General features: G+C 40.0%; 5 protein-coding genes across 6 annotated transcripts; all 5 read right to left on the bottom strand.

Moving 5' to 3' along the window:
- Positions 1–30316: 30316 nt before the first annotated feature.
- Positions 30317–32207, bottom strand: LOC115161506 (homeobox protein Hox-D1-like). Its single transcript, XM_029712481.1, has 2 exons — positions 31470–32207; positions 30317–31360 (listed from the first exon to the last, which is right to left on the bottom strand). Exons 1-2 carry the CDS (start codon positions 32032–32034, stop codon positions 31020–31022), a joined length of 906 nt encoding a protein of 301 aa, XP_029568341.1. The 5' UTR covers positions 32035–32207; the 3' UTR covers positions 30317–31019.
- A 2763-nt stretch (positions 32208–34970) lies between these two features.
- hoxd3a (homeobox D3a) lies at positions 34971–57447 on the bottom strand. Of its 2 annotated transcripts, none has more exons than XM_029711188.1 (4): positions 56890–57447; positions 39593–39655; positions 36828–37371; positions 34971–36627 (listed from the first exon to the last, which is right to left on the bottom strand). In XM_029711188.1, exons 3-4 carry the CDS (start codon positions 37279–37281, stop codon positions 35888–35890), a joined length of 1194 nt encoding a protein of 397 aa, XP_029567048.1. In that variant the 5' UTR covers positions 37282–37371; positions 39593–39655; positions 56890–57447; the 3' UTR covers positions 34971–35887. The 2 variants fall into 2 exon arrangements, with proteins under 2 accessions (XP_029567048.1, XP_029567049.1); XM_029711189.1 differs by lacking the exon at positions 56890–57447 and adding an exon at positions 43964–44168.
- On the bottom strand, positions 44950–49986 carry hoxd4a (homeobox D4a). The gene is made up of 2 exons (XM_029711190.1): positions 48137–49986; positions 44950–47710 (listed from the first exon to the last, which is right to left on the bottom strand). The coding sequence occupies exons 1-2, from the start codon at positions 48603–48605 to the stop codon at positions 47409–47411; spliced, it is 771 nt and encodes a 256-aa protein (XP_029567050.1). The 5' UTR covers positions 48606–49986; the 3' UTR covers positions 44950–47408.
- Positions 57448–61936: 4489 nt separating the features above from the next.
- hoxd9a (homeobox D9a) lies at positions 61937–63628 on the bottom strand. Its single transcript, XM_029711187.1, has 2 exons — positions 62987–63628; positions 61937–62684 (listed from the first exon to the last, which is right to left on the bottom strand). Exons 1-2 carry the CDS (start codon positions 63540–63542, stop codon positions 62440–62442), a joined length of 801 nt encoding a protein of 266 aa, XP_029567047.1. The 5' UTR covers positions 63543–63628; the 3' UTR covers positions 61937–62439.
- Positions 63629–66188: 2560 nt separating this feature from the next.
- hoxd10a (homeobox D10a) lies at positions 66189–68399 on the bottom strand. The gene is made up of 2 exons (XM_029711185.1): positions 67664–68399; positions 66189–66941 (listed from the first exon to the last, which is right to left on the bottom strand). The coding sequence occupies exons 1-2, from the start codon at positions 68397–68399 to the stop codon at positions 66667–66669; spliced, it is 1011 nt and encodes a 336-aa protein (XP_029567045.1). The 3' UTR covers positions 66189–66666.
- Positions 68400–72089: the final 3690 nt, after the last annotated feature.

Here is a 72089-nt window from a genome sequence, read left to right as displayed (position 1 = left end):
GGGCATACAGTACTTTGGCAGACAGATGAGTGATGAGGTATTAGAGGTGGAAGTTGAAGGGCTCGGCAGCGAGCGGCCCGATGAGGTCACAAAGCAACGCTCTACTTGCATTAGGCCCAGCTGATCTCCAATTAAGCAGGGTGATGACATCACGCACCAGAGTAGACCATGGCTCTGCTACTGGGTCTGCAGCCAAGCCATGTCACACACACCCTCTCAGCTCTCCACATGGAAAGAAAACAGAAGCAATCTGGGTCTGTTTAGAACAAGTGATCCTGATTTGGGATTTAGGCTTGGTAACCTAGGAGACTGGAGAGGCAACGCCACTGTAAACATCCTGTTAAAATTAAGTCCAGTCTCATCTGCTTGGATTGTGGCGGAATGATATATTGGATGATATACACTGAGTGTACAAAGCATTAAGCTCTTTCCATGACATAGACTGACCAAGTGAATTCAGGTGAAAGCTATGATCCCTTATTGATTTCAATTGTTAAATCCACTTCAATCAGTGTAGATGAAGGGAAGGAGACAGGTTAAAGAATGATTTTTAAGCCTTGAGACATGGATTGTGTATGTGTGCCATTCAGAGTGTGAATGAGAAAGACAAAACATGTAAGTCCCTTTGAACGGGGTATGGTAGTAGGTGCCAGGCTCACCGGTTTGTGTCAAGAACTGCAACGCTGCTGGGTTTCCCATGTGTATCAAGAATGGGCCACCACCCAAAGGACATCCAGCCAACTTGACACAACTGCGGGAAGCATTGGAGTCAACATGGGCCAGCATCCCTGTGGAACTCTTTTGACACCTTGTAGAGTCCATGCCCAGACGAATTGAGGCTGTTCTGAAGGCAAAGGGAAGGTGTTCCTAATATTTGGTATACTCAGTGTATATTCTGTGCAGGTCTATGATATCCTGTAGGGATATACTAGGAACCCTCAAAGACTTCCCTGGCTATCATATTTCTGGCCTCAGAATATGGAGGCCCCAGTCCATATATCTATGACCATTATCTATCAATTAATACATCTGTCTCCATTGCAGGGGTCCACTGCCCTGCTAGCAGTGTGACCAGGCGCTGAACTCTTGCATTCCTCAAAAACACGGTCATCCAGGCTCTGTAATTTGTCATGTTGGAAGTTGACAGTAAAAGGTCATCCGCTCCCATCGCCAGAGGCAAGAAAAAGCACCCAGATGAAAGTGCACGTTCAGACTGTGGCTATTATTGTGTTTTCTGTATTTGTATAAAGCCGGAGAGACACATGCAGCGTTATCTAATCTCGGCCAGCTATCTGTCTACCTAACTGTCTATCTGAAGGCAGAAGAAATAGAAAGCAGCATGAAAAAAATGTGCCACATCTAATATTAATCTAACTATTAGCTGGCCTTTTAAACAGAGCTTTACATGAAGGCAATGACCTTGAAAACGAATAAATATGTCAACTACATCTGTGACTGGGAAACATGGCGCTGTGCGCCTGGGATGACGTTTCCCTGTAATACAAATCACAGAGGGTCTTCCTGAACAGTAGTTCCAAACACATTTACTGCCTTCTCAATTTATTACTCTACCAAGATTCTCCCAACTTTGACTTCTCACTTCAACTATAAATACAGTCTAGGCACTTTCACCACTGCGTTTTTTTCCCTCTTGATCCCACTTACAATATGTGATTTCCAAGTTCAAGTAGAGATGGTCCAAGATAAATAGGTCTACAGACCTTTGAAGAGCTGGCTGAGTGGTGGAACTGGGACAAGTAATAGCTTACATCCTGTCCATTTATTTACATGTCATAAAATATTGCTTGGCTAAGAATTTCCTCAATTATTTTGAATGCTTTGTGTTGCTGCGTGGTCACGTGTTGGTTTGTCGGGCCCTCCCCTAAATTGTGCCACCTCTGACACCACTCCACCGATTGGACAAGTTTGCCAGTGGCCCATCGATCACACACGCCTTAGCACACAGGCATCAATTGCTTTCTGAGCATAAACAGAGCATCTTTGACAAAGGGGTACAGATGGATCGGGGGGGGGGCATGATGGAGGAAACAGAAGCTTACGCATCGTGGGCAAATGGTCAAGTTCCTGTCCACTGCCCCCTCTCCCCCAGACTGGCATGATTTAGCTGGGTCCCTTGCTTCCTGCTATTATTCTGCTTCCGAAGCACAACACTGCCTGAGTCTGGTGCCGTGACACGCTGGGGTCACCACTAATGACTCCTCCAGCTCATCTCTGCCTGAACAACTATTAACCCGTTCCCACCACCCGTTGGATCCTGCACCCATAAAACAACATCGCCATGCAAACCTCACAGGCCACTAATAGCCCAGGGGTTAAAAGGAGCAGGCTGGCAGACTGCAGAGAAGCCACACAGCAGTGCATTACATGTGCTGCTTGAGAGACCGACTGTGCACACTGCACTCCATAAAGCATGTTGTGGTTAAGCATGGTGATAAGCAACCATAGGTGATGATACTCTACTCAGCAGTTATTATCTGGCTTGTGTGGTCATTGTAGAGAATGTAGTAGTAATAATAAAACAATAATAAAGTGGACAAATGGACAGTGGAGACAGATAAAGCTTGGCTGATCCTTAATAATGTTTCATCAGTGTTAATTAATAATAGCAAACGCATTCAATTCATAATAAAGCAAACACAACACTTAATTTATCAACGCAGAGAAATCTTGTTCAAGCCATTCTACGATAATACTTTATTGCATTTCATTTAGAAAGCGACATTTATGTATTATTCATTGATTGTGATCTTGTATTTGATATGAATTATATTCAAATATGATCAATTATTGTTTTAATTTTTACTCAAGCAATTTCCCCAATGCACCCGTATTCACATTAGCCCGCTCCATGCTGCATTAGAGCGGTGTGATTAGTGAGAGGACCGGTGGGATGTGGGCTGCTGCTGGGCCAAATGAAAAGTCATAAAGCACTGCTACTCATCGCACGAACATTACACACTGACCCTCCCCATCCCTCAGCCCTGCAATGGGCTGACAGTGTGCACCAATGACACAGTAAACCACAGGCTTTTCAAACTCAATTTACCCCTGCATTAATTATTCCACTAAGTGCTCTGTGCTCTCCCGCTCTTAGTGGGATTCCGAAATGTAGAAGGTTAGGAGGACCATGTTGTGGTACACTTACCAATGCGATGATACAATTCCCATTTGAAATTACACTATCGAATTAAGACTAGCGAGCTGTGTACTTGAAAAATCATATATCTCTGTTATACTAGACAAGTGCTCCCCTTGGTCCATGACCAGAGCAAGGGCTTGGAGAGTTTGATGGCTGAGACTTCCATTAACTTCCATTAAAAACACACTAGATAGCAGAGGACACCATATACCTCCATGTCCATCAATAGATGCCAGGTGAAAATGAAGGATTATACCATTTGGCAAGTATTGGGATTAGTCCTGTTAGATGTTAACATCTAAAATGAAATGGCAAATCACCTTATAATGCTTGGAGAGATCACCCCCTAGATTTGAATCCCATCTTTTCTACCACACATTGGAAAGATAGATTGGAAGCCTGCAGTTCAACAGGGTATGTATGCTCAGTCAGTGAATCTAAAAACAATGCCGACACTATTCAGTCTCTGTCCCCTCAGGTGAGTAAGGGTTCAGCCTGAGGGTTCAGTCGCCCATTTGAACCCATGACCTCTGGTCGAGGGTCCAGAAGTCCAGACAGACATCTCTCCTCACCACAACGACTCCCTCAGCCTGACTGCTCCCAGGACCTCATTAGGTGCTGAGCGCAACTCCACACCCCTCAATGTAACCCAATTCCCCCAACATGAGTTACAAATCTACAATCAGAGAAAAATCTGTCAGTTGGCCTTCAAATATGGCAGCTTTCCCCTGTTCAAATGACTTCCGCCTCTAGCTAGTAGCGCTGAGACTCAGTGTGGGGTTGGAATGAGCCTCAGCTGGTCTCATAATACATGGCAGTCGAGTCGACGCCGCCTGCTCGCTATTTATAGTCACGGTAGAGCTAGTTTTTCCTACCACAACCTTCGAAGCATGGGTCTAAGTTGATGACACTGAAGCTAGCATGTGCTGTGACAACACTGGCATGACTTCAATCGATTTTGATCTCCGGGTCAATATCATGTGACATAGAGCTCTTACTCTGGCAGCTCGTATAACTCATGTGTAGAGCGCGGCATCCCTGCCTCTGCATTCTGTCTTTATTTTAGTCAGTGTGGGCTCCTCCCAAATGTGACAGGTAATTGTGTTTCTCATTGCCATGCAGAATAAAGAATCAAACATTATTTTCTAAAGCAAATGTTTTACCTTATGAATTCGGCTCAGTGTTGTTGCAGTAAAACTCAACGATCTGTACAATAGGCAGGCGGTTAAAGAGAATATTCCGCTCATCCCATATATTAAACGTAAAGACATTAAAACTCCTTCTGTCCGTCTTGCATGGCATAAGCTTACGCAATCCTACGAAGACCTGCATTGCAAATGAGAGAGGAGAGAAATGTGGAATAATTTTTCCACCATGGAGTCTTTGGGGATCCTCGTCTGCAATAATGGTGTAGGCTTAGTGACATTCAGCGTTGATAGAGGACATCATTTCACAGGAGACCTCACAGAGCAGCTAGACCAGGAAGAACGTGGTCATGTGGAATTGGGCTGAATTGTCAACAATTCCCAAAGGACTAGGAAGGCAAGAAAATACAATGCTGGCAGATTTTTGTTGAGCATTTAGATGGCAAGAAAATGCAAAAAAACTAAAAAAAACATAGCGAGTGGACGGAAGGAGCCACTGAGCACACGGTCTAAAATGGAGAGGCCAGAGGTGAGCACTGGCTGTAATAAAACCATATGCTTGCTGTTAGAAAACATGAAATGTAAACGTATCACTATGATCCATCTTCATTTAACAAATTCCCTCTCCCTTACTTAAGAGGGAATCTGTTTCAAGAGGTCAGACGCTACATTTTTCTGCCTCTCTGGTGCCTGCGTGATTTAAATAAGGTATTTAAATATAGAAGTCAGGCAGTAGCAGCTAGTGCAATGCAGCGAGGGTTTGGTCCCGTGCCGACTGGCCTCCGTTCAAGGGCACACTTGGAGGATTTCCCATAAACCCCCTCCGAGTGATACATTGCAAACTGACAAATTCAAACTGAGGCATTTAGGAAAGTACTGAGATGAACTGGTGTTGTACTGTTAATACAGGTACCTCCCTGCCAAACTAGGTTGTCAGACACAACGAACACGTAGTGAACGCCACACACTTTTCGCCTGTATCTGACGTGGCACTCTTTCCATTGTCTATATTCCGCTTGTGTTCTGTGTTGTTCTAGGCTATATTGGGCTATATTGGTTGGACAGTTTCCAGTATAGAACGTACCAAGATCACGCTAGTTTAGAGTAATGCGCGGATCGTTTGTTTTACGATGAAAAGTTCACGATCTGCTCGTGAATCAGGTAGTATGTGTTGGAGTGTGAAAACAACATTAATTATAAAACTCTGAGCCAAACTGAAAGATTAGAAGGTTTTTTCTCACTAGTCAACAAAAGTGTGTACGTGCAAGGTTCAAAAGCTGTTATGACACGGTAATGAGATGATTTATGTATTTTTTTGTAATCGGAGACAAGGATGTCATCTTAATTTTTTGTTGATTCATAAAGAAACTATATCAGTGGCTTTGGAGGGCACATCAGATGAATTGCCTTTTTTCATGAACTGATGCTTGTCTAAATAAATGGTCTGTGATCAATCTTCAATTGCTCAGTAGACTTTATTTTTCTAGACTGGCTCCTGGTTGTCTGAGCAATAGGTATTTTAGGTAGCTGATTACCTCCTCACTCCAGGCACAACTGTCCCTCCGTGAGGTAAGCAGGTACACGTTGTCTCGCTGCCCGCCTTGTGCAACCCCCCCCCCCCCCCCCCCCCCAAAAAAAACCACCAACAACACCTCCACAGTCTTCAGCGTCTCAGCACCTTTCTTCTTTTGGAAATCAGAACATGCCAGGATGTTACCAAACCAGCTTTGTTCAAGAACCACAATGCAAGATTATATATGTCCTGTGGCCAATTTGTATTTTTTTAATCATCTACTACATTCTGTATGTCTGGTTGTAAGGAGTGCCATTCATTATTTTGCTGGTATGAATTGTCCTGCCATGGTTCCTGGATATCTGCCCTTTGCCAGAGAGCATGGCTACATCTTTCTCTATTATGCCATTTCATATAGTTTCTTCTAATCCAGTCCGTATATAGAGGTGAGTAGAAGGAATCTGACTGTGTGTTTTATGCAAATTGCAAGACGAAGTGATTCATTTATAATGACTTTTGAGCACAATTGCAGCCAGTGTGAATTGCTATCAAGGGCAAGGACATTATGAAATGGCTGGGCCCGCAGAGCAAAGGGGTGGTTCTGCTTTCTCTTCACTGCACTGCTGCATGACACTATCTCATAGCATCTAGACAAAACGCCTCCTCCGTCGATAATGTTTTTTTTCCCAAAAGCTTTGCATGCTGCTGCCTGTGTGAACAGGGCCATTTTTCTGCTAGTGATCCTATTTTTGTGTTCTACTAAGACAACTTACTATGCATCATTCATCTATTCATCATATAAGTCATCAATTTGCTGAATTCCGCTGTGTTTCATGTTACAATATGACTGACCTGATCCCATCCCGTCCATCCATGTTCTGTAAATGCCATTTTCACATGTCTGAGTCGTAGGCTACCACACAAAACAGGGATTGTTCCTGTTTACTGTACAAAGCACTCAGCTCTTACGGATGTCCAGTTCTAGCAGTTTTTAAAATATATATATTTAACTAGGCAAGTCAGTTAAGAACAAATTTTTATTTACAATGACGGCCTAGGAACAGTGGGTTAACTGCCTTGTCCAGGGGCAGAACGACAGATTTTTACCTTGTCAGCTCAGGGATTCGATCTAGCAACCATTCGGTTACTGGCCCAACGCTCTAACCGCTAGGCTACCTGCGACCCCAAAAGTGTAGAGGCTGTGTGCACCATCGACCACAGCACATATTATAAAACCATCCAATTAGAGCACGTGTATCATTACATGGTCTGCTAACTAAAATGTGTTTTACACTGACAGGGCAGGCCATTGGGAAACAAGCAAAATACTTGTACACACTCAGGTTAAGAGATATACGTTGTAAGGCACTGCATCGCAGTGCTAGCTGTGCCACTAGAGATTTGAACGGCAGGGATGTCCTTGTCCCATCGCGATCTAGCGACTCCTGTGGCGGGCCGGGCGCAGTGCACGCTGACACGGCCGCCAGGTGTACGGTGTTTCCTCCGACACATTGGTGCGGCTGACTTTTGGGTTAAGTGGGCATTGTGTCAAGAAGCAGTGCGGCTTGGTTGGGTTGTGTTTCGGAGGACGCACGGTTCTCTACCTTCGCTTCTCCCGAGTCTATACGGGAGTTGCAGGGATGAGACAAGACTGTAACTACCAATTGGATACCACGAAATTGGTTTTAAAAAAAAGGGGATACGTTGTGGTTTCTCTATTCCTTAGGTTCTGAAGTGTTGAAAATCTGGGGGAAGACCAGTCTTTGTTGGATTGCTAATGGCATGGCAGAACCATTCCATGTGGAAGAGTGTGTCCTGATGACTGGGAAACAGGATTGTATGCTTTCTGGGAGGGAAAGTTGACATCTGGACCGTTAGATAAAAGCAATGGGATCCAAGCTTCTGATCAAAAGGGCAACTAGACCGTTACAAATAACATACCAGTCTTTTTTTACAACTTACAAATCATCAAAATTCTAATCAAGCTCATACGCACCATTGATGATGTTTTGATAGTGTGAGATTCTATAACGCCGAAATGGGCTAATATTACTGTGGCTATTGGAGATCATCGTTTCACAAATTCATTCAGCAGTGACTATGTGCAAGAGAAAATTGGTTACTGCACCCTTGACATTCATGTTGAGGTGTGATTAGAGTGTGTAATTGTCTTTCTAATCAGCATATTCAGAAGCAGAACCGCTATGTTTTGTCCAGTTTCCACTCTCACCCACCACTAGGTAGGTCAGAACTCATTACAATTACAACTCAGACACAATTATAGAGCATGAGTGATTTTAAATGCTTTTCTTTACTACGTTGATATCCAAATGTCAAATGTAGATGTGGTCTATTGTCCCACCGGGAACTATGCTGTAGATGGCTGGAATGTGTAGCTTATTTCCTGGAGAGTACAGGAGCCAAGAGCAGCCAAGAGGCTTCCCAGAGACATAAAACAACAGTGGCACCATTCATATCTTCAACTGACAGAGTACTGATGATTATTGCAAGGACAATGCCCTGCATGTGTCAAACAATTGGCAAATAATTTATGACATCTTTTCCTCTACTATTTCCGCGGAGGACGCTAGCGGTGTTGCCAATATTAAGCCTCCTGCACGGAAGAAGCAAAAAAAGGGACGTGTAAAAGACTGATGGAGGTAGAGAGGAAGAGGGATCGAGAGGAGGAGCGGTGGGGGGGGGGGGAGTGCCAGGCTCAGCTTTTTCCTGACTGAAGACGCACAGCCATCTGTGAGGAGACAAACACGCGTATGGCTGTCATTTGTCCAACATCTTACGCGATGTGAAGGCTTTTCACTCGCCATGCCAACCTGTGTGGCAGATGATGTATGTGTTTCTTCAGTCCCGTGATTACTAGCATGGAGCTGCAGAGCAATGCTCTTCACCTCATCAGTTCCATGGGCTGCGCTCCAAGGTGGGTGAGGGATTCGCTGCAAAATGGCTTCTGACACACAGCACAACCAAAGCATACCAGCGTGAATATTATACACTGCATTTCGCCACAGCCGCCTACTGTGACCAGATCAATCGGGGTGGATGAGGAGAATTACAAGTTTAATAGAGTGCCCAGCAGCAGTAATTAAAAAGAATGGTTATATTTTTCCTAAATGTATGAAAAAGGGGGACTAGAGGAGGGGGTTCAGTGGGGTGGGGTAAGTTGCATTGCACTTATTTTAGACCATTATGCATTTGTTCTTCATGAACCCTGAGAAACAAACTCTGGAGTGATGCAGCACAGTGAGCTAATGGCAGTGCTTCACAATGACCTTGCATTGCTGCTGGAAGGTACAGTGCTAATTCAGTGATGTTTGGTAAACACTTTGAAATGCATTTGTTGTAGGAAATGCGCTATATAAATCAAGTTTGATTCGATAGTTCTGACATGGTGCCCGAGAATACAAAAATAAAAATAAAAATTGTATTCCCTCTGAAAATGTTTGCTCCTGAATTGTTATAAACCATGTGTGGGGGAAAAATACATTATGACCAATTCACTGGACATTGGAGAAAGTATTAAACTGTGGACATAAGTGTAAAACTATGATGCAAGTCTACACTATCTACTAAACAAAACATTTGACCAGTGGGTACATTATTGTTTTGCCTTGTCTTTGAGGCACCATTAATCAGAGCGATGATTTTAGTGGGTGTTAAGATGTTTTACTTAATTTGGAACGCCTAGCCCTTTGGTCCTCCAGGGCCAAAATTAGCATTTCTGGACCAGCAGGTGATAAATAACAACTTGGGAAATGATTAATATAGCACAGCCCAAAAGGTAGCGAAAAGGAGTGGAGGGGAAAAACAACAATGGCGGCATCAACAGAATTGGGAGACAAGTGGGTGATAATTGTAGTGGGAGCCATGGGAACGGGACTCTGCTGGCGAGGAGGACTAAAACAGTGGAACAGAGGAAATGAATCAAGTTGGAGCTGCCGCTACTGCCTGTCTTCCACCGAGGCCTTATTAGAGCAGTCTGGGCTCACTAGCTTTCTGCTTTAGTTTGGAGAAGAACTCAAGCATGCCTAAACAATGTGGATGTGATATTATGAGGCTAGGAAAGCTTTTGTGTAGGTTTAACCGTGATCTTTTGTTGGCATTATATGTTTACTTTACGATTAAAGAGTGGATTGTGTATGTGTGCCGTTCAGAGGGTGAATGGACAAGACGAAAAATGCAAGTGCCTTTAAACGGGGTATAGTAGTGGGTGCCAGGCGCGCCGGTTTGTGTCAAGAACTGCAACGCTGCTGGGTTTTTCACACTCAACAGTTTCCCGGAGTCAACATGGGCCAGCATCCATGTGGAACGCTTTCGACACCTTGTAGAGTCCATTCCCTGACGAATTAAGGCTGTTCTGAGGGCAAAAGGGAGGGGGTTCCAAATGTTTGGTATACTCCGCGTATGGTTTCTTGTCACATGTACCTAAAAATATCCTGTTTTTTAACTGTATCGGTCTATGTCTGTAAATCTACAGTAATACAAGGTCGTTATCCTATGAATTCAGTGTATTGAGTAAAATCGATTACTTTAGTGGTACTGATAAGACCAAAGCTAATACCTTTCAAATCTAAGGTCAATGGTATTTCAAAATCTTGTTGACCTGGGTCGTCATCCTCCACCAAAACAGACTGTGACCTTTGCAAAGTTTAAGAGCAGGGCAGGATGGCAGTTAATTGCTTCACAGATCATGGCAAAATATCGCTCTTCTCCGACTAATTGAGCAGTGCCTCAGTCTCTCAAAGTGCCAAGGGTTGTCTGTCAACTAAAATATCTCCATTGTGTGTTGGTCACTGCTGGAGAGAGAGGGCAATGTTGTTGCAAGATGACCTGGGAAACCATTCTGTGTCAATTGGTGTCAGGCTACATGTGCACCAGCTTGCCTGAAGGCAAAGCCCCAAACTAGGCTTATTGTTTCCGAAATAACGCAGCGGCAGAGTTAACGGTAAAAGTGTCTTCCTTATCAAGCGGTTCTGGTTGAATGACTCAGTGCTGGTGACTAAGCTAAGTGACCAGACAGAGAACTCGTCAGGCAGCGGTCAGTCAGCCTTCTCCACCACAGCAGCTCCCAGCTGACTTCAAGAGGACAGCCAGCAGCATTGGGATGGTAATGTACAACAGGGGTTAATCTCCTTGTAATCACAAAGCTTTGCTTTGAGGGTATCCTTGTCAAGTCCTCGGAAAGGAGCAGCTTTACCAGTTTGGGGCTACATCAGCTAACATGATAATCCCCTAATGTGTGATGCAAACGCTTGGCTCCTTTGTCCCTCCGGGGCAGAAATGGAGACATCTCCCCTGCCTGCATGTGTCAGGGCCCTGGTCCACAGAGGATGCATTGTCCCTCATCAAAGAGGAGGAAGTTCTCTGGGTCTTTGCAGTAGTCTGCTGTTCCAGACAGTCCCAAATCTTTCAAGTCCCAATTAAAGAAGAAAAAAAACGAGACAATTGAACAACGTGACTTTTAACCCCAAGATGGCTTTTGCGGATCACCCTGCAATTTGTCTTGAGTTTAAGCACTCAAAAATGACGACCGATCATTCACTGTCCAAGATGTCCGACCACAATAATGAATTGTGGCTTCGGCTGTTTTTGGAATTCAGTAGATTTTAGAGAGTTTAATTAATTTCCTCTGAACAATGCATGCTCTTCTTTTTGCCTCTCTGCTACAAACCAGGCCATCCAGTTCAGTGGTTCTGGAAGCGGGAGGAAGAAAACCTATTAGGTTTCTCCAACCCCCTCAGCCGTGGGTGAGCTACAGCAGGTTAAGTGTCACTCAGAAATGAGCATTCTCCTGGTAGAGCAGTGGACGGTACATCAGCTGCTGCCATTTTTGTAACTACATTAAACAAACCCTCCGAAGGCCTCAATGATGCATGCAATCTTAATTTTTATTACAGCAATTTATTATACACTCCCCAAGCTTATGACAGCCCCGACTGTCATTAACAGATTAATTATAATTTCCCCCTGCGCTCAGAGTTAGAGAAATGTGAGTACATGCAGCTAGCCTCCCCTAAAAACAATGAGAGTTGGGTAACATGGTTTCATCATTCCAGTCGCTCTACCCTTCCTGAAAACTCAATGACATAAAGGAACTGGGGGTCGGTCTGTTCCTGAGGTCTTCCCTGTAGCCACTGAGCATAACAAAGCCCTCCCCATCAGCCTTCAGAGAGGGTCGGCTGCACTTCAAACACAGAGACACTCCTCTGGGCTTTTCATGTGCCGAGGAGGCCCGACAGGACCTACATGAAGCCGACATGTTGGCCGCCTTTGGCCCCAACTCCTTTGTGACACGGTCCAAACAAATGGAAATAAACATGACAGCGAAATCAAAGGCCAGTGAAGGGCAGAGACGTGTCCTCTACTTCACCTACTGTATGGGTTCCACCCCTACCTTCAATGGCTGACCTATGCTGACCCTTCCCCAGCTGGGGTGACTTGGATTCTCCCCCCTGACCCCATACCAATCACCTCTAGGCCTATGAGAATCAATTGCCTACCATCAATGACATGATACATGAAGAAGTCAATGAACCCCAACACCTTACATTGTAACGGTCAGTTAGCACTAAACCCAACGGCGCTAATAGAAAAACAAGGGATGCCACAGATGTCATTTAAAGAATGATTTGTATTCACAAATAAATCAGCTGACATACAGAATCAACTCAAAGGCTACAGGCTCAGTCTCTGTTCAATTCAGTCCCAAAACACAGTAATACTTCCCCAAAAATAAGCATTGAATTTAATTCTGTTCAGTTTGTTTGTGAAATAATCCAAAGGAGACATAGTCCACAGAAGAACAAACCCAACCTATACACCGATGACACCAAACATTAGGAACACCTTCCTAATATTGAGTTGAACTCCCCTCCCCCTCTTAATGTTTTGCATACTCAGTGTATAAGTTGTACTTAGAAATAGCCTTCCCAAACTTTGGTCTTTGGAAGTCAATAGTCCATAAAAGGAAACATCTTCTGATAAACTACACAATACCACTTAAAGGTATTTGAGAAAGTTCTCACTTGCATGGAGGCTTTTAAACTATAAACAGTTTCATGGTTACCAAACATTTCTGACCAAAACATTTAGTCAAGATGGCTTCTCCGTTTCCTGACACACCCACTTCCTACTTCCCCAGTAAGTGACTGTGGGTGTGGCCAGAGAGAAAGATGTGAAGCAAGAGGGTCCACTCCCATCAAAATCTGTCCACAGTGATAAGCAGACCGATAAGCAGACTGATAAGCAGGCCGCCTGCCTTCCTGCCTTTGGGACAACGACTCCCATTGTTAGGGCAGAGACAAGACCATCTCGTCATTATACAGTATCTCTGGTGTGGCTGGGTAGTGACTGGGATAGAGCCCATAGCCTACACACATCTCAAGGGATCATGGAACCTTGTGGGTTACAACACAGAACAACCCCACTGGGCACAATTCAAAGTCTATTTCACGCTGGTTCAATGTAATTTCATTGAAATTACATGGAAACAATGTTGATTTAACCAGTGTGTGCCCAGTGGGACACTTCAACAGATCATATTTCAAAACAAACACATGAATATAAAATGTTGCCTCTCCATTCATTTGACCCCGTATCAAGCCATGACCCCATATCTAGCCATGGGTTTGATTTTCTCTTGTGCCTTAAAAGGCCCAAAGTCGTGCCAACTGAAGAAGTAGGCTAGTGACCTATCCCTCTGTGACAGAACTTGACAGAACTGGTTCACATCCTCCTAGACCTGAGAGTGTGGAGGCAACCACAGGTCTCCTCCAGCTCTCTGCAACATGCTGTAGTATATCCAGGGACAGGCAGTGGAACCTGAGCCAGCGCTAGCTGGGCTGCTCTGGGCTGCTTCCTAACTGCCTGGCTGGCTGCCCAGCTGATAGTTGCTACCATTCTGTCTCTGACCTCTTGTTACCCATGAGCCTCAGGTCCGAGGACAAGAGGTGGCTGCTGGCTTTTTGAGATCTCTGCATACCAGTCGGCCACAAGATGTTCTTCGGGATAGACAGTGTGTGTTCCTCCCTTGCATATCACATTGTTCGGCCATTGCATGATGTACAAATTGGCTAAAACTCTCAATTATATGCTGAACTGTTGCAACATTTTTTAATTACCAGACTTAGAAACCATCTTTAGGGGCTATAAAAATGGCGGCTAGAGAAAGTGACAAGCGTCTGGTCCAGGATGTATGTGCGGGCCCAGTAAATGAACAGTGTGTGGAGCATAGCTCTGTGTGACTAATGTTACAAAGTACCATGTATCATTTATGAGCTGCAAGACAACAGTAAAGAGAGGCCCTTTTCATTAATGTTTAATTAAGATGAATGCTGCGAGAGAGCATACCTTCTCTGAGGTGGCTCGAGCGCTCACTGGATGTAATGACACACAACTGCAAAGGACAGGCAGAGGAGATGAGCATCCAGAGAGAGAAAGAGATGGAGAGAGCGAAGAGGAGAGAGAGAACAGGAGACAGAGAGCGAAAGATAAAAGGAAGGGAGATAGCATAGGGAATGTAATTAGCTTCTAAAGCTCCACATTTGGAGCTGGGGAGAGAACAGCAGCAGAGGAGGGAGATGAGGGGAACAGTAGTGTTTGAGACAACACTCTGTGGGGGGAAGGATTACACTGTGGCTCTGCTTGATTTATGATGGGATGGCTGGAATAATAAAAGGTTACCAACATTCCATTAATGAGATTCCACAGTGCCATGAGTAATTGAACACAGGAAATGATTTTTCCAGCTTCAATAATTACACATATCTATAGATAGTCAATTGGTTATCATCATGATGGTACATACGTTTTCATATTGCTTTTGAAGCCTGTTCTATGAATATGTATTTCCTATCTTTGTAAATCCCAAGATATATGGTACACTTAAGCTAAGTGAGACAGACTAATGGAATGTTACTCGTATGTGCATTGATACAAGGGGGATTCTGAACATGAATATAGAAGCACTCTGAGTCCCACCATTGCCTTCTGAAGAGGTCTCAATAGCACGCAATGCAGGGGGAATCATTTAATCTGTCTCACTGTCTGTCAGGGTTGAATTAAGTACTGTCTATCAGAGAGAGAGAGAGAGAGAGAGAGAGAGGGTCTGCTATAGAAATTGATGGAAGGTGGTGTTGGGGAAAAAACTGTGAGAAAATCCATGTATACAAACAACAAGTGTGCGGTTAAAAATGGCAAAAACACACATTTCTTTCCACAGGGAAGTGGGGTGAGACAGGGATGCAGCTTAAGCCCCACCCGCTTCAACATATACAATACCAGTCAAAAGTTTGGACATACCTACTCATTCAAGGGTTTTTCTTTAATTTGACAATGTTCTACATTGTAGAATAATAGTAAAGACATCAAGTATGAAATAACACACATGGAATCATGTATTAACCAAAAAAGTGTTAAACAAATCAAAATATATTTGATTTTCTTCAGAAGTAGCCACCTTTTGCCTTGATGACAGCTTTGCACACTCTTGGCATTCTCTCAACCAGCTTCATGAGGTAGTCTACTGGAATGCATTTCAATTAACAAGTATGCCTTGTTAATTTCTGGAATTTATTTTCCTCCTTACTGCGTTTGAGCCAATCAGCTGTGTTGTGACAAGGTAGGGGTGGTATACAGAAGATAGCCCTATTTGGTAAAAGACCAAGTCCATATTATGGCAAGAACAGCTCAAATAGCAAAGAGAAACGACATCATTACTTTAAGACATGAAGGTCAGTCAATGCTTATTCAAGTGCAGTCGCATAAACAATCAAGCGCTATGATGAAACTGGCTCATGAGGACCACCAAAGGAAAGGAAGACCCAGAGTTACCTCTGCTGCAGCGGATAAGTTAATTTGAGTTACCAGCCTCAATTGCAACCGAAATAAATGCTTCAGAGTTCAAGTAACAGATACAGCTCAACATCAACTGTTCAGAGGAGACTGCGTGAATCAGGCCTTCATGGTCGAACTTCTGCAAAGAAACCACTACTAAAGGACACCAATATGAAGAAGAGACTTGCTTGGGCTAAGAACACGAGCAATGGACATTAGACCGGTGGAAATCTGTCCTTTGGTCTGATGAGTCCAAATTTGACATTTTTGGTTCCAACCGCGTGTCTTTGTGAGACGCAGAGTAGGTGAACGGATGATATCTGGATGTGTGGTTCCCACTGTGAAGCATGGAGGAGGTGTGACAGTGTGGGGGTGCTTTGCTGGTGACACCCTTCTGTGATTTATTTAGAATTCAAGGCACACTTAACCAGCATGGCTACTACAGCATTCTGCAGCGATACACCATCCCTTCTGGTTTGCGCTTAGTGGGACTATCATTTGCTTTTCAACAGGACAATGACCCAACACAGGCTGTGTAAGGGCTATTTAACCAAGAAGGAAAGTGATGGAGTGTTGCATCAGATGACCTGGCCTGCACAATCACCCGACCTCAACCCAATTGAGATGGTTTGGAATGAGTTGGACCGCAGAGTGAAGGAAAAGGAGCCAACAAGTGCTCAGCATATGTGGGAACTCTATCAAGACTGTTGGAAAAGCATTCCAGGTGAAGCTGGTTGAGAGAATGCCAAAATTGTGCAAAGCTGTCATCAAGGCAAAGGGTGGCTACTTTGAAGAATGTAAAATATAAAATATGTTTGATGTATTTGACACTTTGTTGGTTACTACATGATTCCATATGTGTTATCCATATGTGTTTTGATGTCTTCACTATTATGCTACTATGTAGAAAATAGTAAAAATAAAGAAAAACCCTTGAATGAGTAGGGGTGTCCAAACTTTTGACTGGTACTGTATATCAACGAATTGGCGAGGGCACTAGGACAGTCTGCAGCACCCAGCCTCACCCTACTAGAATCTGAAGTCAAATGTCTACTATTTGCTGATGGTCTGGTGCTTCTGTCCCCAACCAATGAGGGCCTACAGCAGCACCTACTGTAGATCTTCTGCGCAGATTCTGTCAGACCTGGGTCCTGACAGTAAATCTCAGTAAGACAAAAATAAAGGTGTTCCAAAAAAGGTCCTGTTGCCAGGACCACAAATACAAATTCCATCTAGACACTGTTGCCCTAGAGCACACAAAAAAACTATACATACCTTAGCCTGAAAAACATCAGCGCCACAGGTAAATTCCACAAAGCTGTGAACAAGCTGAGAGACAAGGCAAGAAGGGCCTTCTATGCCATTAAAAGGAACATAAATTCGACATACCAATTAGGATCTGGCTAAAAATACTTGAATCAGTTACAGAACCCAGAATAATTCACAAAATGAGACAATCACCAAATTGAGACTCTGCATGTAGAATTCTGCAAAAATATCCTCTGTGTACAACGTAAAACACAAAATAATGCATGCAGAGCAGATTTAGGCCGATACCCGCTAATTATCAAAATCCAGAAAAGAGCTGTTAAATTCTACAACCACCTAAAATGTAGCGATTCCCAAACCTTCCATAACAAAGCCATCACCTACAGAGAGATTAACCTGGAGAAGAGTCCCCTAAGCAAGCTGGTCCTGGGGCTCTGTTCACAAACACAAACAGACCCCACAGAGCACCAGGACAGCAACTCAATTAGACCCAACCAAATCATGAGAAAACAAAAAGATAATTACTTGACACATTGGAAAGATTTAACAAAAAAAATGAGTAAACTAGAATGCTATTTGGCCCTAAACAGAGAATACCTGGCAGAATGGCAGAATACCTGACCACTGTGACTGACTCAAAATTAAGGAAAGCTTTGACAATGTATAGATTCAGTGAGCATAGCCTTGCTATTGAGAAAGGCAGGCCTGGCTCTAAAGAGAAGACACACTGCCCACAAAATGAGGTGGAGACTGAGCTGCACTTTCTAACCTCCTGCCAAATGTATGACCATATTAGAGACACATATTTCACTCATTACAAAGACCCACAAAGAATTTGAAAACAAACCCAATTTTGATTAACTCCCATATCTATTGGGTGAAATACCACAGTATGCCATCATAGCAGCAAGATTTGTGACCTGTTGCAACAAGAAAGGGCAACCAGCGAAGAACAAACACCATTGTAAATACAAACCATATTTATGTTTATCTTCCCTTTTGTACTTGAACTATTTGCACATCATTACAACACTGTACATAGACATATGACATTTGAAAAGTTTTTATTATTTTGGAATTTTGTGAGTAATGTTTACTGTACATTTTTATTGTTTAGTTAACTTTTGTTTATTATCTATTTCACTTGCTTTGGCAATGTTAACATATGTTTCCCAATCCAATAAAGCCCTTTGAATTGAAAAGAGAGAGAGAGACAAAATGAGGTGGAAACTGAGCTGCACTTCCTAACCTCCTGCCAAATGTATAACTATGTTAGAGACACATATTTCCCTCAGATTACACAGACCCACAAAGAATTTGAAAACAAATCCAAGTTTGATAAACTCCCATATCTATTGGGTGAAATACCACAGTGTGCCAACACAGCAGCAAGATGTGTGACCTGTTGCTACAAGAAAAGAGCAACCAGTGAAGAACAAACACCATGGTAAATACAACCTGTTTATGTTAATTTATTTATTTTCCCTTTTGTAAGTTAACTATTTGCACATCATTACAACACTGTATATAGACATAATATGACACTTGAAATGTCTTTATTCTTTTGGAACTTTTGTGAGTGTAATGTTTACTGTAAATTGTAATTATTTATTTCACTTTTGTTTATTATCTATTTCACTTGCTTTGGCAATGTAAACACACGTTTCCCATGCCAATAAAGCCTTTAAATTGAATTGAAAGAGCGAGAGAGAGAGAGAGAGAGAGACCTACAGAGACGGGGAAACAAGCAGTCTCTACATAATTTCCATCAGATCAGATTTAGTGTAGTCGTGGTTTCCACTGGAGAGCCAGTGGAGTGACCTTTTTGTAAAACAGTGCTTAATCACTCTAAAATCAAATCACTAATAGCGATTATGTGGGCCATAGCATTTAGGATTTTGCATGAGGTTTTGAGGTGAGAGAATATAGACCATATCGCACCGGACGTAGGTGTCCTTTAGGGAAAGGGGGATACCTAGTCAGTTGTACAACTGTATGCATTCAACTGAAATGTGTCTTCCGCATTTAACCCAACTCCTCTGAATCAGAGAGGTGCGGGGGGCTGCCTTAATCGACATCCACATCTTCGGCGCCTGGGGAACAGTGGGTTAACTGCCTTGCTCAGGGGCAGAACGACAGATTTTTACCTTGTCCGCTCGGGGATTTGATCCAGCAACCTTTTGATTACTATTGCACAATGTGTTGACATTTAGATGTATCCTTAACATTCAAACTGATATTCTACAGAGATAAATACTTACAAGACTCTACGCTCCCTATTTGTCCTCTATATTGCATCCTGATTACTGAATCATTAACCCATATTTTTAACCTGATGATTTTATATGGTACTATCCCCAAGGTTTGGAAGGTGGCCCATGTACTCACTCTTCACAAAGGTGGTGACCCTTGTGACCTATATAATTAAAATCGTCCTATTTCTAAACTTTCTTGCCTAGCTAAAATATTAGAATCCTTGATTCATTCTCAGCTAAGATCTTTTTTATCTTTGAAACGTATTCTAAATGTACATCAGTCAGGTTTTAGACCAGGTCACAGCACTATCTCTGCTGGATCCCAAGTTATAAATGATGTGGTTAACTCTGTGGATAAAAGGCAACATTGTAATGCCCTCTTCATTGACCTGTCAGAAAGCTTTCAATACTGTTGATCACTCACTGCTAATTCAGAGGCTTTCCTCAATTGGCCTAGACCAGGCTGCATGTAACTGGTTTAAAAATTACTTGACAGATAGGACTCAATGCATATCTACTGATGGTGTTAAGTTAGTTTTCCTGGATATTATGAAAGGTGTCCCGCAGGGGTCGATTCTGGGTCCTGTACTTTTTACTGTTTACGTTAACAATATCGAGTTGTCTGTAAGAAAAAAGTGTCACCTGCACTTGTATGCCGAAGAGCCTGGTCAACAGTATCAATCTGAACTACAGTCTGCCTTCATTGTTTACAGAAACACTTTATTGACCTGAAATTAACACTGAATGTAGGTAAAACTAAGTATATGTTGTTCTCTAGAGGGCATAAAAATAAGTCTGATTTAAGCATATGTAGTTTGGATGGTATCCATATTGATCATGTCTCTGCTAACATTTATCTGGGTAGATGAAAATCTGTCTTTTTAAAAGCATATTGGGATGGCAGGGTAGCCTAGTGGTTAGAGCGTTGGACTAGTAACCAAAAGGTTGCAAGTTCAAATACCTGAGCTGACAAGGTACAAATCTGTCGTTCTGCCCCTGAACAGGCAGTTAACCCACTGTTCCTAGGCCATCAATGAAAATAAGAATTTGTTCTTAACTGACTTGCCTAGTTAAAAAAAAATAATAATAATATTGATGAGGTAGTTAAGAAGATGAGAATAAAAATGGGCATCTTCTATAGAAATAGGTCCTGCCTCTCGCTAAATATTAGAAATCAGATTATTCAGTTGACATTCCTATCAGTCCTAGACTATGATGACATCATCTATATGAATGCAGCTGCCACTTCATTAAAGCCTTTAGATGCAGTGTATCATGGAGCACAGTGCTTTATTACGGGCAACAAGTTTTGTACTCATCACTGCATTCTGTACCAGAAAGCTGGTTGGCCCTCTTTGATGTCACGTAGGTTGATACATTGCTATGTTTTATAAAGCCCTTTTGCAAAAAGTCCCGCTGTACCTAAGATCAATACTAAACTTTAGACATATGAGTTACCACACGGTCTCAGGGACGGCTAATTCTGGAAATTCCTTTGGTCTCTAGTGAGTTAGATAAATCAGATTTTAGTTTTCTTGCACCTTATTTGTGGAACAATCTTCAAAATGTTCTTAAATGTGATGTTCTGGTGCCTCTAGTGTAATTCAGAAACCTGATTGAGGACCTTATTACTGATGAATGGGTTTGTTTTTTATGGCCATGTGTTCTTTTTGCTTTCCTTTTGTATTTACGTTTTGATTTGTGTATTTTCTGTAATTTCTGTAATTCAGGACTCCTCTGTTAAAGGGACCTTGGTTTTAGTATGACTCCCTGATAAAATAAAGGTTAAATAAAAAAATACAAATATGATAACATGCTACATATCAACACGGACTACAAGGCAAATGAAAAAGCTAGATAGAGGTTGTAAAGAAGTCGTTATGTATTTTGATATATAAAAGTCTGATCGATTTGTGCTCCAGTGTGGCTGGGCTGAAGATTGATGAATGTACTGTTGCTATGTGCAGTCTCTGCTGCCTGCCTGTTCATATTGAGGTATGTTCGTTTCTTGCCGTGCCTTCGCCTCAGTAAGCTAGACTATTGGTCCAAGTTCAGATACAACTTGATTTTCTCTGTGGATGAAGGGTACCTTAGGGGCAGTGGGGGAGGGGTGGAGGGGAGAGCGAGTGAGAGAGGAGGGCAGAGAGTGTTAGCATTTGTAGCTCACAAAGATGCTCAGTTCGAGGCAGAGGCCAGGGCATAAAATAAATCCATTGTAGCCGCTCAGCCTTACTGCTGACAGAAATTAAATTGTGTCCAATGACTTTTTATATAACACCACAAGGTCTGTGTCAATATTGCCACAGGGCTTAGGTAGTACTGGCCAGGCACAAACTGCTTTCTGTTGCTTCTGCCATATTTAAGCTCTCATATTCTTCTCCTTCTCAACAACAATCTGGGGGGAAAAACAAATTACATCTGTGCAGCAATAGCAAACGGTGTCCTTGGAAAAAAAACACTGTAAATAATACTTACACAACATGCAGAGTTTATGAGGGTTTGGTATGATAAGTGATAATGACAGGAGATCTCTTCCCTGGTCATTGTGCGTTTTCAGAGGGCATTGTGCCTCCCTATCCTTCCCATCACTGTCCTCTCCCTTCATCAGCATGTGCCACACCGGTCTCTCTGTCTGCAGCTCACCAACGCCCTGCTCAATCAGCTAACCAGATCTCTGAGGCAGCAAATCTACTTTCTTTTGAGCAGAAATTAATCCATTCCTTTATAGCCTGTGAACGATGGCCTATTTTATATGAGGGCTGGAACAATGTGCTCAGTCTTCCTAGAAGGAAATTAAATCAAAGTCTAATTGGATTTTGAATGCTACATTAAAAACACTGCCTCTGCATGACCGACACTCACCTACATTTAACAGAAGATATATGCACGTATACTAACAACACACAGGGGCTATTGTTTCCATACAACCCCCTCACTGAGAGCTGGAGCCCTAGCTGCAAAACGAGAAAGCCATCAAATCCCACGCTTAGTCACCGTTTGATGGAATCTACCAAGACAGATACAGTGCTCCGACAAGTCGAGATTGACAGATTGATACAGGGGCGACGTTGAATGTGTTCATAATAGCTGGCTGGATGGAATGCAGGGCAAGAACAGTGAAGATAAATGGCATCTTTTTTTCTGCTGTATGGACCCTGCTGTTGAGCCTAGTTCACGGAGAGTTCACTTAAACAGCAGGTTCTGTCATGGTCCTTTTCATTGGATTCCCTCTCGACTATCTCTCTGGCAGCCCTAGGGTAATGGATGAGGTGCAAGCCTCCAACAAAGGGCTCATCTGCATCCACACGATAAAGTGTATTACAAAGGAGAGGCAGGTTGCTTTGAACAGGGACTCTCTCGGAGCTTCCCACACATGGTCCTTATAAACAGCCAGTGTCTGTGATACACACAGAGGTAACCGTTCCAAAACACGGCAAGAGACCAATCCATTTTAGATTTCATAATCAAACGTTGAGAGGATCTCCTGGATACAGGCTCATGTGACAAAAAAAAAGAGAATCCTTTTTCAATGCTGCTGAATGAACTATTGACCTATGGAGGACAAATGTACTACTCTGTTACAAACAATATTATCATGTGTAAACCAACACATTCCCAGATTTAATGTTTCAAAATCTAATTTAATGACGGAAGACGAATAGCATGGTCAACTTGAAAGGATTGGCAACGCATGTATATTATGGATTGCAATGCACATCTATGTACAGTCTAAGATGATATGGTTCCTGCCTGGAGTCTGATATTGACTAGGGATTAGTATGGAGAGTCGACTGCATTGTATAATTGACTGGATAGCCCTGAGGCCAGTGGATATGTTGGCCATCTCAGCAGTCACACCTCAGCGCCTCCCAGTTGACAAGGCTGGGCTTGTAAAAAAAATCCCACTCCAGCAACTACATGTTCTAAAGCCATCCCCTGCCTGTGGAACAACATCAACATTCAGCCCTGTGAGCAGAGGACACCACATTTAAATATTAATCAGCTTAAGCCTTTAGCCCAGCTGGCTCTGCAAATAAGGACCAACCACTCCAGATCAGGAACAGTGAACACACTGTGGTATCAGTTACCTTGTCTGTAACCCTAGGAACCCGGGAGAAGCCCTCTTGCCGCTCCAGCAAATGAGAGAGTCTGGCGGTGGAGAGGTGGAGCCTTGTTGCCACACCGCTTAGGGGAGAGAACAGATGGGAACATGCACTGGTTGTTGGGCCAACAGGACACTGGGACTGGCAGATGCACATTTACATTTACGCTTCAGAGCAGGAAACACACCAGCCAATCACATGGACACAGACCACATGTTTCACTGCGTCCAACATATTCAGCATCCATAGCAGCCTGGTCAATTGCTGCAGGAATCTAAAATGGGGTCACTTATTCACTGAAGTGGGAGTTTAAGTTAGATGTTTATGTGATGGCTGTTCTATTCGACTACGCATGAAATATTAGTGCAATGGATGTAGTTTCAGCCGTTACCACAGACAAAATACATGGACTGAAAATGTGTACTATTCATCCTTTCAGAAAAGTAAATGCATTTCTGGATAAAATACCATGATACATAGTATGTCTGATCTGGTGCGGGAAAAAATTGCAGGTCAGACACTTTAAAAACAAAAACAATCGGCAGCAGTGTTTCAGGGTACAACAAATGTATTCAGATTATGTCTGGTGGGCAGGACGCATCCCAAAATCCTCCAGTTTGATTTAGCCCCATCTATCACTATTCTCTTTGGCAAACAGAATGTCATTGGTTCCCAGAAGAATTATAGGATTGCACTGCAGAAGACAAACAATTTACTGACACTTTGCCTCACTGAACAACACTGTCAGGCTGCCAGGAGCCATCCATTCTCAACAATGCGTCTTACTCCCTCCAGCCTACAGCAACATATTGGTGGAGGCACCAACCCATGATATTCTGTAAAGACTGTCCATGATATGTCTAATTTTAAAGGGCTAGCATCTTCTCAAACACTGAACTCTCCCAAAAAGCCATTGTTCTGTACATTTTCATTTAGGATCCAACCGTATAGTATAAGATGAACATCATAATTACAGACATAAATGTACCAACAGGAGAATGGCTAAAGTTTGCTTCTACATCAAAAGAATCAAGAATGTTTGAAGGGAATCTATCTCAAAATCTTCAACCTGTCTTATCAATATACTCCAGACTACTTTGTCCTAAAAGAGAAAACAGATAAGATCCTTTTTGGCAGCAGGCTTTTCCGCATTAAGTCCCTCTCCAACAGTGTAAATTAAGTGAGGAGTCGGTGGAGTGTGGTGGAGGGAGCTCGTGGAAGGAGGAATGTGGGCCTGAGGCAGAGCTGAGTAGCAGAGCTGAGCAGCAGAGCAGCGAGATACTCTAGGGGAGACATTGGAGCCCACGTTATACTGCAGCAGGGCCAGAGAGCCTCGCTGCCTGACAGCCCAGCGCCCTCGATGGAAACGCCAGGACCACTGCCACCATATTCTCAGGACATTCACATTATTCAAAGATAAATGCATTGTCAATTTTGTGTCTCCAATTACTAGATATGTGTGCTGCTTCACTCTTCCTGTAGCCAAAGGTGGGCCCACCTCCACCCGCCGCCAGACACACTACAAATGAAATCAAATGTATATGAATAATTTAACCCTGCTTCTCCCGTGCTTTTGGATTAGAGCGCAGCATAGGCTAGGGGGGGAAAGGAAGTGAGCATTGTACCATTGTTTGTCAAGCCTACCATAAGAATACAATAGCATTGTATTATGATTTGCCAAAAAATGCCTTCAAATTGACTTAGATCCCATTCATGCTTCTGTGATACATTACTCCAATGTTTGGCATATATACTACTCAGGCACATGCACAGATGGGAGTCTACCTGTGCCTAGCACATGCCCCTTCACCCTCATACTCGCCAAGTGCCCTTTTGGCTGACAGTATATATGTTTTTTTTTAAATACCGTTGTTGTTCTGAATCCACTGCCCACATGTCGTCGTGACGTCGTCAAGTTCGCCACCCCCCACCCTGTCCGTCGGTTGCGCCTATTGGTCTGTCCTGTATGGAGATTGCACATACCCGGTATCCAAACAGGCATGGCTTGAGATGCGGTCACCAGATGACAGTTTCGAGTGTGTGTAGTTAGCTACCTATTCTGAACAAAAATATAAACGCAACATGCAACAATTGCAACCTTTTTACTGATTTGCAGTTCATAAGGAAATCAGTGAATTTAAGTAAATTCATTAGGCCCTAATCTACGGATTTCACATGACTGGGAATATAGGTATGCATATAGACCTTTTATTACCCCTTTTTCGTGGTAGTTAGTCTTGTCCCATCGCTGCAACTCCCATGCGGATTTGGGAGAGGCGAAGGTCGAGAGCCATGAGTCCTCGAAGTGCGACCCCACCAAGCCGCGTTACTTCTTGACACACTGCTCCCTTAACCCGGAAGCCAGCCACACAAATGTGTTGGAGGAAACACCCTACAGCTGGCGACCGTAGTCAGCGTGCATACACCCGGCCCGCCACAAGGAGTTGCTAGAGCGCAATGGGACAAGGACATCCCGGCCGGCCAAACCCTCCCCTAACCCGGGCGACGCTTGGCCAATTATACTCCGCCTCATGGGTCTCCCGTTCGCGGCCGGCTGCGACACAGCCTGGGATTGAACCAGGTTCTGTAGTGACGCCTCTAGCACTGCAATGCAGTTCCTTAGACCTCTGCGCCACTCAGGAGGCCCTTGGCCTCGGTATGTACTGCCAAATTCTCTAAAACGACATTGGAGGAGGCTTATGGTGGAGAAATTAACATTCAATTCTCTGGCAACAGCTCTGGTGGACATTCCTGTAGTCAGCATGCCAATTGCACGCTCCCTCAACTTGAGACATCTGTGGCATTGTGTTGTGTGACAAAACTGCACATTTTAGAGTGGCCTTTTATTTTCCCCAGCACAAGATGCACCTGTGTAATGATCATGCTGTTAAATCAGCTTCTTGATATGCCACATCTGTCATTTGGATGGATTATCTTGGCAAAGGAGAAATGCTCTCAAATCACAAATTTGTGCACAACATTTGAGAGAAATAAACTTTTTGTGCATATGGAACATTTCTGAGATCTTTTATTTCAGCTCATGTAGCATGGGACCAACACTTTACACGTTGCATTTCTATTTTTGTTCAGTGTAGTTTAAATATCTAATATATAATAACAGTACTGCCACAGCAGCATAACATTTGATTAACACTTGATAACACTTGATTTACATCATCATCAATATGTGCAGCAGAGAGCGGGCAGAAAGACATAGAGAGGATCTGCTGCATCAATGGCCCTCTGACTCAACTCCAGACCTTCTTCAATGTGTCAGTTTAGACTCTAGCTAACCACCATATGCTAAAATATCCAAACAAGCCACTAGCCAGCCAGCCAGCCATATATCATGAGCTAGGAGACTGTGAATATTATGTTAAGTTATTATTTAAGAATTTATGAGCATTGATAAATCACAATCAGTAAAAAATGTAATCAAGCTAGCTAACTAGCAGATTTACATCAATCATCAACATCAATGATCAGCTGACAGCCCGCCCTCTTTTCTCTATGTCAATCATAGTCCCTCACGGAGTGATGTTAACTGCGGTCACATGGGTCATACTGGGGTACGGAAGTAAAAATCCCAGAAAATCTTCTGTTAGTGCCCATTAAAATTAGCCCCAAGTTTGTCTTGTTAAATCTTTTTCATTTTCTTCAATTAAATACCATGACTGTGTTCTCATTAGCTGGGAATGTTGTTTGAAATGTCTGATACAACATACTTTGGTGATATCATCATAAACCTACTGCATACCCCTTAAAAATATAGGTTTGTGTGTGCTATTAGCGTGCTAACACTCATTGAGGCAGACTGGTAGAATAGCTAGCATCGCTATAGCCATCGCTAGCATTCACTGGTTGAAGTAACTTTTGAGTGTAACGGCGTTGACTGGTGACTTTGACATGAATATATATATAATTCACAACATTGGTACGGGAGCTATAATCCAGTTATAATAGTTGTTTTTTATCTGTACCCCCTCGTCTCCGCTTGCGTGAATGTCGTTGAAAACATCACTTAGCCGTGTGGGGCTATCTCTTTAGGAGGCACTGTAGCTAGCTTTCTTAATTTTGAGCACCTGCCCTCTGAAAGGAGTGTGCACTGCCCTGATACTACTATTACTTTGAACAGAACCATTATAACACATTCTAAATCCCCTGTCCTTGAGGGGGCTGAGTACATGCACTTAGGTACATGTTCTTACTGAAGGCAATCAGATCCACTCTTGGGATCTCTTCCGACGGATGTTTTTTTTTATCACAACCGTTTTCAGTGTTTTGGACTTTGATGATAATGGCTGCAGCCTTTACACCACCACACATTAGAAACCTCAGATTTAGAGGATTACAGGCTCCCGCCACATCCGTAACCACACCAACAAGAGACAGGGTGAAAACAACTGTGAATTCATCCATGGTCTTCAGCAGCATCTCAAACCATTACCTCAAAGTTCATCAGCCACTGAAAGTAGCATCACGTTTGCGAAACCTCTCAAATTTAGAAAAGCATCTTCACTCTAACTATAATTCTGCTGATACTAAAAGGCAATATGTCTGTTTCGCTTTGGCACTGGATTATTGAAATGACTCATCAAATAGATAATATGCAGCCTTAAGCCTTTTAAAATGCTGGTATGCTAATTATTTCTGAGGAAGAGGTTTGACCAGCATGGCCACCTAGATATATAAATCAGGACGGTAGAGATCTACTGGCCTGGCCAGAATAGGTAGGCTCTCTAACCAGAAGGCTCACCTAATACTGATACTTAAAGTGTCACCAGCCAGCGTATGATAAGTTATTTGATTACCCATTATTTAACTTGCTTTCGTGGATGGACTGCTAACTTTTAAAAAACCCAACTCTTGAATAAAGCTGTCCGTACAATAATCAATTTCTCATTTCTAATGGTCACAGACTATTTTACTGAAATAATGTGTCTAAGATTACAAATGAAAAGCACACAGGATCATTCTTTATCCTGCAGACAGATTAAATTCCAAACCCTGTTACTGTAATACGCACACTTGTAGCTCTCCATGAATTAGAATTCTAATTATATTAGGGACTATTTTAAACAAAATAACACATTTCTCAGAATCCATAGGTGTAATTTATAGCAAAGCCAGGTTCATTTTCCAGAGTAATCAATTTCTTGGTGTAGTAGAGGACTAATATAATTATGGAAAGAAGAGCTGAGAGCCAGGTATCGCAGTCAGCACAGAAGGTTTGGAAGATAAATGAAGATGCAATTTATTCAGTCATAATTTCATACCGAAAACGCCATTAAGGAGATCCATATTGGCATCAGCAATGGGAAAGGTACTTGTAATAGGAAGCATTATAGACAAGGCAAGTGTTATATATTAAGGCTTATACAGTATATGACCCCCATTTCTGCATTATCACTAAGATATTCTCCAGGTAACTGTGGAATGGAAGAGCCTTTTTGGTTATGCACTTTAGATTTGCCCTGGTTGGGTTACATATAGCAATAGTTTATCATATCAGAACTATCAAAAGGAGATTCATACATTAGAAATCGAATGAATACCTTTTTATTAACAGTAAAAGATCTGTGGAAATGCGTAGATTGCCAACTGTATTATTTGACAGGGATGTGTAAAAATGTAAATAAATGCTCATTGCAAACCTTGTCCAAAGCTGACATAATAGAGAAGGATGTTTGCAGTATAGTTAAAAGATCGAACTATAGGCTAGGCTTTGGCCTGTAACTCTTGGCCTTCATTATTTGCATTTCTGACAACGACATCATGCTACAGAGTGACAACGACATCATGCTACAGAGTGACAACGACATCATGCTACAGAGTGACAACGACATCATGCTACAGAGTGACAACGACATCATGCTACAGAGTGAAACTGGTGATGTGATCTTACGATAAATGAATATGCACCCCAACTCAAATCACAGCAGTCATTTTGACGTTACATGCTGTGTTTCTTTTACCACAAAGGGAAAATGCAGTCATTGCATCCTCATAAAAAGTTCGATCATGCTACAGTCCATTGTAGAGTAGCCTACAATATTTTACCTCACCTAGGCCGTTGTGTCCCAGCATCCCAACTCTAGATGAGTGAATATAACTCCTATTAAATCGAATTCTAGAATAGTTGCTGGGTGGTTATACGGTGCATTACATTTCCATATCTTGGTAGGCCTATGGTACAGATTCATTAATAATTGTGAACATGAACAAGGCCATTCATAGACTTGGCTTGCACGACGTGAAATGGGCTACAGCTTCGTTGGTCAGATTTCAACTTGATGAATTTACCAGAGCAAGGTAGACCTTTGACACACTGTTGCCTTCTTTTTATGTTTTATTTGTTTTCGTGTATGTTTTCTTTCTCAATTTGGTCAGTTTGAAGAAGAAAAAAAATACTTATCTGACGTCATATCCATAGTCACTTGCTCCTCGATGAGCGGAGAAGAACTTATTCAACTCTCACACAACGCGCGTGTGTGCGCGCACACGTGCTTTGAGTGTGTTTTCTTTGGGTTGGGTTGAACTTGTGGTGACCCAGTACCCCTAGCGAGTTCCCCACTGTTCGATCTACACAAGCTTCCTCCTGGAGGGCCACGGTCCTTCCGTTCCTCAAATGTGAGTACTGGATATCAAAGAGGGTAAATGTGGCTATGAAGAAAACCCTGGGTTGCCGACCACTTTTTCCCTCAGTGTTTGCATGTTAATTCTAGGTAGCTTAATCCTTACCACAACTCTAGTAATCAAATACTTTAAAAGACTTTATGTTGTACTGACAAGGATCAGAAGCTTTCATTGTAAAATAAAAGATGGGTAGGGAGTGTAGTCCTACCATTAGCTTTTAGTTGTATTGCGTTTGCCACACAAACTCTGCGTGAGCAACACAGTACAGGTTTGTAACGAATTTTGACACACACTGAACTTTGTTTGTAGTTGAAAATGGACAAACCATTTGCAAAATTGGCATTCATGAAAGGTGTGTTTTCAATCAGAAACTAAATACAACATGATAAAATGTCGATATGAGTTATATGTACTTTATTAATTGCTGTCACTCAAAATGGTATGACTGCAGGGACTCTTCAATGATGCTATTATACTCAACAATCGTATATTTAAACCTGAGCGTTAGTGCATTCTTCAACAGACTGAAGAAATATCCTGAGCACGACCTTACACTATGGCTTTTAAATAAAAAATATTTGGTAAATTCAGGGTAACATAGACATACAGTACATGGGTAGTTAAAAAGATTGTATAGATCATGATAGAAGTCGGAGAGTAGTTTGAGAATGACGTAAACTTAATTGACATTTTATTAACAATTGCATCACTTCTAACACTTTGGAGCTTCCCCCTGCAAACTTCTGATTCACACTTGATTTTATAAACCTAATCTTTACATAATAAGGCATTTGGTTTAATATTTGGTTAATTCAGTGTAACGCTTCGATCAGTCATCAATAAGTAAGGCAATTCTAGTTCAAGACACAAACAGTGGCCCTTGATTGAAACTTCACAAACAATTTCGTTCACAACATTTTGGAACTTTCCCTCAGTCAGATAACTAAACAAAAGGCACAGTGTTTATTCTTAATATCATAGAAGACATTAGTGCAATTAGTGAGTGTATCGTATTTACAACAGATAAGAAAAGCCAAAGGTGACAACAGAACTCTGAGTAAACCACAATGACGTGTTCAACCCCTCCGGTTATCCGCTGTGGGAGAGCGTGATGGGGGAGCAGGGAGGGGATGAAACCGGAGAGTTGAGTTCTGACGATGGGGACGAGTCCGAGTTCTTCGATATGGGAGCCACGCACGTCCCAGTAAGGCCTTCTTTCTCTCTCTTCTTTTGTTTCATTCTTCTGTTTTGAAACCATATTTTCACCTGGGTTTCATTCAGGTGCAAACTATGGGCTATCTCAACCCTTCTTGACCTGGTGAGATACTTGTTGAAATGAAATTCTTTTTCTAATTCTGTTAGCTGCTTGGTTGTGAAATTTGTTCTTGGAATTGATCCGGCGTTCGATAATCCATATTCAATAGCTTTACCTGTAAAATAGTCAAATAACAATGTCAGGTTGAGTCTTTATAGTCAGTTAAAGTTAATAAATGATATGTTTTAATTTGAATTTTCAATTATAAAGTAGCATTTACTTACTGATTTTGGGGTTGCTTCTTTTGATTTTCATCCAGTCAAATGTGTTTGCCAAAACGTGCGGCTCCTCTTGCCTAGGACCAGTTCTTGGACAATTCTCATGGGATGGTGATGGATTCTGATGACTGGCATTGACGAATCCTCGCGATATCTTTATGCTCTGCCACTGCTGGTTTGTTTCTCTAATATCGTGGTAGTAGGTCTCTGTGGGATGGCTGGGGAAAGGACCGTTTCCTGAATATGCCGGGTCCACGCACTGGGTATGCACCCTGTTCTGTTCCACGTTGTTGTAGCATCCATACGCCAAATTATAAGCAAGTCCCTGATCCACGTAATTGCCATCAGATACAGATGCGTCGCTATCGCGTGGCACCTTAAACTCACCTTGATGGTGCACTCCTCCTGATATCGACCGACTACTGCTCTGGTGGTCCTGCATACCTGACGAAAGTCTCCCAACTATCTCCCCGTGGTACTGAAGTGTCCCTGGTTTGTGTTCGTCGTGACAGAATTTCACAGGCAATGGCATCATGTCGCCTTCCGAGTAGAAGTCTAAATACGAGCTCATGTTTGTCCCTTGTAAATCGGCGTTGTAAATCCACCAGAGGTTAATGATTTCCAGCGCCCCTTGTCCTCATTAGTTAGCCTACTGTACTTCCTGGCCCAACATGTAAATATGACCCACTACTGAGCAGGCGTGGTCTGGGCCCCTTTTATCCAATCAGGGCCACAAAGTGGAGCACCCAAGTGAGCTGCACTTAACAAGGATGTGCATGAACTATAACTCCCAAGTACTTTCCATATAAATGACGGATATACTGTGTATGTCATAACAAGAATCATTGTTTGTGTTATAATGTGTATATAAGCTAATGTTTAAAGTTATTGTGAAGTAAACAGGAATGGGTTGGTTTTAGACATCCAATGTTTTGTTATTGTAATCATTATTACCCGTTTTATGTGTGCGAATGTAATAGAAGCGCTGGCATGCCTCTAACCACCACTACTACTACTAGGGCCTATACTACTAGTAACGATAATCAATAATGACAATATCGTATTTATTTATAGGCCCTTATGGTACGTTAACAGAGAGGCAGTAAAATGTAGATCTATTGGGTTTTTTTACTCATAAAAGTTATACTAAACAAGTTAACGTTGGCAGTATTTCTGTGTCAAAACAAACTGTTTGACACATTATCATGTTCACCATACATTTTTTATTGTTTAAATACATGCCAAATTCCACACACAGTTTTTCTGAAGTAGGCCTAGTGACCACAAAGCATGCATGCACAGGCCTGCACCGCAAATGCCGACAAGTGACTGAAGTGATGGTGGGTCCACGGATATATGACTAGCCATGCACAAAACCCCCCTTTTGATAGAAGGATACTTAGCTATGTATGTTCAAGCGATAATGTGCCGCCCAGATACACACTATGCTGACAGCCAAGTACTCTAATGCCTCCTGAATACTACAGTTTCTGTCACCAATATCAGATAGGCCTACCAAATACAATTTCGAGATATATGAGAATAGTCTAAAATAACATTGTGGGACTTCTGTACAATAACTCATTTGAACTTATTTGGATCATATGGAGACATAGGCCTTTGTTTACAACCATGTGAGAGGGGGACAGGTGGAACTACAGAGAAAGTTGCTCTTGGTTGATGCTGCAGCGTGACCTATGATAGGCTACACCTGCACACTCTACGGCACACTCCACTGTAACAAGAAATTCATTTCCCTCTTCATTTCCTTTGTATTAGCTATAAGCTTCATAATAATCGTGCAATAATTAACTGAAGAGTATGCTTGAATGTCAAACATATTGTTGACTAAATCAAATATATGGGCAAACCATCCCAGGGCCATTACCCATCATTAACCTATTAACGTTATGGCACACGTAGGCAATCTGTTTCACCTTTATGGTGTGTCCATGTCATATATAAAACGAAAATATCACTGAAGGAATCATAGGTGCCAAGTACCCTTTACGGAAGGATCAAACGTACATTTAATCTTAATTCACTATTTGAATCCTTATTTTGAATTTGCTTCCTTCTTTGGAGAGAGATTTATTTTTGTCTTTACCCCATTATAATAGCTCCAGCGTTGGTTGGGTGCTGTGCGCAAAGTCCATTATATCAAGGTATCAACGTCATCGTTATCTGGATGGAGAAAATGTATGAGGAAAGATGAAAGGACAAGCTCACCGAGGGTTAAAATGGCCGCCATCCACTGTGTCGAACAAGATGGTACTTCAGTGCCTCTGATGTAGGGCATACAATCAAAGTAATTAAAAGGCTGAGATTCTATTTTACCATATTAGAAAAATGCAAATTATTAATCATGTGCTATAAACAGCTTTCGCGAATTACTTTGGTTTAATTTCATTCAGACGTTGAATCAGTCTATAATGCTTTTCTTATCTGAGGAATTGAATGCATTGAACACATTTCCAGACCCACTTACTTTCTCTCGACGCCTCTAATGATACCTTCGGTGGCTCAGATTCGTTGTCTAAGCGCGCACTCGTCCCTCTCATTCCTTGATATTTATTAAGCCAGGGCCGTGTGCTCTTTGTACATCTACCAAAGTTTGGCCTCTCAGTTTGAAATGTGTTTCTAGAATTTGGAATGCAAATGCTTTGTTCACAAGGAGGTGGAATCAGTGTGGAGTCTGAAAGCGACGAGTTTTTGATTAATGAGCTTTGAAATGTTCTCTCCAAGTAGGAAGAAAGGATGCGCGGCACTCTCCTATAGATGCCTAGCTCAACATAGCCTACCGCTGCTGCATCCTTCCTTTGTCACTCACTAACGTTGAACAGACGATTGTACAATATTAGGCCTATACTCTGGCCTATGTATTTTTCCCGATTTACGAATATTTTGTTACGCAAATATTTTCTTTGTGCTTTTCAAACGTAAAAGAACAGTCCATGTGCTTTCTGTTGTTATACGCCTATACAGTATGTGGACTTGTTCAGCCTACAGTTTCAAATAAGGAAATATTGATAAAGGAAAATCCTCATATAAATGTAGAACGTGTGGTCTGCTTCACGATAGACTGTGGTAATAAATCAGCAACTTTGAGATGAAATATACCTTTTGGAAACAAAAAATAATTAGAAAAAGCAAATGAATTAGCCGTCCCTGTCAAAAATGGAGCTTACATTGTGAAGAATATAGTCTTCCTGCGCAATTTGACTTCAGGCCTAATAGGAGTGTCTGTGAGTCATGGAAAATGTGCATTTCTTCAGCATCAAGCAGACATACACGGTATCTGGTTACGCTTTCGATTCAATTTCACTCTCCCCTCATATGTGAACAACGGATCGTTTTCCGTGTGTGTCTAATTTAGGCGACGAGACATGCCATTTCTTTGTTAAGGCTATAAGCCTTCTATTTACTATGTCATACTTCAAAATGGTGGCAATTTCCTGTTTCTACGTGTGTCATGTGTATCAATGACGGTGCTTTTAATCCATTGTGTAAATTTAAGCACTTTATTTACAAAATGTTAAACACAATAAAATATAACATTTTCATATCATTAGCGTTTCATAAATGTATGCATGGACAGTCCAACTGATGAAATAACAATGACGTGATATGAAAATTGGCAATGACGACAAATGACATGCTGGTGTGTTACATTTTTATAATATTCGGTATTTCAAAAGGCTACATATAACTTTGTTTTTCATAGAGGCATTGACACAAGATAAATCATGAAAAATGCCCCAATATTCCAAGATTTACACTTTTCTACTACAACAACATAAAACCACCAGCCATTGAAACCATATCTTAAAACTAGCATTCACCAAAAACCAGTGTACCTATTGAAGGGCTATGATGTCAAAGTCTGTCGAACTATGTTGCATAAATTCTAGATGTCCATATAAATAGGCATATATGTAAATGATAAATAATGTGTGATACAAAAATCGTTAAATAATACATATAGGAAAGGAGATAAATGCAATACAATCTTGGAAAAATAAATAAGACGCTTCAAATTTAGAAAATTTGAAATTAACAAACAGACACCTTAGTTTTTTTTCTATAAAATCCATCCCTATAAAGATGGGTGACTACTGTCAGATCTACAGGACTTACCTTCAAGTAATGTTATGACATTTTCAGTCCCCATACTGCGCATTGCACTTCAGAAAACGAACAACTGACAAACAAACGGTCTCCCCTACGCATCCTCAACAGTCAAGAAAAATGTACCACAGCTATTCTTAGAAAATAATTACACAATAGCATTAATAGTAATATCAATAATAATACTGGGTAATACACATGACTCACTTGTAGTGTAATCATATAAATTACTTTAGACTAGTGAGGTAATAAAAGAGCGTAACATAATTTGGGCACACAGATGGAATCCTCACAAATTACAAATGCGTTAGTTTAGGCGCTTCCTGAATCCTTCCCTGAGACGCATGGTGAGAGGTGAGGTCTGTGTATGTGGGATGGGGGTCACAGGGTCCATGGTGGTGGTTGCCTGGAATCTGAGCGGCACAGCTGTAGTCCACGCTGGCGGATGAGGGATGAGGGAGATGGCCGAGGTTGAACATGGGGCCCGAGGCTGGCATGGAATCAACGAAATTTCCCCCAACGTACACCGGACTGCCTTGCAAATTAGCGTTGGCAAAGCCACCATTGCCTTGCATGCTGTGGTGTTCGTATTCGGACCCCGGATACCTTTTTTGTTGCGGTATGCAACCACCTAATGGTGCCGTGTACGCAGCCAAGCCGTACATGTTTTGCTGGGGTTTGGCGAATGACGGGGGCGAGGGCGCATCATAGCTGAGGCTGTTTACATTTACAGAATATCCAATGTGATTTGGGCCACTTAATGGTGGGCTTCTGTCCGGGGAGTGTCCGATGGGAGAGTGCATTATCCCCTTGGCCTTCTGATCCTTTTTGTATTTCATCCTTCTGTTTTGAAACCAGATCTTTATTTGGCGCTCAGTGAGGTTCAATAAATTAGCCATCTCCACTCTTCGGGGACGACACAGGTACCGGTTGAAATGGAACTCCTTCTCAAGTTCTACAAGTTGTGCACTGGTGTAGGCAGTTCGGACCCGTTTGGAGGCTGGACCAGGTGGACTTTTTTCATCGCAGGACTCACCTGAAAATACATAGTAAACACCATAAGTCTCTATGTGTATTATGAATGATTTCACATAGGCCTACGCAGTTGCCTAAAATGACCCATGCGCACAGTAGAATAATCGCCCTTTTACGCGCGCATTACGCACCACCATGTCCAGACGAATCATGCTGAAACAAACACACACACACACACGCACACGCACACACACACTGTACCTTCTGCAGTTGTACAATTGTTGCTGCTGTTGCTTTTCTGTTTGGCGTTCGATCGCGTCTCCTTCATCCATGGGAATATTTGCTTGTTAATGACTGGGGTGGCAGTATTTGAAGCATTGTTTGGGGGAGATTTCTTCTTCTGAGTTGAAGTGTTGCTGGAGTTAGGGGAAGATGCCGACAATGGAGGTGCCTGCGGCTGTTCACCAATACTCGACTGTTGGGTGTTTCCTTGGCTGCTACTTGGTCGCATGCAGTTGCCATTCATGTCATTGTCTTTATGAGTGGGTGGCCGTACCGTTGTGGTTTGTATTGGACAAACTGGACCCTGATAATCACTCTCAAGGTTAGAAGTGGGGTAGGGCTGGTGAGATGGGCCATACATATATGAGTCGGATTTGGGGTAAGAGTAGCTTCCAAAAAGTCCAGAATTGTCGTAGTATGTAGCTTTCTGCATTGTGAAGATTCAAACCAAGGCCCTATCCAATGGCATGGGTGTTCTTGTATCACGTGATTGGAGTTTCCCACCGCCTCTGTATTCCTTGACCTACGAAGAGAAGAGTTGTTAGGCTCATAATGCAGGCAATATGAACTGAACGTGTACTAAACCATGATTGAGCATACACTGTACTCTGGATTGAAAAAGAACCTTCCATCAATAAACCGAACATTTAGTCATTTTCTTAAGATTCCTGAAGTCTGGTGTTGGTTTCAATATAACTCCAGGGCATATTACAAACAATACAATCGTATTTGATCACGTGATCTATTATGAAAAATAAAAACAAAAAAATGCTGTTTTGTAGAAGTTATAACTTCACTTTCCAAACTATGCTTTCTTTAACTATCAAATCATCAATAGGCCTTCTTAACCTCTCCCTTTTGAACCATTTGGCATGTTTGGCACAAAAGAGTTAACGTTTAACTTTTGCCAAAAGATCAAAAGATCTTCTTGAATTACTTAAGAAAATAAGCTGAATCAGCATTTGGTTACCCACACAATATTCCTTTCAGTAGCCTACCTAATCACAAACCACCATCAGCTCTTACTGTCTTGCCTTTTTAACACACCAACATGTAATATGACTTCTCTCGATTTATTTGGAAATCTGATTTATAAACGAAATCTCGTTCATATGTTTTCTTTATTTGTTGTTAACTTAAGTCCAACATCTCGCGCTCCTGTACGTTTAAAAAATATATATTTTGAATGCCACTTTCATAACCTTATTCAAAAAGCAATTATTAAACCATGAAATTATTTTTTGAAAATGTTATCACAACGCACGTGTGCTGAGGGGGGTTATGATGCTAAAAGAAGCGCCATCCCCTCTCCCTGCTTCTCACCAAAAATATTGGGGTGGTCGGAATGGGTGGGATCCCTATATGCTAATTATGTGCGTATAAAACAAATGCATCGGTGTCAAAAGTTTGCTCTTGAATTCTGGCACCCTCATGTAGCCTGTAATCATTAAGCCTATATTTAGACTGTAGCTAGCAATCTACCAGAGCCTAAACTACATATAAAACCGATATTTTTTTCACCCAACATATCTCACTACTTTTGGAAACGATTTCACATTCAATTCTTGACATACGTAACACACTGAATGACCAAGGCACGCATGGAGACAAACTAATAGCCTACAGTAGTTGAATCATTCTTCCCTGAATGTCCGCGCGTGCATATCAATGCACCTGTCATTGTGGACCGCAGCAAAATTTATGACTGCAAATGTTATGGTCGTAAACGCCTTAGAGAGGAATGAAAAGAAAATCAGTCCTCAAGACTTGCCACCCTCAGAAGTGTAAAACTAAGCGTAGGAGGAAGGCAAGCTTAAAAATGCCATACTCTGCAAGTTCTGCAGCAATAATAGAGAGGCCGTTTATATAAATCGAGCCTCAACAATCATTCTGCATTGCCGCTACTACGCTCTCGCAAACGCACGTTTGAAACCGCAGAACATGGAATCATTTTGTTTATAAAGAGGACCATCGTCACTGACGCAAAAGTGGACATATTCCTGTTTGAAATTCGTATTGAGGTGATGGGATGACTGGTGGAATTCTGTTTTGGTTTTAAATGTTACTTCTGAATGTCCCACTGGGCAAAAACTGGTTGAATCAACGTTGTTTCCACGCCATTTCAACAGCAAAATGATATGTGATGACGTTGAATCAACGTTGAAAACTTATTGGAATTGCAAAAAACATGAGGGAATTTCGTATTTTTCCAAAAACCCTACTTTTAACCTAAATCCTATGACATTGAGACATTTTTTTGTTGATTTCACATTGAATTTACGTTAGTTGACAACTCAAGCAAATGTAAATCCAAACTAAACGTTGAAATGACATCTGTGCCCAGTAGGGTATGTATATTTCATAACCAACTTGTGTATGGATATGTTCCCTATGCTCTGTTTAAACAAAGAAATGATGTTCTGTTGCAACTTGCATCTAGCCTTACTCTGCATTCTTGCATGTCAAGATGATGAACATTCTTCAATGTTTAAAGGATAAAGTGCATGTTTTAAACGAGCCTCTGGTAGACTTGGCTATATTGGCCTACAAGGGAAACTGAACATGCTAATCCGGAGAATTGAATTAAACTGTGGCATTTATAATCTATATCATCTGTTTACCTATTGAACACTGTTTTTTGAGAATAAAAAAATGGCATAGGCCTATGCATGACACATACAGGCTTGTTGTCTATATTTGATGTGAATATGTAAACGGAAGTTCATTAAATAAATGCTGCTCACCGTATTTTATACAGATATGTGTCGTATTTTTCTTCACGTGCTCATCATTACATCCACCTCGACCTGAAAGAGAAAACAATACATGGGAGTTTCACAAAACTGTTTGAGCACCACCATTTCCTCATTTTATTGGAAGGACATTGGATTACTTTAGGGTAATCATTTCATATAACAAATTGCACCATTTCTATTGCTTAGATGTTCTGATGAAATGCCATTGTAGGCCTACTGGTTTTGTTTTTTTACAGTGAGAATTTGATATAGCACCATAATTAACTTCTGTGAACAAGTATCTATTCTAATCATTATATGAGCATACACGAGAAGAAATTGAACAATTCAGCAACCACAAATTCCAACACATTATTCTTTATTTTAAGGCATTTTTAAACCGAAAATGTAGTTCAGTGATGGAGAAGAAAATCTTACACTGAAGATTTTAAACAAAGAAAGAGCTGGCCAAAATATTTAGCAGTCATAAGCCTTTTGGCTGACCTTTGGCTTGTTCAGCAATAACTCATAGATTAATGAACAACGAGCGGAAGGCGTTCAAGAAAGTCACAATGAAATCCTAACCACAGTACTTTTCACCCGTTTTTTAAAAGCTGAAACTGCCTGACGATGGGACACATGGCCACATTTGAGGAGATAAACACCAGAAATAAGAAACTAGTCTTTAGGCTACTTGATGTAAGTTTTAACTACGCTTTACTTAGCTATCTGTAGACGAATAGAACATGATTGAGAATAGTGTCTCTCGGCAAAAAGCAAATGTTATCATTGACATATAGCCTAGCGTGTTTTAGAAATGTGCAGAACTCCAGAATTATGTTGAAGTCGAAGTCGATATGTTTTGAGTGGATTTGAAAGTGTATTGTTGCCACATGTTGTTACTACTCTGGCCAGACATGACCGTCTTTTCAGACAACAATGTTTCTCGCCTACGCATTGCTACGGTAAGTTTGGTATATACAATGTCTGCTTGTATTTCATCGTTTTCTTTGTGTCCATTGTGCGCTTTGGATATAAAGTTGACTTTAAAGATGGTTTATTTTGAACGTTTACTTTAGTAATCAAAAAGAACCAATAATATCCATTTTGTGCATCCCTGGGCTGGGAAGCGAGAGATGATTTAATTAACTCATTTTTCATACTTAAACATGTGTATAAAGCTAAGGCCTATAGCTTTTATAAGCTTGTTAATTTGGCTAAATTTAAGACGAATTTGAGGATAAATCCTCCGAATTATTGGATGTGTTGTTTTTATTATTGTAATTTGATTCTTATCGTTGGTTTGGCAGCTCTTTATAGCTTCCAGGCATGTTTCCATTAATATATTTTGTCACTAGACGCACATTCTAAACTAAGCATACTTTGCAAATATTTACTTGGAATACATTTCTTTAAATTCAGTATTTGCCAGTCATATTTCGTTATCAAAGCGCAGTATAGTCAGACAATAGTGAATTAAAATCATTCATAATGACTTGAACATATATTACAGTCAATAACATAAAAGGACAAATCAACCTGAGCAGTATTCGAACAATAGCCTATTGTTTAGACCTGTTCTTAATTAATATTTAATTCCCATAGGCCTATAAAAAAACATTTGAGATTCAGAATGATCCAATAACTTCACGAAAAATGAGTGCAGAACGTCAACTGAAAGTGTTTCATATAGCCTATGTTTATTTAAATAAAAAATACGTCTATATCTATTTATATATTTCTTATTTACAAATGGAGAAATCCTGAAAGTAGTTCTCAAACACAAATTAAAACAATTGAATCCATTCAAAATATTATAACATTTGCAGGTTAACAAAGCCATATAGCTGAAACCACATAAATCATGTCTAACATCACTGTGACGATAAGACAACAAATTAATGTGATTTACGATCTAACAACCTCGGAGTCAGAATGAAAAGTTCCTCTGCTTCTTTTTCCGTTTCTTTTGGTCAGTTTTCATCAAACTGCAAAATCAGCTGAAAACCAATTGTCAAAATACGTCTGTCCAAACTAACCTTTCAAAGTGGTTGCTCAAAATTGTGAACCTGTCTTAAAATCGTATCTAAGGTCCATAAGACTTAAGCTATAAGCGTAGTTACCGACAAGAGCGACATTAATAAAGATCAACTCCTTTCAATGGAATAAATCATATTTACTCTCTAGCATTATGTAAAGCCATGGTTAAAGGTTGCATTTTGCCATACAATTGCTTACCTGTGAATCAATTTATCATATACTCGTGTTTCTTAGTCTCAATTCCTTTCCCTGCAGTCTCTAGAATATATCCTTCACCCTTTGTCTGTAGACAATACTGTCCTAAACCTGATCTTGCGGTTTTTCAGACATTTCCATATACCAATGCAGACAGTATTCCCGATAGAATGGAAAGACTCACGCTCAACTACCAATAAAAAACGAAGAAGGGATCCTTATTCCACCCCAAAAAATCTGGCAACCATCTCCCATTGAAAAATACAGGTTTTCAGACACAGTCACCGAAATGAAGCTATCATTAAGATTTTTGGTGTTTCAGGAAACCTTTATGATGACAAATAAAGGCACTGCCTTAAAATACAAGCATATTTGTTCACGTGATCGGGATGTTCTGATTGAGGCTGCTTCTGCAAGCAAGCCTTAACTCCACAAATCCTTTTTTTTTTAAATGATGGCGTTTACATTTCTTTATCTGACCTGTGTCCATAGTGAAAATGCTCAACTTGCGATAGGATTTCCTGGTGGGGATGATTTTGTCTTCTTCTTTCCATGGTAGAAATATAATCAGACGTATTATTCGGTCAGGTTACAGGCATACTATGGCAATTGAATGACACGGGTGGCTGTTTAGTCATCTTTAAGAGATAATACATACATACAACGTGCATTTCATGTTTACCTGATTACATAGCCCATATACGGTATTTTGGTCATATTTGATTTCTCATAAAACTGCTGTTGAAAGAGCCCGAATTACTAAAAATACAACCTTGATTAGAACCCTAATGTAGTTTTGAGAATTCTGTACAAATGTAGGGTTCTGAACATGATTTCTGATACAGGATTGTACATTTGGACGTGTACTTAGATGCATTATTGGTACTTGAAACTGCTATCATATTGTTATCACGATTGTTTAAAAATAAAACGTATTTTTACATCTACACTATGAGATGTGAGATGGGCATTTTTGAATGTTATGAAACCTATTGACCAATATTAATGCATGAGAAAAGGCCTGTGGAATTGTACGCAAATAAACCAATTTGGAAACCCTCTTGTCTACTGTGTGTCTGCTGTGCTATTTCTCATGGTGTTCGGCCGTACGGTAGTCTAATTTTGAGCCTGAACACATGCAAGGAGAGTCATATTTTCTGTTTCAGTCACTGTTTTCGATGTAAATAACAAAACGCCTTCAAATGACAATTCGTGAGCTCAAAAATCAACTGGAAGATGGAGATGTAAAGCCATAAAAGACAGCGGGGAAGCTGGCCGAGAGGTAGGCCTATCTTGTACTGAGGGAAGGATGCAGGACTACTAGGGTCGCAGCATATGTTCATGGGGTAATAAAAGTGAAAGATTTACAGTGTTCGCCCGGCCCCCCAACAGCCTCGCACCCTTTCAGGAATTACTGAGAATGATTTACAACGAGGCAGATAACTGTCAACCTGCTCAAACACTACTTTTACTACTCTCAGAAATACATTTCGAATTATGCCCCATCAACAATATAAACAATGGTAGCAACGGGGAGTCATCAGAGTTCATTCCAAAGAGATATATTCTTACAACGTTTCCGATTTTAGTTTTTGCCATTATGCAGGTAACTGGCGTGTTATCCAAAGAATAGTCTAATATAAGCTTTTGTATTATGACATATTGCACTTGTACCACTTTGAAATGTTTTTCATCTTAACACTCTGTTTACATTTCGTAACAGGCAATTTGGTGTAAACCAATAACCGAGTTGCTCTCTTTGGTGATATTATAAATCACAGAGGCCCTAGCATACAGCCCTCAAGAACGAAATAGAACTGCCCAACAGTGCTGCATTCATTCTGCCCACACATTCTTAATCACAACCATTTCACACAGTAAAAGGTGGCTGAAAATATTTATATCTTGTACTTACTTGCTAAGAAACATAACACGGATCTTAGTTGTAAAATATTACCACTTTATAATATCGACATTGTCCTCTTGGTCTGTTTTTTTTCTTCATAAAAACCACAGCACTGAAGAACCCATAACAAGTTCAGCCTGTCCAAGACGCACTCATCAAAGAGCGCTATTTATCAAATATCTGACAGATATGGTCATTTACCATCTTACTCAAAAAAATAATTTCAAATATTTACCTACCAAGCTTCCATTGGTTGAGATGCTGTGCTAAAGTGCTGGCTACAGTTGCGTTGGGTATCGGAGCGTTTGGATATTATTTTCTTGGGATCTCTTCAGTTTTCAAGTCTGATAGAGTCCTCGCGATTAATGACGACGCCGTGTTTCTAGGGGACGTGCTGCATTAATTATTTAGACAATCACGTGGTCAGAAATAGAGAGAGGAGCGGTATAGACTCCGAATTATATCTTTGAATGCAGACAGCACAGTTTAATATATCTTAAAGGGCTGTCTCGCTTGGCGAAGACAGGTTCTGCGAACAGCAGGAAATCAAATATGGCCGTTTGAAAGCCATTGTGAGCGCGGCAATGGTGTATACCATATTCGGTGCAGTGTCATTGAAAATGGCACCGCTTATGGCTCTCATTTATTGTGTTCAGACATGTAGGTCAATGCACACTGCACATTGTCGGGGCAAGTACTGAAATATGATTGCTTTTCTCAAACTCTGTGTTACATAAAAGGCATTTTATGACTATTCCCATGGTCATTTCAGCGAACAAGAGAGACAATTTACGTGTTTACATGCCTCATAGGTCCACTGTGGAAAAGAAACATGAAAATGTAATATTCAGCAATCCATTGGGATAGTCTTGAAAACACACGTACAACAACATGGGTTGCATGTAGAACTGTTGTTTAGCTTATGGTTTGGCTACAGAAGGATTTTTTTTGGTCAGAGTGAAGTTGGTGCAGTTTTCTTTCTTTTGCAATGACATCATCATGCTTGTACACTGAAATATGTGTAGTGGCAAACTGAAGATGAATAAGTGTAAGTGACACAAGGCTTCCCCAGCTAAACTTATAAAGGAGTGCGCGCAAATGTGAGGACACATGCACACCCGTGCACGCGCGCGCGCACACACACATACATACACACACACACACACACACACACACACACATAGAGAAACACACACACACAAAGAGAAACAGATAAGCACTCAAATGAGTTTTAATCCAAGCATGAACATTTTATTTGATCACAAATATAACCCCACTGATCTTGCATTCATAAAACCCATGGCACTGAATCTAACAATGATGTGGGTTAGGGGACATTCATGATTCTTGCTATAAAATGTAACTTACCGGCCAATGAAACACGTTATGTTAGTCAACTATGCCATTATTTTTTCAAACAAGCACAATTAAGTAAAACGTTGTCTGCGAGATGTGTGGTCGAACCCAACCCATAGGCTAAATCCTCATTTGAGGTATCGACTCGTAACCTTTGAGTAAATGTCAGTGAGAGACATGCATAAAGTTCGAATTATGTGGTTGTATCGCAAGTAAGGCCCTATTCCATGTTCTTGTATGCTTTGCTATGGAACCCAAATGTTACAGAATGCCTCCTTTTACGCATTATGGAAATACTTTGGGGGTATCTGATATTTCACGATCACGAAAGCCACACAAGACCTAAACTGGGAAAGACAGCTGTGTGTGTGTGTTTGTGTGTTTGTGTGTTTGTGTGTGTGTGTGTGTGTGTGTGTGTGTGTGTGCACATTGATTAACTATTTTATCTGCTCAATGGCCCAGCATGAACCCTCTTAATACTTGATAAAGAAATCTATTGACAGACGTGAGTGCTCTGTGCCACCATAATGCATATCAAGTAACAATCTTTATTTTTCCATGAAAGTTTTGCATGACACCTGGGAATGTACAGAATAAAAAGCAGGTACAAAAATAAAGTCAGACAGGATTGCACATTAACATGGTGAGACATTAATATACAATCAGTACCGTTTGAGGTGCATCTGGCAGAATACATATAGGCTTTAAAAAGTTAGCCTACATGTTTAACCGAGTTACATAAGCGTCCAATATTCTATAGCAAACCAATACTAAGGTAGAATAGAAAAAGTATCTAAATGAAACTCAATGCGAATAGCGCCTGTGAGAGAAAAAAGGCTGTATCGGTCCGACGGGTCAAGGGTTTAGAGGTCACTCCTCGCGGCTGAAATGTGTCTAAGGCGATAGAAACAGTGTCCTCTGGGTGAACCTGCCTCTGGAGCTTTTGTCGAACTTCAGTTGAAATACATTTTCAACTTCTCATCATGAAGACTCTTCAGAGGGAAGAAGATCTTCGCAATACATGAGGTTATGATTATTTTTGTCACGAGGACGATGATTGGAGCAATACAGGAATAGCTGTCTTGAAACATGACATGAATGCCTGTGTGGCTTGGTTTGGTATAAATGAATGCCATAGTTCGATTTTAACGCCAGCTAAGCGCATGAATGAAACGATTTTACAATGCATAACAAAAGAGACAATTCTAATAATCCACAACCGTTTTGAACACATCTCATTAAATAAACGTTCGTTTCTTAGATATGTTTAGAACAGTTGTGGGTTTTAGGAAATGTACAAATATTTAATTAAATAAATAATCATAATGAAATTTAAACACTATATTACAAAATTAGTAGAATAAAAATGGGGGAAACATATGACACGTATTTTTATTCCTCAACGTCCTTAACATTTAATATATCGTTTTAATAGTGTTCTGTTTGATATGGATCAAAATAAAAAATAGCGAAGCATCTCAAAAAATATAAATTCGATGCAAAGAACAAGGGAACTCATGAAAGAGTTTCAGATGCCATATGTGAGACCCACTTTATATGTACACTGTTTACAAAGATGTCAAGAGAGATTTATAACCGAATAAGGGCACTGGGAAAGGTCTGCACACAGGAATGTCTTGTTTCTCAATAGAATTTAACGCCATTTTAAAAGCTTTATTGTATAAAAGTTCAGAAAACGTAAACAGAACAAATTCAACCAGTTAGCACCCATAAATACGAGTACACTACTTATTTTTTAAGCTAGGCTATATAAAAGTAACAAATATTGTCACAAATGTATGGATCAACTGATTCTTTGTGTGCAATGGCCATTTTATTTTTTGCATTATATGAATCAAATATTGTTCTTTTTAAAAGCTTGATTTCATCACAAGACAATTTCCAATTAAAGTGTACAAAAACTTCACATAATTGTACGTTTTTCCCCCCTTTTAAATAAAGATAGAAATGTTCAGGTAGTACTCTGACTTTTGTGGACAGAAGAGAACCATAGCAAGCAAGAAGAGTAGGCCTACCATAAGAAAACCTCTTTAACAAGCTTTCGTCCGAAAGCGAAAGTTCTCGTTCGATCTACCGCTACCTCTTTGAAGCATGTGAAGCATGTAGTGATGCACTCATATCTTCTGAGCACCTATCAGCTACAATGTTGGAAATGGACTCAATTCAGCGAGCCAACACACATCGAGGGTCCTTCTGAATGTAACTGCCTATGACGAAAATGCCATGTTTGAGATCATGCAAAGTCAAATGGGAAATAGTTTTTTATAGGCCTACAGTTCATGTAAGATTCAAAGTTTCCCATAATATTCATAAAGTTGTGATATTAGTCTGGTTATCCTTCTGAATACTTTGTAAATGTTGGCTGGAAGCCGATGCAGATCTTCCCTTTGTGTTCGGTAGTTTGTGGTCTTTTTTCCATTTCATTCTTCTGTTTTGAAACCAGATTTTGATCTGACGCTCGGAGAGAACGAGTGTATGGGCAATCTCTATGCGACGCCGCCTGGTCAGATACCTGTTAAAATGAAATTCCTTTTCCAGTTCCAAAACCTGCTGTCTTGTATAAGCTGTCCGAGACCGTTTCGGTTCAGGTCCTGTGTAGTCCGGGTTTACTGTGAGAAACAAAACACCAATGTGAGCCAATTAGGTCCCAGTTAACAAAAACAACAGCCCTTCACGGGACGCTCCAAACTTCTAGCTAAAAACAAAACAATGAAAAACTTGATCCAGAAATGAAATTGGACGAAACTATGACCAAACTTTCATTCAATTTGTTCTATTTTCACCCTCGTCATCTGAAATATTGTCGACACACAATAAAATAAAACATAGTCATAAGGCAAGTGGACATTTCAAGAGCTCTGAGACGGCCACATAGACAGCGGCCTATTTCCTTAGCAATAAACATTTATGGCTGGAGTAATTGACGGCCCCTTCAAAGCAACTCATAAATATTTCACGCAATAATTTTCATGTGGCTAAATTCCTGGACCTCAACTTGTCCCAACGAGACGTGGGGAGGAGAGAGGCAATCTTACCCGTAGTAACGTGGTGTTTCTTCATCCAGGGGTAAACTACTGTAGGTTGCTTGGCTTGTATCCCATGTTGGTTCTTTGTGTTTTGTTGCTGTCCACAAGTCCGGGGGCCAGTCACTTGGACCGGGGGACACGGCTCGGTCTGTGCAGTGAAAGGGCTAGGGTGGCTGGCTCGCTCATGCACATGACCCCGCGGCTGCACTGTAGAACCCTGCACAGTGGTACAACTGAAGGGCTGCTCAGTGTAGTTTGACCGTGGATAGATTCCTGGATGCTGGAAACCTGGGTCCTGCGCTGGACCGTAGTAGTCTGTCCCCTGGTCAGGTATATAGCTATTTTGCGAATATTCCTCACAAGGAGGAAATTTTGGGTCCACATACTTAGAGTCCACCATAAACGAACTCATGGTCATTAATTTCTGAAGGTAGAAAATACAAATTTTTCTCGAGTTGTCTTTTTTTCCACCCTCCATAAAGCCCTCCTACTCGCTGTCAACTGAATAAAGTTAGGGAACCATGTGACCAGATTGGCCAATGGAGGTAAAGCTGGTTCATTAACGGATATACACTGCACACCTACAGCAGCAATTTCCACTAATTTCAAAAAAAGCACCGAAATTATTTTGAATGAAAACAAATATTTAACCAGTTCCAATGCAGGATTGGCAATGTACTCGCTATATTGAAAAATAAAATTTTAAATGTAAAAATGTATGTACCTAATGTCAACAGCTTAATATCAATTGTGGTCATCCTTAACAGTCAATGGAAAATAATCTGAATGGATTAAATACAAAGTTTGGGTATAGATGGACATTTAGATGGTTTTGTGTAATAATATGGTTAATATGCTTATTGTTCTACAATACTAAATCAATCTAAGGCCAGTGAGTCTGACAGATAAACAAACAAAAGATACAAAACGTCTCCCTGGCACAAAAAGAGGGGAATAAAGCCTGGGGACAATTGATGGTGACTGTCTTTGTCAAGAAGGGGTCATCCAAAAGTTACAAGAATCTCATCATTTCATCTACCCTATCCCTTTCAAAACTATTGAAAGAGCCTCGTGGCAACCAACCAATGCCAAACAATCAATAATTCAATGATTGAAATGTTAAAACGTATGAAAACGTAAGAAAAAATGCATTACTTTGAGATGCCATGTTAAAATCTGTTTAGACTTCAGTCTCCTATAACTTTTGTTATGGCAAGTTACTTTTTGTTCACTATCAAAACGAAAAGGACTGCTTGGCTGTAATGATACATGTACAGGCCAAAAAGTGACGCGTGTAAAAAGGCTTCTAATGAGCATGACTAGGACTATGTCTTTCTATCAACGTAAATCACCAAATGAAATGACAAGTGACACTGAAAGAGCATATAACGCAAACATTTACTTTCACTATTAGAACAGATTCTACTCAATAGAATATATAAAATATCATTTTAAATAATCATTAGACAGAATAGCTGGTGCAATCCAGCAATCAAAACGATGTGCACGCCATCATCTAATGTTCGGAATTGTTATGATTACAAATTCTATCAAAGTAGATAAGTAAATCGAAGTTTTTGCATCGACCATATACTCCCCTAGAATCGAATCTGTGACTTGTTTTATCACACAAATTCGGTTCTACAGGGTATATATAGACGACGGAATACAGGGGTCCCCATCATTTCTCGCAATTCAAGAGTCCAGCCTTTAGATTCCGTTCTCAAAAAGACAAATACAAAAAAAACGATTCATACTCAATACACTCTTATACCGTCGACAACTGTAAACAATGGATGTGTATCAAAATATGTTTCGATAACTTCCATAAAATCATAGCCCCTGATTAATCAGATATTGGTAAGTCCTAAGTAGTTCATCAGTAAAATGAGCGATTCTGTTCCAGCTTCGAAATGCATAAGAAAACATGTAAACCGGTTAGGCCTATTGGTTAGAGGTATAGGCAAACACATAGGTCATTCACTATTAATTGGTATAGACTACCGATACTCACTTTGGAGGGATTCCATTTAAAAACAAGTTAACCGGCCTACCGCTCTACCCACTGTCCGAGGCTTGAATATCGAGTGGACCCATAAGGAAAAAGGCTAAAGGCCACGAGGTCAAACTAAATCATTTGCAAACGTATCAAAAAGTTCAATTATTTTTACTTTAACGACAGCTCAAAAAGTACATAAGTTCACGATTCTCAAACGACCCTTGAGTTGACTACTTGGTCTAAAGTCTAGGGAATATGCCACTGTGGAAATGTCCTTTAATAACATACCTTTTTGAATGACATAAATTATTGAAATAAAATACAATTGTTCGTTTTAAAACACTTGATTGGCCAAGTGCTTTCTAAATTTGACTGAGTATTCACACAGGCCTTATAGTAAGATGCCCGAAGATGTGTCCTTAAATTATTCTCTCAAAATTATAGGCCAGGCCGACTTCATGTTTTGCTACTGGACAGTTTCAGTAGTCTAATTCTAGTAGTTTAAGAACGAAGGTTAAAGGCCGAACGTTTCACAACACTTCTACAACGTTTTCAAAAAACTAAAATTGACCACTTTAGAAGCCTTTAACCTTGAGATAGTCAAAAGGTTTTCGTCCCATTTTCAAATGATCTTATTGGGAAAAAATGAATCACACTCTTTACACCTTTGTAATTACATGTCATAACATTTTAATATATGTTGGACAGCTTGACCTAGATTTCACCTTGCCCTGAGACTTGTTCAGACAACTGCTCGGTCAAAGCCGAGATAGGATACTGAGGAACAAAAGAACGATGAAGTCAGCACTTGTCTTTATCCTTCGTTTGAACCAAGAATGAACCAACTTGCTATGTTTTCTGATCTATTTAGGGTTATTTTACTATACAACTGTTCATAGGTACTTGTTCCGATTTCAAGTAGCTATTTCACTAAAGCTAGATTCTGTGCCAAAACACCATCGACAACATGTATAATTTAGCCTATGGATTTAAGTTACCTAAAACATTTGTATTTCTCCTGAAATCTTATTTGTGGGCTATTTATTATAAATAAAGAGACACTAAAGCTACTCTTTTAAACATGCCATCATAGACTACTGAAATTCTATCAGAAATGAAATTCTCAATTCAATAAAAAGATCACCTCAATAAAATATAGCCTGTCAATTGTAGGCCTATTAAAGCCGTTGTCAGTGCATTGAACTTCGAAATGCACTAATGGTCAAAGTGGCAGACAGGCTGCAGAAAAACAATTAAAAAAAGACTCCTTTACATTGCTAAAAGAAAATAAAAAATAAAAACCTAGGCCTATGCCTACTGTAGTGTAGTCCTTTATAACACAATTCTGATTCGTGCATTTTGTCCCTGCCTCATGCTGCCTCATGTAAATGTATTTGTATTGGATAACAAACTAAATCATCACTTCCAATGTCATCACTTCACTTCCTACATAACATCCCAATGTAGGCCCACAGAAACACCCTGATATGGGTCAATTGACGATAGTACAAGGAATTATGATTCGATAATATTCTGTACACTACTAGGGGGCGCGATAGAGCATGGCTATTTTTAAGATATTGTTGGGTTATTAAGATTCAGAAGGACTGATGTGTATTTAACTTCATTAATACAGTGTTATAACAAGGCCTATGTCACCAAAACGTCATTTAAGGAAACGCTAATAACTGTAAACGCCATTGAGTCTGTGACAACAGGTTGAAATTTTTCCCTCCGAATTCAAAACTTGCCAGTCCATAAGACTTCAGATCCCCACAAGCCTATTAGCCATTGCCATTCAAATATGTGCGTATTGCAGACCAATTAAAATGTTACAGGTTTTAATAAACCATCACGCAATATTAGTCTACTTGAAGCAAAAACGAATATGCCTATAGGCTACAATATTAGGCTGTCAGCCATTGTCCAAAAAGCATTGTTTATGTAACGACTGATTTCAACGATTATTGGTTATAACAGCCGTAAACAGCCAAGTATTGACATATTCAAACACTTCCTAATTGTTTCCCGTACATCCTGGCCAATGCAAAATACACATCCTACTGTGGTTAAAGTCCTGGATTTCGAAGCAGGCAAACCAAACTGTAGGAGACAGACATGGAGACAGACAAGTATACCTGATGACATCAGCATGCGCACGCACTAGTTTTAGTAGCCTATCAAATGATTAAACAGAGCTCACCCCAAAGACCAACGTATTGCATCGAATAGGCAAACACATCCATGTTCAGACAAAACCAGAGGTTTATACTTGCTTCCACCAATTCCAAGGTCTATTCCACGCCATCTGCACGGCCTTACTAATACACAATGATGATTATATTTTGGCTTGTCAACTCCCAGGCCATAAAACAAAGTTTAATGGCATCACGTGCTCCCCCACAGCCATTCATGACACCGCACTGGTGCCATAAATAACCCTCCAAGTTGCACTTATTCAATAACGCCGATTAGCTTGATGGCATATAAAATAAAAGGGATGTAATTATAAAACATGTTATGCAATAGAAAAAAATAAGAATATATATTTTTGGGGGGTTCACACTTGCTATTTCAAGTTCACCTTGATGTGGAATTTAATGTGCGTTGTTCATATGAATATGTGTTTTTAGGTGAATATAAAGACATTTCAAAAGTCTAATAAAGTAATCTGTTCTATAATTAGGTTCAACATGATTGGCAACCTTGATAAAGATGAGCAAAAATAACTCTATAAAATAAATAATACAAATACTGAGCTATATTGTACGCTCCAACAGATGGAGAATTTAAATTATTTTATACTAATACAATTACTTAGAGAAAGATATTTTGTTCAACAAGTAATAATATATATTTTTTTAAAGATAGGGGTAAAAATTTTTGGCACCCCTGTTTTCAATACCTTTCAATAGCCTACCTCACTTACCTTCCAAGGATAATGAACTGAGCCTTTTACTAAAATCTTTTATGAGTTGGAGAACACATTGGGATGGATCTTTGACCATTCATCCATACAGAATCTTTCTAGATCCTTGATAAACTTCACCTCTTCAATTCAAATCACAGGTTTTCAATGGGGTTCAAGTCCGGAGACTGAGACGGCCATTGCAAAATGTTGATTTTGTGATCAATTAACCATTTCTTTGTAGATTTTGATGTGTGCTTGGGCTTGTTGTCTTGCTGGAAGATCCACTTCCGGCCACGTTTCAGTCTCCTGGCAGAGGCATCCAGGTTTTTGGCTAAAATGTCCATGCACTGGGGTAAAGTTGATGATGCATTTGATCTTAACAAGGGCCCCAGGACCAGTAGAAGCAAAATAGCCCCATAACATTAAAGATTCACCACCATATCTTACAGTAGGTATGGGGCTATTTTCTGCTCATGCATCCTTATTTAGACTCCAAACCCACCACTGGTGTGTGTGGCCAAAGACATTTGTTTTCATGTCATCTGACCATAGCACCGGTTCCAATCCAAGTGTCAACGCTGTTTAGCAAACTCCTGGTTTATATTTGTTGGATGACATGAAAATAGACCTCTCAGCCACTCACCAATTAGGGGGTTGGTGTTGAAATGAGAATGCACATGTACAAAAGTACCCCATATACCTACTGTAAAATATGGTGGTGGATCTTTGATGTAATGGGGCTATTTTGCTTCCACTGGTCCTGGGGCCCTTGTTAAGGTCAACCGCATCATCAACTATACCCAGTACATGGACATTTTAGCCAAAAACCTGGTTGCCTCTGCCAGGAGGATGAAACGTGGCCACGAGAGTATCTTCCAGCAAAACAACAAACCCAAGACCAGGACATTTTAGCTAAAAACCTGGTTGCCTCTGCCAGGAGGATGAAACGTGGCCACAAGAGTATCTTCCAGCAAAACAACAAACCAAAGAACCAGGACATTTTAGCTAAAAACCTGGAAGTGGATCTTCCAGGAAGACAATAAGCCCAAGCCCAAGCCCAAGCACACATCAAAATCCATAGATAAATTGTTAATTGACACAAAATCAACATTTTGCTATGGCCATCTCAGTCTCCGGACTTGAACCCCATTAAAAACCTGTGGTTTGAATTGAAGACTGCAGTCCATAAGCACAGACGAAGGATATCAAGGATCTGGAAAGATTCTGTATGGAGGAATGGTTAAGATCCCTCCCAATGTGTTCTCCAACTCATAAAACATTTTAGAAAAAAGGCTCAGTGCCATTATCCTGGCACGGTGGGGTATTGAAAGGTATTGAAAAAAGGCATGCCAATAATTTTGACCCCTATCTTTTTGATAAAATTAGGTATTACCACAAAATCTCTTTCTGTGAGCAGTTGTATTAGTATAAAATAATATAGTTTCCCAATTTTTTTGAACATACAATATAGGTTCATATTTGTATAATTTATTTTATACAGTCTTTTTGCTCATCTTAGTCAAGGGTGCCAATCATTTTGGACCTGACTGTATAGGTCAACATCTACCTATATATATTTTTGCTCCGCTTGACTGCTTGCCCATAAAGGCCTATCTTTTATTTTTTTTTAAACGGATGATGACTCTGTGATCCCTGACGTAGTCTACACACTTCAGTGGGTGTTTCGCTCACCGTTTCCTTTCTGTAAAGTTTCATAAAAGATGCCCTGCTGGCTTGGGGTGATTCAGAAGCACACACGACTACTAAAACGTTCGAACCATCAAATGCATCACATGCATTGGTGTAGGCCAGTCTCATATGACCCCACCACTCTCCTTATTAACTACACCCTCTAAAAAAAAATGTTTTGTTATACGAAAACTTCACCTACATCTAGACTGATATTTCAATTCAGAAACCACTTCCTTTCAATTTCTTAGGCATAGTACGCATCGGTTGGTCATATTGTGTAAGGACCAATCATATTCCAGTTCAGTGACCTATAAGGTAAACTATGCGGAAAAAGAACGAAGGGATAACTGAATGTTGGACAACAGCGCCTCTTGCTGGAACATGATAATAATTCCCCTTTTTCAGCGTGTTCAGTTTTTCTCCCAATCAGTATGGCGCATTACCAATTTGTTGCACCTAGATTTTAGCGTCCACTTGCATGCCATTATATTTTGCTATATGTTTAAATGGTAGGCTATGTATGCATTTCAATCTGAGAAAAATCCATAGACGATCTAGGTTCATTATTCATTCATCCCTTATACCGCAGAAGAGTGGATTAATATGCTCCCATGATGTTTAATAACTGCATACTTTATAGGCTAAACTAGACTGGCAATCAAAAAAACTTAATTCGTATGGCTAACCACTACAATCGCAAAATGTTAAACACCGCAATACAAACACACACCGAACATAATAATCAAGGGAACTGTTCTCTCGCGCGGTTTATTTTTTTTAGATAAATGATCTATCTATACGTTGATATACTGTGTAATATTGTATTTAATTTATGGGCGATAGGATGTAAGAACGAACGAAGGACGAAATGACAACGCTATATCCATACATATATTGGGACGTGATGTGATTTCCGATCCAGAGTTAAGACTAGAAGCTAATCGAGTAATTTAAATGCTCAGGGTTTCGTCATTCGCAGGCCCCACTTTTATAGGCTGCCCTCTTTCCAGGCTTTCTCTCTTTTGCCGCATTGCAGTAAAGCTGTAAATACTTTCGCAGCTGCCTGTCAGACAACAGTGAAATACTGTCTTTGTTCCGTTGCCCCCATCTCAGGCAGCTGAAAACATCTATAAAAACTGCTTCTCTGGTGGGAAAGCTCAACAACTGCATTTCTGAAAGGTTAACATTATATGTTGCATTTTCCCACGCGTGTTTGTTACAACATGACACATTCAAATGTTCTAAACATCCATATCTGAAAATACAATGCAAATGTTTATCATGTTTAGTTTAACTATATAACAGTGTGCTATTACTGTTATTATATAGCCAATAGAGCAGTAGCTTGAGTGTAACGATATATTCACAAGTAGGCCTACACAACGTCCCTGATAGAAAGTGGAACTAATATTAAGACAATATCAGGTGACTTCATAAAAATTCCATCATGCAGATATCCATTACCTCGCACATCGACCTCATGCACCAAAAGAGGACTAATGAATAGAATTCACTTAGAACATCGAACTGTCTAAAATCATCTGGCAGCCAGCTCCTCAAAACTCAATTAGGCTGCGTGTCACTTCAGAGACATTATAGAATCAATTATATATATATATATCAAACATACACAAAGATACACATACAGAACAAAAACATATAGACAGACAGACAGACAGACAGACATACAGACAGACCGACAGATACTGTTCACACGCACAAACATCGAAAGAACCCATCCCTGCAAGCACTTGAAAGTTAGTAAACGTTAGTTATAGGCTACTGAAGCTAAATATCCGTCCGTATACATTAATCCGTTTGGCTAAACTAAAATGAACACGTCAACCCATTGTCACAGCAAATTACAATTCAATCAAATGTAGCCTATTGGTAAAATACCGATCACAGTTTAATGCGTTCAGATTCACATGCAACGTTAAATGTAAACGTTCATTGGTGTTGACTCATAATACATGCATAGCAGCAGTTTTAGTTATCTTAAACATGTGTCTTTTGGCTTTAGTCTATACATGTCATCTCGACTGAGGTTCTGATTAGCCTATACTGCTAATATACCCTGGTGCAACGAGACAGGAAGTAGCATAGAGCAAGTCAATAAACAACCATTCTAACATGATGTTTGTAACATTAAACGCTTACCTAATGCAGCTGGGTAATCCATGTGTTTTCTTGTGGTGACTCTGTATAAATAATACATGATGTTACAGTGAAACTATACGGATGATGAACAGCAGAGGCTCTCCTTTCGATGTGGAGTTCAGGAAGCACACAGGAAGAAACGCTAGCCCTGACAAGTCAAGTAAATAACAATATAGTTATCGAGGATCTGGTATGTTCACACTTTCATTCAAGCAATAATAAGGCAAATTTGGAGCGAGTGTAGGCTGAGCGTTTTGGTTGGGGACGCTATAGCAGCAGAATGCAGAGAAAAAACCGCTTGGGAAATCAGGAAAAGGGCCATGAAGACGTTTGCCTCTTGCACATGACCAGTGGCATCCAATGACAGGCGATAGAGGCACATAAAAAGGTCTATTACCAAGTTGTAAATTCTCCTCTCACAAAAAGACATTTCGACTGCAGCAATTCACCCTGTTTTGCGCATAATGGCGGGGGCCATTCCCCATTTCTTCTCAGAAAGCTTTGCTTGCAAATCTCATTTGGAAAGTTAACGAACAATGCCCCTGCTTCTTGAATTGAAATTTCACATGTTAGATTTTAACCGTAGACACCCCAAAATGTGCTAGTTTTGAGTCAGAAGATTCGTGCATAAGGAATATATGATTGTTTTTAACACTATTTTAATAACATAGATATTACCATGTTGACGAGCCTAACCATCAGTTATTCGAAACATGTTGACTAAATGTCGAGGCTAAAAATGTCATACAGCTAATAACCTATATTCTAGAATAGGTCAACGGTTGTAATAAAGAGAATTGGGTCTTATATAACAGGAAACAGAAACGAAGATGTAGAGCATTTCATGAGGCCAACATCGTATTTTTGTAAAAACAAGATACAACATAATAATGAAAACCTTCATTGGCACTGGCACTATGCAATATTTTGACCACTAACCAAAGATAATCTTCCATTAGCAACATTTCAGATGTGACTAAATGTATGTCTTGCGTTGGTTACGATGTCGCATAACAAATGTATTAACTAAGATATTTGAAACGAAAAAAAAAACATCGAAAGAGGAAGGTCTATAGGCCCTTCCCCATCAAAACAAAATGTGGTGTTGAAAATAGGGTACAACAAATAACTACACGAAATCAGCCCCAAAATAGAATGTGGTATTGTGGTATTGTGGTATTTATTGATATTGGTATTTATTGAAAAGAAACTATTAGGCCTACTAGGCTATGCACGCGGTTCGGTTGTAGTCCTCACACACCTTTTTGGACAGCTTATCATCCTTTCCTCCTAGGATATTCAAATCATAAAATGAGGTGCTTCTCTAACTAAAAAGTTATACACGTGGGCCTATTCTTCATATATTGAATTCATAAAGGTGAAATAAAGGACCGTGATTGAATATTTACGGAAATATAGGCTACCTTTACACGTTAACACAGCACACAACACAAAATGTACCATGCACGTATTATTAAGGCAAACCAAATGTAGCTCTATTAGTCCAGGGAACCCAGGACTATGCTTTTTTAAGACTAATACGCATTATGTCATAAGATGTAAAAAATACTATCATGTATTTTGACGTATTAATCAATGCTCAGTATTTTCTTGGGAAAACTAAGCAACAAAGAAATACAAAATGACATTACATGTGTATGTTATTATTATTATTAGTCCCAATTCATTGTAGCAGTCTGTCGTTGATGATAGTACCAATGTGTTTCGGGTCTGTAAAGACAGCAAGAAGACAGTGTACACAAATAGCCTTTAGGATATTTCCGTGTGTGTGTATTTCAGCGTGATTCGGCTGGGCATGGGTATGCGTAATGCGTGCGTAAAATGGGGATTGTATTCTGTTTGCATTCTGTTGTTGTGTTTCAGTGGGATTGGTACCATTGGAGACAGCATTTTTTTTTAATGGTAAACTCATTTTCTTAATGCGGGGTCGACACATTGAACCTTATCTCCCTGGTCACATGGGGTTGGAGGGAAATTCTCTCTCCTGCTTCAGTTTTATGGCCTACCGACTGTCTGTTTCTCCTCCTCGCTAGGGGTTAGAAGACTGCATTATGCAATGTTCCATTCCAGCATTCCAGCCTATTATCATTATTTTCAAAAGAATTGTGCAATTTGACGGCAAGAGAAGGATATTTTTGAAAACAGTATAAGCCTAGGAATTGGGCCTGTACGTGATTTGAAAGCACATTTTACGAGAATCAACCAACCTTGAGGTCTCATCCAGAGGAGCGTCTGTGGAAAAGGCGCTCTGGTAGTTCGCCAGTATTACCACCGGACGATTTATAGTCAAGGTATTGTAGCAGCTCGGTCTCTTGCGGTGTCGTAAAGGCCTGCTGTCTCTGTAAATTATCGTATTTGTGAAATTTAGAGCAGTTGCTATGACACGTAATTCCACAAGGATTCGGTTGATAACTTGCGCGCTGCTTTGCATGATTATAAAATGATTGAACTTGATGCAGAGTGCTGCTACAAACCCAGCAGAGAAGCTTGTGGAAAGGCTGAATTGTAAGCGGCAAGAAATACCTTTTCTGTTTGTAGGCCCAATTGCAATAAAAAGGCTCGAAATAACAACACATTTCTGCCTAAATTCAAGGACAATTCCAACGATTCAATGATGACTGGAGTAGACTAGTTTTGTTGTCCAACAGTCTTATGGTTGGCCTAGTTTTTTGAAATTCCAGAAGTCAGTAACTGTCGACTGCTGAACATTGATCAAACACACCTAAAGACACATTTGCCGTTTCTTTTGATCCCAAAGCATGAAAGGAACCAGGGACGGGAGAAGGTTTTGCTATAGGCCGACTTGTCCTGCGGTATATATTATCTATATGTTTGTTTTTAATGGGACTCATAGATTACTTTGTCCCCAAAATAGCGCAGAAAAGAAAGCTACAACAAGGCAAGGACAACAGATATGTTAAGATACAACCGCATCCTATAATTACATGTACAGTAGTTAACATCTGTGGACGAGGCTGGATAAGAAATACAAGTGGAGGGAATTCAGAGTTCAGTGTTTGTCCCATGAAAGAAAACATTTCCAATATTGTCGTATATGTAGGCCTATCCTTTCCTTTCCATTGGTCTTCGCTAACATTTCATGGACATTTCTGATAGGCCTAGGAGAAACAATAAATCAACTAATACAAATAAACAATCGTCATTAATAATAATCCTATTTATAATCAGAGTAACTTAAATCATTCATTACAAACTATTATACCCATTTCTCTAATGTAAAAGCATATTTTCACTGTTTTCTGTTATTAATATAGGTATGGTTATAGGCTAATTACGCTCATTATATTTAAGGGATAAAATAAAAATCTAGTCAGCGACACAATACTGAATGAGAATTTTCGCCGAACCTGAAATAGCTACTATAACACTCAATGTTATTTGATGTAGGCCTATAGGCCTATATTCTATCTACCGATAAAAGCGATCTAACAAAGCCTCCAATCTTTAGAAAATATATTTTTTTAATGAATGAATTGAATATTATATTTGAAACAAACATTTAGGCCCTACAAGAGGGCCTCGTTCAACCCAACGACCGCCATTGAGACGTAGTCTTGTGTAGAACAACGTCGCCCTCTAGCGCTCTTGGTTCCCAACAAAATGCTCCCCCAGTATAGAATAAGATGTGTCTCTTCATTAACCAATAATACTATCTAGTAGACTACTTTAGCAATACTTGGAGAATAGGGGGAATTAATGTGTCAATCGTCATCATTTATTTTCATCAAAGTAACCGAAGCGATTACAAATTATGCATCAAAATCCAACTGTATTCTCAGTTGTTTCAACACCCCCTGATAAACAATGTAGTTTTTTTTCACATAAAACAGTAATTACATGTGACATTTCATGGAATTTCAGAAACAGGGTTTAAATCCACCCTTGCGGTGCCAATCGATCCACCGCTGTAAACGGCCTTTTAAGCAGCAGTCAAAGTGAAGTTTTGCCCTCTCAATAGGAAATGCAGTTGATGAATAAACGTGACTTTCTATACATTAGGGGGTCTGATTTCCTCTCAGTCACGAAGACAGACAATTTATCGACCAGACACCCTGTAGAAAAAAAATGGCTGCATTTCTGTTAGTCAGCAACAGACTCAAACACCCCCAAGTAAGAGTGTTTCAAAGGAGAGTGCAATTATTGCCCTGGCTCATAAACTCATTTAGACCAGACGTCTAGCCATCTATATGGCTTTATTGGACCCCGTTTCTTCCTGCTTTAAAGCAATTATACGTACAGGTTGGACAATAAATTGGAAATCCGTGCAACACCTCTCCCAATCATAAATTCTTTATTACTAGTCTTTTTAAACAATGTTCATTCTCCTACTTTTCAAGTGAAATCCAACCACCTTGTAAGCCAAATTCATACTAGGAAAACAATTCTGAAATGGTAGTTCACTACACCAAGTGGCACCTTTTAGAGGTTTCATTCTGCTGACCTTAAAAAAAAAAAAAGAGAACGAAATGTCCAATCATTGAATCTCCAGGCTCGTACAGATTCACCAAAAGAAATGTATTTCAGTGAAATAAACGTTCTCATTCACCCTACGTCGCCCCTCATCAACCCATCTAATTATGTTTGCAATAAGGCATTATTAGTCCTCCCTCTCAATTCTTACAAACTACTGCATTGATGCGATGGGGCCTACACTAGCCCATAGCTTTATATTAAGAGTCGGCTAATACACGTTGTTGGTGTTCAGAGCGTCAGGAATAACTATATACAGCAATGCATCTCAAATATATATATATATATATATATATATATATATATATATATATATATATATATATATATATATATATATATATATATATTCAAATACAACGTAGCTAGGCTAATAACAAGCATGTCTATATAGGGACAACCACTGCAAAACCACTGAGCAGAAAAGCTGAAGTAAGAACAACTTAATGGTTAAATACAGCCGGAATTGGATTGTAAAAATGCAGGATTATTAGCCTATGTAATGATTAAGGCTACGCCCTATAGCTTTCTTGTCTTTTTTTCAAAACTAGAAACCTCAGAAAAAACACGATGACAATATCATAAATACTCAAAAACATGACCCTTTCGTTTTAAATTCTAGCCCAGTCGGACAAACACACTCAGTCGGCCTCTACCTTGTTCAATCATTTCCAATTTGCGTGAGGATTCTTTCACCGAAATATAAGCATAAATGCAGCTTCTTAAAACATTCGATTTTTTTCTAAAAGGCTACACGACTAAGAAAACTATACACGCAAGCATATTCCCTGGTCTCATTTTGGGCATAAATACTCGAGCTCGGGTTAATCAATAGAGTAATTCGTTTAAGACTCAACATTTACTTTGATTAAAAGAAAAAAAGAAAAAGACAGCATATTTCCAGGCATGTTGAGTCAATCTTTCCATTTGATACATCAACACAAAAAAAATGCATAGCTTAAGCTCCAACCAACGTTGTATTCTATGTAATCACAACAATATGATACATCAAAAGGCGAGGGACTACACCCAGTCTAGTTATAAGTGATCCTTACTGCCTCTCTCTCTGTTCATCTTTTTCATTTTCATTCTTCTGTTCTGGAACCAGATTTTGACCTGCCTTTCAGTTAAATTGAGAATTCGAGCAACTTCGTATCGTCGATCTCGTGTCAAATACATGTTGAAGAGGAACTCTTTTTCCAGTTCTAGTGTCTGATATTTTGTGTATGGACACCGCTTCTTCCTTGTTGAACGTGCATGTATCCAGTTTGCTGCAGGGTTGTCTGGAGAAGAGAGAGGACAACGTTGAAACTCACATGACAATTAGCAGGAAAACGAAATAAAATAGCAAATACAAGCATCGGAATGTAATGAGTTACTGTATATTTGTACAAAAGACAACATTTGTGGATCGAATTAGTATCACACTTTTGTGTTAAATACCCACTTTACAGCAGTGGGTAGTTTTTTTCTGCCCGTGGTTATGAGCTAGACACTTTTATAGGTTAGTAAAACCTCCAGTTTTACACACCCAGCTCCTACAGTTCTTACGGTTGTAAATCAGGGGGCAATTCCGTTTACTTACTTGGGTCAAGTTGTTGTTGTTGTTTCTCTTCTTTAGGCTCGCTGTGACTCGACATATCACTGCCAACGCTCTCTTTGGTTACTTTTTCTGGGCATTCGGATTCTCCACATGCGTAATCAGGGCCAGGGTCGACCACCGGAGTCTCTGTCTCAAAAGCGGCACTCTCAGTCCTTTTCGGTGGTAAACTTTCGGGCTTGGTTCCATAATGCCGACTGTTAGAGTGAAAGCCGGAGAAAGAAACGTTAGAAATTGGGTCTATCCAGGACCGAACATATCTGCTGTCTGCTGCGGAGAGGTGGGACTGGTGGACGTAAGGATGGTAAATCCCTGACACTGCGGCGGTGGACTGCGTGTGAACCGAGGACCAAGACCCTGGGAAAACGGCTGACTTGGGTGCAAAACTGCAGGAGGAAAAATCTGCATTGTCCCCAACACCTGATGGCCTTGAGGTCGTAGTGTGCGGACCCTGGATAAAACGCGCCCCGTACACATCCTCCACTTCATGCCCCATTATAGAGTCCACATAATAGTTACTTAGAGTGCTACTGGTCGACATTTTTGGATCCCTTCGTAGTCATATAAAAGGTTACACTGTTACGGAAACCTTCCCTCTGAACAATCATAGTATTTTTGCTGGCTTAATCTTCAGGGATTGGTTACATGAATCACGTGATCATATTTACCAATACAGTGAGTAAATCAGTCCGCTGGTAACGGTAGGCCTATCTTTAATTTGCCTATTTATTCAAGAGTGCCAATAAAACCAAATGTTTGAGGAGAAAAAATATATAAAACCTTAAGAAATGCTGTGTTTCTGGGCCTTTTGAATGTGCATACGGTTGAGGGCGGTGCCGGACTATTTTTTTTTTACGTCAACAGATTAATACACACATTTATTTCACAACCACCACTCAACATTGATGCCATAGCATATTATGCATGTAAACTCTTACAAGATATCGTCATAAGGTATGTCATACACTCAATGCTTGTAAAACATTTTATAGACTTCTGAGTTGTAAGTCCTCGTAAAATAAATGTAATAACATGCTGTAAAATAACGAGACACCATTTCCGCACCGAATCTGTTTTGGAATTGTTAGTTTTTATTAAACGAGGAGTCACTTTCACTAGTTTGGTTGGTCTTGTAAGTTTGAGTCAGGAAGTATTATTTGTATACAAATTGTATGTATCTAGAGGAGAGCCATAGGCCTAATGTTTTTATGATCAATAAAATCTTTATGAGGTGCGTTTGATTATACATTAATGTGCCCTTAATAAAACGGACTCTTGGCGCAACAAAGTGGATCTGTGCAGAGTGATGTCTAAAAATCTAGATTTAAGAGGGCCTTTTAGGTTTTCTTACTTTTGAGAACACATAACTTCTTGATTAGGCTATTAGTCGACGACTCACCCCAAGAGCGTTGGAACTAGCCTACTTTTGCAAACTCTCATCAAGACACATCTGCAATGAATAGGCCTAGAAACGTAAATAAAATCCATAAACCGATTTATTTAAAATCCATGGTCAGGATGAAGCAAAAACAACGAGAAAGAAGGAACATAACAACACCGCGGTGAGCTGCCAATGAATTTGTGCTTGAACGTCATTAGGTCCATACACGCTATAGGGACCCGCTTCGTCAGCGTTAGCTCGAGAGACATAGCATATTATAGGTCTTGTTATAAGACAGTATAAGGGCTCACTTAAGCTTATAACAAGTTATAGAGCATTAGCCTATACCTGGATGCTTTAAGTAAAGTGTTACCAAACGAATGATGCGGCCAAGAGGACCATTGTTAAATAAAACCATACAATCGTTGTTGTTGGTGGTGGTGGTGGTGGTGGTGGTGTGTGTGTGTGTGTGTGTGTGTGTGTGTGTGTGTGTGTGTGTGTGCGTTTCAGCATTCATTCATCTGGACATGAGGGGGGTGATGTGTGAGTAAAAGGAAAGGCAGAGGAAAGCAGAAAATAGGAGTACCGAGTTCAAATAGTCTGCACAGATAAAGAGCTATAAACTTGGGCTGGACTGTACACAGTGGCTGAAGACAAGTCTACTACTGGGCAAACCAATATGCTATTATAAGCCTACCAAACAAAACAAACCATCTCATGACGTTTAACTGCATCAACATAAGCAACATTTTGAATCATGACAGAATGTTGCGCCAATATTTTATTTCAATTATTATTGTTTTTAAATCAGAAGTAAACATTATTGTACGCTATATATATATATATATATACATATATATACATATATATATATATATATATATATATATATATATATATATATATATATATATATATATATGATCAGAGGCTTATATTTAGGTGCTATGGAAACATAACCGTTTTGATCAATAAAGCATTTTAAATAGGCTATTGTTATAGGCCTATCCCTCTACACACTAAGAATAAATTGTTGTATATAAATTGTTCTATATGAACCGTTTTTCTACGAGTGTAGCGCCTTTATAGTAGGCTATATCCAGACGCCAATGGCTGTTTTGTAGGTTGATTAGGAACCTTCCCAGATCCGTGTAAATATCGTAACATGTTAGCTACATAGCTATATAGGGCATTATTGGAAATTAGTCTTATTTTTGTGTATTTGAATAGAAGTAAGTATAAATGTGTATTTTGTGTTTTTGAATAAGTTTTACACTCCGCGAACGCCAATTAGATACCTTATTCACAATCAACAGCTAAAATGACTTAACTTTACAGGCTAACGTTTCTTTTTCATTACAGACAAGTTGCTGAAAAGCTAATTGAAAATAGTCCTAATAACTAATTCATGATAAATATAATAATACAAAAATAATTCAATAGATAATAACTTTAGGCCTATAAGACCATTTGAAAATAGCCGGGCCGAAATTATGTTGAGTGGAGCTTAACGCTAAAATTGAGATACTTCATATTGTGACCCTGCACTCAGGCCTAAAGATAAAATACTTAAATCGTTATTAGACTTGTTTTTCTCTTACTTTTCATTTACTTTGATTCTAGCACGAGAATAATTTGAATCTACGGACCAGTCCCTACTCATTTTAACGGAACTGAAAGAACGTTAGGGCTTATAAAGTACCAATTCCAGAAATAATGCTCTACTTTACTTTAATTTATTTCTTACACATCTGCCTTGATGAAAAAGCCTTGGCTTACTGCAAAACAAAACGTTGAAATAAGAAATGACATTTGACAATCAATTTATTGCAGGATACATGCCACAAACATGCATAAGATGTATACACTCATTTACATTGCTCACCACATTTATAATACAGAAACGTTTATAAGATTACTTACGATTCAGCTGACGGTTTGCGCTTAACTCTTAAACGAATGTTTAACTATTCAACCACTATTAATGTGCTTTCATGTCCGAAAAAAAGATCTTACAAACAAGTCACTGTGACTTCCTTAGGCTCAATCAAACCAAACAGTACAACAATGAATACCTACTATATTTTAATAATTTAAGACCTAGCCTCCTGTACCCTGTGATGAAACATTCAAAATACACAATGCGTCACAATGTAAATGAGACAAAAATAGCAATTACAGTCACAGTTTCAGTGAAAAACAAAAAAAAACAAGTCCAATGCTGCCACAGCACTACTTTGAAGAGAGAGGAATGGGACAATAAAACAAGTATTTGTAAGCATGCTCACGAAAAGGTGAGATTTGAGGTAAGTTCCCGAATTCGGTTTTCCCTGCTCATTTTCTTGAGCTTCATCCTGCGGTTTTGAAACCAGATCTTGACTTGCCTGTCGGTGAGGTTGACGCCTTTACTGATCTCTAGACGGCGCTCTCGAGTCAGGTACATGTTGAATAAAAACTCCTTTTCCAGTTCCAGCGTCTGGTGCTTTGTGTAGGGGCATCTTTTCTTCCTTCCACTTTTTGCAGTCAACCAATTGCTCGTTGGAGGGTCAGTTTTGCTGTCTGAAATGAAATCAAACCAACAAATGTTTTAACATGGCAACATATGGAACTATGACAAATATGTTTTCACTAGTCACACAGCTCTGGTCAGAATGATAGAACGCTTCAATTATATTGATATAGTTTTAGCCTATATGAGTATTATTGGTTAGTAGTCGTAATCTGCTACTATCATTTGGATCAAGTGTTGAGATATTACAGGCTGTAAAATATAACTAACAACAGCTGCTCTAAATTACACGACTGAGTTTTTAGACCAAAGTAATATTTGACATGCATATTAAGCATACTGATGAAATCCACGACACATTTGTTAGAGCCTGGAGTATTTCTGTGTTATAATTTCGGAGGAAATTGATAATCACAACAGTGAGGATGAAGATACAAAACAGACTACAAGCCTTATGTCTACGAGATGTTAATAATATGGATTACACTTCAATAAATAAATAACATTTTCCCAAATATAAAATGGAATATTCTGTTTTTCTACAATCAACAAAGAAACACATACATTATAAATATAGAAAAATATAGAAGAGAATAGACGTCAATGCAAATATGTGCGGGTCGAACAGTTTCCTGTAGCATTTTACTGCAACCCGAGTAAGGCTCTCATTAAACATTACGACTTTAGGGCTGTTTGTGTTTTATATTGGGTTTTATGATGCTGGAGCGTTCATATTACACCATGACACGATTCATCCTTGTATTGTACCTACCTTTCGCTTCCTTCTTTGGCAACTCTGGGCTGGAGACTGAAGCTTCAGTGGAGCAATTCTTCTCTTCCTGCGCGCTCGACTTTGGATCCGGGCTTTCCGCGGGGATGGGTGTCCTGCTGATCTCCCGGTTCTGCGGTATATCAGCCGTTTTCTTTTCCACTTCGACAAAGGAAGACAACTGCGGTTTGGGAGTAATTCTGTTGAGCTGCATCAATGTGGTGTTTGGACTCGTCATCTCGTGGCCATAGTCCTGGTGTTTCCCACTCGCGTAAGTTTGGCTCAGTCTGAAATAGCCCGGAACAGGGATCTCGGGGCCATCAACTGAACACGATTCGGGGATTATATTAGAATATACAGGGACATCGGACGAGTTGACCTTTGCCATCTTGTCTGAATACATGCAATAATTACTCTCCTCCTTAATGTTTTGTGAAAATGTGCAATTGGGCATCTGGTTGGATGGTTGCTCTATTCTGCAAGATCTATTCGGATCTGTCCAGTTATCAATTTGAGGTATGTAAGAGTGGACATTCATGCCCATATTTTGGTGGTTGACGTCCCCTCGTTTACCGAGAGACGGCAGGAGTCCACAGGTTTGCATTCCATAAGTTCCCATTTCTGCACCGGACGGCATGTACATGTTGCTGCTGGAGTAAAAGCTGTCTGTTCTGCAAGCGCCAATCAGCGAATCAACTAAAAACGTATTTGCAGCAGGAGAGCTGTTGGGAAAGGACATTTTTGGAGAAGTTTTAAAAAGGAGAGAGATGTCCTTTGTAGGTTGACATATCTAGCACAACAATCTCCGTGTTGCTCAGGAAGCCTCTCTACCACATGACAAGCTCACCAATGAAATTTGAAAATGGCCTTGAGACGCAGCCTCTTTTCCCATCACATGGACGAATTGACTCATGACTGGGAGGCAGACGTGGTCAACAGCGACACCTAGAACACGGACTTGAAATTGATTCCAAGACTGACAAAGGACATCTTGAACATTTAGCCTGTTCTCTGTGCTTGGCCTGAAACAAAATCAAAGCTGATGTACATGGTCTTAACCTGAAAATAACGTACAGTTGCATCAAGCTCCAATGCCCATACCTTGACAACTTTGAACACCTTTAACACAATTTAAGTTCACGACTAATAGGTAATCTACTCACGTTTACAGGCTATAGAACTACTAAAGCCAATGCTTTGACATTAACTATAATAATGACGGTGTATTGATCGAAATCTAATCCTAACTGAAAATAAAAATCAATTTACAGGAGGTAATTAAACAATTACAACCAAAATTAAAAACAAATATGGCTATTATACGCCTATATCTTTTTTAGTCATTGGATTCCTAACTAAACAGCGTCTGGCTTAAGTAGAATGTTATTCTCTAAAAATGAAAATACAAGGAAAGCCTACACAGAGGTGATATCGATTACCCGGTTCTAATTTTTTCTAAACAATTGTAATAACCTTTGAATGACTGCTCTGGGTATGACGCACTTATTTTCTATGTGACCTATATGACGGACTGGGAAACTAATGCATTTTAATAACAATCCACTACAGCGCTAAACACACACCTATTCTCAATTCAGCATCTCACATCGGTTTAGCAGCTCCACCTTTTCAAATATGTAGACGATGTGGATTTTTTTTACCCCGAGAAATAGCAAGGAATTAACAAATCAACAAGTATACAGAAACAGATTATTTGCTGAATAAGACTAATAATTGTATTTAGAGGATGCCATTAATGACACGCTGAATAGGCCTACCTCAATGAGCCAAGGTTTGTGCACGTAGATTACTAAACAAAATAAATATGGGAGGAAAATATCAGCCTATAGATTATATCTAATAGGCGATATATTTATATGTGGCCTATGTACATTTGTTTCATGATGTTTCTTTAAATTGAAGCATCGATTTTTGTTAATGAACCTACGATAGCCTACATACCTGTAAATGAACCCAAATACATGCACGCGTAAGGGGAGCATTGTTTTTTAAACATGATTTCAAAAATGAGAGCGCGAGTGCACATCCAAGGACGTCCAACAACAGCATAGCCCTACGTCTGAAGCTTAACCTTCAAGGTTGTAGGTCAAAACAATGCTTCAGGTCAGCCCTAATGTGAAGATGCTTCAAATACACGTTTGAGAAATCTAACATATAAGCTCGATCGAAAGAAGAGGGAGAAAGATGACAATGTAAGAAATTATTTAGCAGTGCGATATATAGGTGTGGGCTGCTTCAATATATGTCTAAATGAACAATAGCCTCAAATAGAATTTGCTCTCCAAAATATTTCTGAAGTTATGAATGGCCTATACGGATATACACGCCAAATGGTCAATTACGCAAAAAATGCAGACATACAATATGCTTCTATTAAACGTAGAAAATGAAAAACTCACGTTTTAGGACACGTTGCGAATTCACCATCAAATACAACATCAAAAGCATCCAGGTGTTCTGACCGTGATTATAGGGCGTTTAATAATTAAGCAAATAATTCAGTAAAATACAACACCCATGGTCTATTCAACATTTTAGGTGTAAACATCCCATTTTAAATCATCCTTTTACCCTATCAGGTAACATCGGTTGAAGTGATTAGACAACATATTTACTAGACAAGGCTTAACGGCCGTCCAAATCAACATATCTAGTTTAATGCATCGATAATGCACACGACAATTACAGTCTAACCAGGGTTGATTGAGGAATCCAGATAGGTCATGTGCCTTATTCCATCATTTAGCAAGTATTTCATTACTTTAGGGTTTAATTGGAATGAAAACTAAGTTTAACCCAGCAATATTTCAAGTCATGTCCAATATATGCCAGGGTTAAGTTGGACTTGGTGTCTTCTATAGGCCTATGATATATAAATCCACATAGTTAAGGCTACTGTTAAATCCACTTTAAAATGGTGGCGTTAGGAACAATGATGGTGCCCCTTTGATTGCAATGCATGGAATGCATGAACGAAACAAAGTCTGCTTGGGCTATTGTATATTTGTATATATTTTTAAATGAAGCTATTTTCCAACGTTTACCAGAAGGAAGCCAAGTCAAAAAAGACAGCCAGATCACCGAACGCATGCTATATTCTATCACCAAACCACAAACAAGAACATTTACAAGCCTTTCAATAATATTCCAGACCACAGCTGTAATTCAACCTGTGTGTGTTTTCATGAACAAACTCAGCCCGAAACTTGTTACACGTCTGCCCTCGTGTGGTTAGAATAGGAACGAGCAGTCACCATGTCTGCACAACTAGGCCTATTTCTTGAACCAAAAAGCCAATAAAAATTTTAAATCAAAAGACTGACTGATATGTGTGTGTTTGTGACTTATTTCCTACAGCTAGGAATGCAATTGGAATGATCAGATACAGTAACATGTCCAACATGGCATGCCTATTAGACCACCTGGGCCTACATTTTTTAAGCGAAAAGAAAATCATTGCGCGATGCTAAAAGTGAAAAAGCATTGGTCACAGAAATATTTAGGCTTATTTAGGATGACACATTGGTCGACTGGTTCTCTTTTAGTACACCGCAGTGCACTGCCTTACTTTGTTAAATTCTAATACACGAGGGACCTATCCGTGGATTCGAATTAAACCCTTGATTATGACAAATATTTTTGGTTTCAGTGTTGTTACTTAAGCTAAACTATATTATACTCTTGTAAGACTGTACAAATCGTGCGTAATGCTACCACATCAGAAGATTGCGGATGATTTCATGAATATTGCATTAGGCTAAATGTAATGCAACATCTTAATTGGTTAGTATGTAGAAGACAGTTATCAACTTCAAACAAGAAACTGTATCCCTGCTGTATCGCTTACTTTTCATACAGGAAAAGTCACTGCTTCGCAGCCATATTGGAATGCTACTGCAATGCAGATATCATTCAGAAGGCGTCGTTTCTCAAGCCAAAAGGCGCCTATAGCCTAGTTGTTCAAAAACAAAAGTGAGAGGTGACGACATTGACGTTATACGGGAAATTCAAAGGCAGGAAAGAACATTTATTAATTCAATTAACAATAGGCTATTTGATACAAATAATTAAAACAATTATAATAAATACACCACTTTTTTTTAAAGCTGCCAAATCAAATCATTCCTTGTACGTATGTATGGGTTTTCTTTGCTTTTATGGTCTTGCCAATTGAAGTTAAATATGAAACATATATTCTATAAAGGCTTATATAAAGTAATAGATCATTTTGGTCATGTACATTTTGCGTTCCTTTAAACTCAATAGTCTGACAAGTAAACAGTAGGCTACTGCATTCTTCTCGACTATTTTGGGGTAGGGCCGCATTTGGAGTGCCCAGAGGGTCCAATAGCCCCCAATTTAGACATTTACAGCTAGTTTTTACTATACTGTCTAGACGGTTCAAGGT

This window comes from Salmo trutta, chromosome 24, assembly GCF_901001165.1.
Source record: "Salmo trutta chromosome 24, fSalTru1.1, whole genome shotgun sequence".
Classification (NCBI taxonomy): Eukaryota; Metazoa; Chordata; class Actinopteri; order Salmoniformes; family Salmonidae; genus Salmo; species Salmo trutta.
This window is presented reverse-complemented; position numbering and strand designations above follow the sequence as displayed.

Excerpts from the sequence above, each read along its gene's own strand:
- hoxd9a (XM_029711187.1), bottom strand. The coding sequence starts at position 63,542 with ATGTCGACCAGTAGCACTCTAAGTAACTATTATGTGGACTCTATAATG. Across the intron at positions 62,685-62,986 it reads ACAACAACAACTTGACCCAA|ACAACCCTGCAGCAAACTGG; the intron begins GTAAGTAAACGG and ends TCTCTTCTCCAG.
- LOC115161506 (XM_029712481.1), bottom strand. The coding sequence starts at position 32,034 with ATGAGCTCGTATTTAGACTTCTACTCGGAAGGCGACATGATGCCATTG. Across the intron at positions 31,361-31,469 it reads AAGAAGCAACCCCAAAATCA|GTAAAGCTATTGAATATGGA; the intron begins GTAAGTAAATGC and ends ACTATTTTACAG.
- hoxd10a (XM_029711185.1), bottom strand. The coding sequence starts at position 68,399 with ATGTCCTTTCCCAACAGCTCTCCTGCTGCAAATACGTTTTTAGTTGAT. Across the intron at positions 66,942-67,663 it reads GCCAAAGAAGGAAGCGAAAG|ACAGCAAAACTGACCCTCCA; the intron begins GTAGGTACAATA and ends ATTTCATTTCAG.
- hoxd3a (XM_029711188.1), bottom strand. The coding sequence starts at position 37,281 with ATGCAGAAAGCTACATACTACGACAATTCTGGACTTTTTGGAAGCTAC. Across the intron at positions 36,628-36,827 it reads CAATTGTACAACTGCAGAAG|GTGAGTCCTGCGATGAAAAA; the intron begins GTACAGTGTGTG and ends ATGTATTTTCAG.
- hoxd4a (XM_029711190.1), bottom strand. The coding sequence starts at position 48,605 with ATGGAGGGTGGAAAAAAAGACAACTCGAGAAAAATTTGTATTTTCTAC. Across the intron at positions 47,711-48,136 it reads GAAACACCACGTTACTACGG|TAAACCCGGACTACACAGGA; the intron begins GTAAGATTGCCT and ends TGTTTCTCACAG.